Source organism: Pinus tabuliformis, chromosome 3_2, assembly GCF_031772625.1.
Source record: "Pinus tabuliformis cultivar Carrire ecotype Pingquan chromosome 3_2, CPIR1, whole genome shotgun sequence".
Lineage (NCBI taxonomy): Eukaryota > Viridiplantae > Streptophyta > Pinopsida > Pinales > Pinaceae > Pinus > Pinus tabuliformis.
The window spans coordinates 796,926,376-796,995,492 of NC_142302.1; the positions used below are offsets into that span (position 1 = coordinate 796,926,376).

The 69,117-nt window shown below is 39.3% G+C and overlaps 1 pseudogene; it reads right to left on the reverse strand.

The window, feature by feature from the left end:
• Positions 1-33,986: 33,986 nt before the first annotated feature.
• On the reverse strand, positions 33,987-37,854 carry LOC149182995 (putative pectinesterase/pectinesterase inhibitor 51 pseudogene; annotated as a pseudogene).
• Between the last annotated feature and the right edge of the window lie 31,263 nt (positions 37,855-69,117).

The following is a 69,117-nucleotide window of genomic DNA, read 5'->3' on the forward strand; positions in this document are numbered from 1 at the left end:
GCAAGCATGTCGGAGAACTATAATAATGAAAGAGAGTGATGCTCCCTCCAAACGAATGGGCCTTCATGAGACCAGAAGAAAAACGCTAGTCACCCAAAAGCTATACGTCTCCATAGCATTAAACGCGCTATATTCACCATTCAAGTGAGACCAAAATAAAACTAACTTATATAGATCTCTACAGTCCTTATTCCTGCCTATGCGCTTATTACCTTTGCTTTTGATGCTAGTGATGCCTTTGAATTGGGTGCTGCTCCGAGTCAATGAATGAGGTCAACTGGCTTTGGGACTGCTTCACTCTCCTCGTTCCTTTGTAGTGCCTCTACCCCTAACACTGAGGGTGGTGAAACCCCTGCTACTTCTAGACCAACTGGGTCAAGATCAACTGATTACATTGGGTATGAAACGAATCATAAACCACTTGATAAATAGGTTATGGCTATCGATTTAATAATAAAGGGTGTTGTACGAAGTGCTGGCACACTATGATTCTTCAACCGCCTCTATATATGCATAGACTTGGTCAAATGCTACTGCTTAAAGCCTGTTTCTAATCATGCCGTGAAATCCTGATTGGTTGGGACTTGGATGGGCCTAATTTTAGATATCTAAGAACACTAGGCTTGCGCAAAATTGCAAAAACAATGTCGAGCACAAAAACAATGAGGGAAGATGGTAGTGCATACATAATTCTCAAATTCCAAATCGATTTTCTTACGTCAGCGATATCTTTTCTTGGGGCAAGAACACTTGAAGGGATTGAAGCATTTTGATTCCCTTCAAAACTTCATCTTGAATCATCACCAGAGCCACTGACAAGTACAATTAAGCACAAACACATCACAGCCACCAGAAGTCCATTCAACCCCAATCAAGGCCTTGCATTCCCAAACTTATTTCTCCCCATTTTCTGTCTATTCTACTTTAATAGCGTAGTCGAACCTAAAAAATTGGGTATTTTGCTGTAATCAAGACAAAAACAAATAAAAGCGTTCAATTTGTAAACGCTGACCTCAATTCCGGGTTTTGCAGAAGCGTTTTGTAGAAATATGTATTCCAAAAAGAAATAAAGAAGAGAACAATATTGGATGTGGTAATAAACAAGCTAGCAGGTGATAATAAAAAGAAATAACGAATAATTATAAGTTATATAAAAAATTGTTAAATAAAATAATATGACAATTAGAATATATAAATATATAAAAGTTCGTGCAGCTGGACTTCATGCTACCACATGAATACCAAGTGTCATCTTACATGTGCTCTAATATCTAAGCTCACTTAAACCATCATGTAAACCATCTTTTAGATTCATTTAATCGACTCGCCATGATCGATTTATCACTCACTCACCATTTTCTCTTATTATTACTGTGTCTCCGTTCATCTAAATCCCAATGGCACATTTTTCATCCGCTGATACATCTTCCTCTTCTTCCTGTTCTACTTTCATCCAAATCCCAATGGCAAATCCCAATGGCACAATTCCATCTACTAATGCATCTTCCTCTTCTTCCTATTCTTCCTCGATACATCTTAATATTCTTCCTATGATCTACGTCGATTTCTTATGGCCCCTTTTTATAAATCATAGGTGTTTATTACTTCTCGTAAAAAGAAGCATGTACTTCAACTACAAGAATTGTTACAAGCATGTACTTCGAACTGCAAGAATTGCAGACTCGTTATTAGCTCAAGGGCTTCGATAAGCCAAACTCTTTAGATCTTTTCTGTTGGCATGCCTTCTTTTAGCCACATCAACCACCAGATGAAAGATGACAGATCCTACCGTGAAGAGCAACTAAATGGACTTCAAACGCTACCTCTTGAAATACAGGTGAGACTTTAAATTAGTAGTTAAACGGTGACCAGTATTCGCAACTGAGTTTTCTTATAAATGAATAAGAAGAAAATAGTAACTGAATCTACTTTTCTTATTAACTAATTCAATTCAGTTTGTTTCATCGGATTGAACCTGTGTCTTACTGCCCTTGTTTCATCTGATTGAACCTGGGTCCCTATACTACTTGCTCTATCAAAGCTTGAGATGCGGAAGTTTGATCCAAGTCACAGTCAGTGCTCTCCTAGTCGATTTTATTTTGGAGTTGGAAAAACTGAGTTTATTTTTGTTCATTCTTGTATTCCACTGCCCAAGCAAGTGGGAATGAGCGAATCTATGCCAGTCGATGTTTATGTTGTATGGAGGAAGTTAATACTGTATGGAGGTATGTCCTTCATAGTCATCCATCTGCCTCTACTAATGCATGAACTATGCTCGCCATATGCTTGAAATTCATGGAAGATGGCTTATAGAAGAAGCTATATCATACCTTATTTCTGGCCGTGTGAAGATGTGAAGGTCTAACTAGAAGCCGGTTTGAAGCACCCCTGCCAACTCAGTGCCCACCGACATACCCGAGGTCTCTATCGGAATGAAGGCCAACTCTAGGATAATCTATTCTTTGTTCTTGTTTTCTTTTGACATGGGGATAGATGGGGTTCAATTTACAAATGCTAAAAAGGTGTTCAATTTGTAAATTCTAACTATGATCTTCTTTTGTTGTCTCCAACTCTCCAGCTTCAGTTCCCTTATGATCTTCTTCTTCTCTGACCTTCTTCTGTTCTCTCCAACTTCAGTTCCCTTGTGATCTTCATTTGTTCTCTCCAGCTTCATCTCCATCTTCATTTGTTCTCTCCAGCTTCAGTTTCCTTCCCTTTAACTTCACTTCGGTTCCATATTCAGTTTCCTTCCCTTCAACTTCACTTCGGTTCCATAGACACCACAATACCCTTCCAATCCCTTCAACTTCCATTCCATAGACACCACAATTACATGCAACAACGCCACAGTAGCAATAGGTGGAAACTTCAAAGACTAAGCAGCAACAGGTGGCAAGAGAGCAAGAAAGCCATCGATCATAGTAAGAAGGATGTATTGGTTCCAGTATAGACAATACTCGGGAGCTAGCTAACATTTTATATGGGTAGATTAATGTTAGCATTAGTCTAACAGGTCCAAAAAAAATGAACAAATGAATAACACAAAGCCAAGATAATATACGTTTTCCACCTTTCTGCCTCGAGAAGAGGCCAAATAAGATAGTAACTGATTATGTATCTAAAAAATTTGATTATGCTCTATCAAATAGCAGTAGCAAACAACTCACAAACAACTCAACTAATGTTAATTTCATCGTTTTCGATTACTATAGTCCTATGCCAAGATGGCAGAGACTAATAATATCGAAATTTACTTTCGATAGGATAATTGAGACTTTCTCATATTCAGTTTGCAACAGTGGAAGATTTACATTTAATGCTCTAAAAATATCATATTAACTTGATATTTTAGATCATTGTGTTTTACTTGGCATTGTACAAATTACATCGAATTTTTTGAAAAATAGTATTAATAAGTGTTTTTTGATCATCATGTTTCACCAAGAATTCTCCAGATTTTTCCTATGTGTACTAAAAATAAATAACCAAGATAAGGATTATGCTTATAGTAGACACACAACTAAACCTTATGCCCATGACAATGCCTCCTTTGTTTAGGTCTCAGGCCTCTAATCCAATGGATTGTTTCTTTCTTCCTTAGTCAACCCTCAAGCTTACTTACCTCAAAAAATTTTAACTGAACCTTCTTCTTATTGTTAGTGGCTTCTCTCTTAGACAAATATTCAGTTATTGATCTTTTAGGAAGGCTCTATTACCATGTCAAATTTCTACAAGGATACACAATAGAAAAATACTTTTTTCATATGATAATTACTTATGATGATCTTCAATTAATTTTTCTTATTCCATTGCGATCATTAATAAATTATTCACATAAATCTCAATAGTAATGTAAAAAAATGGTAGAAACAATAATGATTGTAAAGAGAGATCCATGCCTAATAGAGATAACAAATCTTCCCTAGGGAGCCCACAGAGAAAATCCAACAACTTTTCTGGTAGAAGAAATTTTGCACAACAAGGTTTAAAAATAAAACTGTCTAAACGCTAGAAACATGTGGCAAAAACTAAGTACATACATCATTCATTTCATCCATGATCTTTTCCCATGAATTTACTCTATATTAGAGATATGATGACGAGTGAGTGATCAAATTAAGTGTCACATAATCTATATATGTATAAGTTGACCGGGTGCACTTATCCAAAGGGATGCACTCTTTCGTGATGCATCCTACATTAAACCTAAAAATTAAAATTTATTTATTTTAACTTCCATATTTTTCTTTCCTAGCTTAGGATGCCTCTTAGCATGGGGGTATACCTCTTGATGCTACAAAAAATCAATATTTATTGTGTCCACCTATCTTTCATCTAACCTCACTCACCTCCCCAACCCTACTCTAGTTTTAATTGTTGTCTTTCTAGGTCACTTCACTAGCATGTCCCTACCTCTACTTCCCACCTAGATTTACCCTCCCTCAAGTGATTCTCAACCCTATAATTCATTAGTAGATAATTATGCCTCAAGATTTAGCAAGGTCATGTAAGGGAGAAACCCAATATTATGAGATGGAATTTTGATCCCAAAAACATGTAGAAGCCTCAACAAGGAACTATAGAGATCACACCCCACCTCAAATTTAAGTAGAAATTTCTTTGGTATAATAAGGAATAAAAATGGAATTGTTGATATAGATTGTCATTAATGCAATATGAAGCCGAGGAGCTATCAGAGAAGAGCTATCAAAGCAGAGAAGAGAAGCAAGTGTAAGAGCGTAAGATTGAGCAGGAGCCACATCGGAGGAGCCATATCGGGAGTATTGCGTGTAATGTATGCCCAAGAAGAACCGAAAGGAAGAATTCATCAAAAGAAGCAAAGAGGAACATATCATAGCATATAATATTGGAATTTGTCAGACCAAGAGCGTTATATTGGATCTAGGCATGTAGAGATTGAAATTTTTATGTGAATGGATGGAAGCATCATTCTGAAGCAGGCGCAATTGAGTTTTATAGTGGAACAGAGGAAGACCGAGAATATTTGACTATAACAGAGAACGCAGAGTTTTCGTAAAATTCCTAAGGAAAGGCCAAGAAACCAATGAAGGGAAATGGATGGTTAAGATTAAATCATATCGTTGAAACTGGAGGATGGATGACCCAGATTAACCACCAATAGCATAGTTTCCATAAGCGATAAGTGGGTTTATTGGGTGAACTCAAGGCTATAAGTGGTATTTAGGGCTGATCACCCGATACCATTCATCAATCGACACGTGCCATGAGATTGGAGAGAGAACACTGCTTTATTGGGTGGGTATTCCTCTCACAAGTTATCCACCCGAAATCAATATCAATCGTCAGATCAAGTGGGGTTGATTGAACGATGGAGATAGTGATGAAGACAGATCGGAGGTCGGAGATAGCAAAGGCAAAGAGGAATAAAGCGGAAATGTTTTGTATTAGCGGACCCGAGAGATTTGTATATGCGGTTTTAATGCATTTGAAGTCTGGCATATGTGTTCGGAGTGGGTTTCCCGTGTATTCCAAGTTTTTGTATGGTTCAGTTTTTTAATGTAAATACACACATAAATGCTTCTAATAGGTGACTATGGCATAACCAAAAGGTCTGGGTCCGGTAGTTGTGTTCGCCATATCGGGAGTTATGTATCGTAGTATTTAAGGCCTTGTCACGTTAAAACTCTGATTGCGATAAAACCGCGGACCCGCTACTCCATTGTAATACGCCCTATTGTAATATCGTGTCTGTTGCGTCGGAAGATATGTATCGCAAGTTATAAAGGGATGGCACACTATAAACTATGATTGTGATATTACTGTGGACCCAATGAATTCATTAAAAACAGTTTATAATCACATCCAACAGGGGAATCGGCTATCGGCCATCGATTGTACTATGGGCACGACTTATAAAGACCTCCAGGATGTTGCGATTGAGATTGTGGGTTTAAAGTAATAACTCTGATTGTTCATGAATGTTGTAATTGTCGTAAAGAATAAGTCTATTGTTTGAATAATAATAAATATGGCCTCTCTTCCTAATTAACATGTCTTGTGAGTACTAATGAATTCAAAGAGATAAAGGAAGTCGAAGAGTGAGCGCAGAGGAAGCTAAAATATCAAGGGAGCGTTGAGGAAGCAGAAGCTCAAGCAAGCAAGGAGGAAGCCAAAGGCTAGGTGTATCAGGAATATAAAACATAGAACAAGGAAAGTTTAATGTTGCTGGCAAACTGTAAGAAAAGACAAGGAGCTGAAGTTCTTAAAAAAGTGGAAGGAATAGGAGGACAAAAGTAAGTCATAGTTCCAGCAGGGTTGGGAGCAGAAAATTATGACCAAAGAGATCCAGACAATTACAGCAGAGGGTTGGAGCCCTTGAGGTTGGTGCCTCAGAACTGAAAGGCTTGGTGTCCTAGGAGTTGGTGCTACTAAATTCAAGGTTGGTGCCTTGCCAAGACAGAGTTGGTGCTCTGGAGGTTGGAGCCTCACAAAGAGTCCAAGTTGGTGCTTGGAAACTAATTGAAACCATACATATGTGTGTGTGTGCGCGCGTGTGTGTGTTCCAATTATAAATGTATTTAAATGATAGAAATAATAATTGAAAAGAAATATTGATTCACCCCCTGCCCAGTATTTCCAACAATTGGTATCAGAGTCGGGCTTCTTCATATCAGCCTAACAACTTGAAGAAGGATTCTTAGCCATGATGAGAAATCAAGAACTGTCAGGAAGAACTCCTCAATTCGATGTCACAAATTTTGGTTTCTAGAAAAAGAGAATGTCTTACTACTTAATGTCCCTTGGACCTGAAGTTTGGAATTCAGTCTTAAATGAGTACATAACTCCTTACACTCTTCGAACAGATCAAGACAAGAGGAAAGTCTACACTGCAAATGAAAAAACCTTAAACTCCATCACTAGTGGAATCACTGAATCTGAATTTACAAAAGTCATGAATTGTAACTCTGCCAAAGGAGTATGGGATAAGCTAATCAGCTTATATGACAGGGACTCCAAAGTCAAGAAGGCAAAGCTTCACACTCATAGAAGGAAATTTGAAAGTCTGAAAATGGATGATGAAGAAGATATTGCATCATACTTTCTCCGAGTAGCTGAAGTGGTCCACTCTCTTAAAGGATTGGAATAAAACATTAAAGAAAGTACCATTGTTCAAAAGGTCTTAATTTCTCTCCTAGACAGATTTGACTCCAAATTAAGTGCCATACAAGAAATGAAGGATATAGATACCCTCATGATGGATGAACTCGATGGAATCCTCATTGCCTATGAGATGAGAAAAGGTTTCCCAAGTTCCAAGGATGGATCATTCAAGGCCTCAAAATAAAAAATGGTGAAAGAAAGGAATGTCAGTAGTGATGACTCCGATGTTGAACCCGAATTGGCACAATTCGTAGGAAGGCTAAAGAAAGGATCTATGATAAAAGGTAAATACCCTCTTATTTGTTTCAAGTGTGGAAAAATAGGTCATTATGCTGCAAAATGTCCTCATAAGCATGATAGTGATGATGAAGAAAATTTTGAAAGGTTGGTATACAAAAAGAAAGGGTTTAATAAGAAGAATTTCCTCTCTAAGAAAGATGAGTCTGATGAGGATGAATTTGTAGTCATAAAAAAGAAATCAACTAACCAGCTCCCTCATCAAAATGGAGGTCATGAAGGATCAGATGAACAAAATGACCATGCTGGAAGCTAAGAAGTATTATTCATGGCATTCACAAATGATGATGACTCAGGGATAGATTGAAATGTAGATGGATTGTTAATAAGTGCCATTGAAGAAAATGAGAAAGTATGGAATAAAAGCATTTTTCTCAAGGTAGAAAACAAGGAAACAAAAGGAAGGGAAGATCTCTTGAAAAATAAGCTAAAAGAAAAAGAAGAAGCTTGCAAAGAACATGAAGCCAAAATAGTATATCTGAGGAAGCAATTGGAGCAAGTTAAAAAGGGTTGGAAAAGCTCTCAAATACTTGACACTATCCTAAATAATCAAAAACCTGAGTCAACATGACAAATATGGAATAGGTTTTAAAGGAGAAGCATCAAGTACAAAGAATAATGCGAAAAGCTATGCCGACGTAATTTCCAGCAACCCAAAAGAAGAAATATTATTTCATCAAAGGATCATCCCAGATCCAAAGAATGAAGAGAGCGTAACTCCAAGGAAGAATGTTGATTTGAATCATGGATGTTACAACAGATACAAAACAGTATTTCATCAAAGGCCCATCTCAAATCCAAAGAATGAAGTGGGAGTAACTTCAAGGAAGAATGTTGATTCAAATCATGGCTATTACAACAAGTACAAAACTATCTTTTTTTGGCATTGTTTCCATTGTAGAAATTTGGTCATCAAGCTAGACATTGCATGGCTTGTAAGAATGACACGCCAAAACTGAAGGATCAAATAAACAAACCGTATGGCCCCAAAGGGCAAGGAAAAATCAAGACCTACAACTCTTTTGTTCCCTTGGCCAAATTTGATATGATTTGTTCATTATGTAATAATAATGGACATAATGAACAAAATTTCCCACTCAATAGAGGAAAACCAAGAAGTGAGAATCCCAACACGGATAAATGTGGCCTAGCTCTATGTGCTCAAAATAATGAAAATCATTGGTTTGTGGATAGTGGGTGCTCTAGACACATGACATGGGACAAAGGGAAGTTTGTCTGATTGAACAAAAAGGAAGGAAATGTATCCTTTGGAAGTGGATCTACCAAAGTTGTTGGAAAATGAATTGTTACTGTTATTAATGGAAAAGGAAAAGCTCAAAATTCTTTGCTTGTGAATGGGCTCAAGCACAAACTCCTGAGTGTTAGCCAAATCTGTGATCAAGGACATAATGTTGTCTTTAGCACCAAAGACTGTGAAATAATGAACTCTTCCTCAGTGGAACTTGTGGTGAAAGGGGTTAGAACACCAGAGTACATCTATATTTTGAACAAGATTCAAGAGGATAAATGATATTTAAGTCAAACAAATGAAATTTGGTTGTGGCACAAGCGACTTGGACATGCAAGCTTCGATAACTTGATCAATATCAACAAGATTAAAGCAGAATGCGAAATTATAAAGCTATTCGAACCAAATCAAGGAGTATCTGGCCCAAGTCAACATGGAAAGAAAACTAGAACAAGTCACAGGACCAAGGAGTTCTCCACATCAAAGTCTTTGGAGATCATTTGTGCTGATTTATGTGGAGCAACTAGAACTCCGACACTCTAAGGAGAAAGGTACTTTGCTTTATTTTTTGATGACTATACTAGAATGATGTGGGAATATTTTATAAAATATAAATCCAAAGAATTTAAGTGTTTTAAGAATCTTGAATCTCTTGTCGAAAATGAAAAGGACTCTAATATTAAATGTCTTAGAACAGATAGAGGGGGATAATTCACAGCAAAAGAATTTGATGAATTCTGTAAAATACATGGAATTGAAAGAGAACTCTCTGCTGCCAGAACACCAAAGAAAAATGGGGTAGTTGAAAGAAGAAACCTAACAGTTCAAGAAATGGCAAGAACAATGTTAATAATAGCTAACTTGCAAACAAAATTATGGAAAGAAGCAGTCAGGATAGATGTGTATACACTTAATAAAACATAATTGAGACCAAATAATGAAAATACTCCTTATGAATTGTGCAAAGGAAGACCAGCATCAGTAAATATTTCAATATTTTTAAAAGCAAGTGCTTCATAAAAATCAATGTTGACTCACCACGAAAATTTGATTCAAGGGTTGACGAAGGGATATTTATTGGATATTCTATAAGAAGCAAAGCCTACAAGTGTTACAATAACCAACTATGGGAAATAGTGGAAAGCATTGATGTAAAAATTGATGAAGACCTTCCAGAAAAATAAATTGAAGAACATGAAGTTGATCCTCTCATTGAAGAAGAAGAACATAAAAAAGAAGAAAAAGACCAAGGAAAAACCAAGGAAAAAGAACCATGTAAAACCCCTTCAAAGATGAAATTTCTCCAAAAATATCACCCAGAAGGGCTGATTATTGACAATATGGATGAATGGATGCAAACCCAAAGAAGGATGACTAGTTCACCAAAGAAGAATGATGTTGCTCTTCTACCCATGATAGAACTAGAAACATTTACTCCAACAAGTAAGGATCCTCATCGGGTAAAATCCATGGAAGAGGAAATGTCTCAAATTGAGAAGAATGAGACATGGGAACTAGTAACTTGTCCAAAGGACAAAAACATAATAGGAACCAAGTGGGTGTTTAAAAACAAAATGAATGAAGATGGACAAATCATCAGAAACAAGGCAACGCTTGTTTGTAAAGGCTATTCACAAATTGAAGGAATTGACTTTGAACAAACATTTGCACTAGTAGCTTGTGTGGAAGCTATCAGGATGTTCTTGGTATTTGATTTCTCACCCCATTCACCTTTTTCCCCATCTGGACGAAGCCAAAAAAGTGTTGGATAATCGTCCTGCTTCACCGCAGTGAATTCCATCTGGTTACAAGAGGCTATACCTTAATCCTTCACTAGTTGATGAATTAACTGACTCAAATCAACTATTGGTCAAACCCACTCTCTCTGAAAGTGAATCATGTGAGTCTATACCCAACCCAAATCAATAGGTCGGGTTAATAGTTGACCCGATTTCACCTTTTGTAAATCGTACCTTTCCCACAGAGAGTGAATATGATACCACTCAGGTTCTTTTTGTTTCTTCAGATTCAAATGAGCTTGGGGGTAATCCACCTGTTCCATCAAGACAGGAGGAAAATCCTCCTGTTCTTTTAACTAAAGGGGTTAATTCTACGATTCTTATGGGACCCCCTCCAAGTAGTCTGGTCACTTCTTTTGATTGGAATCGACTGGCAGGATTTCCTCTTCCTTCTTATGTGCCTTTCCAGATCATAGTACAATTTTGTAATATGATTGTATCGGGCACTATTATAGATGAAGGTGCATCTGTGAGTATCCTTTCCTCAATTGCTTGGTAAGCGCTCGGTTCAGTGCCACTTGTGCATGTTACCCAAAATCTGTTGGCTTTTAACAGAGGAAGCATTCAACCAGTAGGGATCCTCCCTTAGTTGCCTATTACTTTGGGAGGAAAAATCGTTTATCTGAAAGTGATGGTAGTCCTAGGCCCTTTAGATTACAACTTACTTCTACGGCATGACTATCTTTATGGCATGGGAGCTATTATTTCCACACTCTTTCGAGTGATGTGTTTATAGCATGAAGGCAGAATTGTCATAGTTGACCAGCTTTCATTTCTCGGTCCAAATATGTATTCCAGTCAACCATATTCCCTATATGGTCCTTTTATACCAATGGTATCATCCCCGCCACGGGTTAATTATGTGGCAACATGTTCCATGCCTAAATCAATTGACGACCAATTCAGTGATGTTGTATATTATGTACTAGGGGCATTGGAACCAGATCTCTCTTTCCAAAGCATTGTTCTCCCATCAAATGAAACCTCTTGGAAGTCATGACCTCTTATGAGTTGTGAATAGGGTTCTATGAGGATAGTTCCTTGTCTTGTGTCAACCTTGTTAAAAAATGAAACCAAGGATATGAGGATAGTTATTTTACTATGTCAACCTCATTAAAAAATGAAACAACTTCCATGAGGATAGTTCCTTTTCTTGTGTCAACCTTGTTAAAAAATGAAACGAAGGGTATGAATAGTTCTTTTATTGTGTCAACCTCGTTAAAAAATGAAACAGGTCCATGATGATAGTTCCTTTTCCTATTTCAACATCATTAAAAAATGAAACAATGAGCATGAGGATAGTTCTTTTACTGTGTCAGCCTCATTAAAAAATGAAATAGGTCCCACAAGGACAATTTTTGGTTTTGTGTCAACCTCGTTAAAAAATGAAACAAGGGTCTACGAGGACAGTTCTTGGTCTTGTGTCAACCTTATTAAAAAATGAAACAAGGGTATTTGAGGAGAGTTCCTTCTCTTGTGTCAACCTCGTTAAAAAATGAAACCAAGTTATATGAGCATAGTTCCTTGTCTTGTGTCAATCTCATTAAAAAATGAAACAAGGAATCTGAGGAGAGTTCTTTGTCTTGTTCAAGTTCATTAAAAAATGAAACAATCTCCCCTATAGCAAAGTTCCAAGTCGATTCTTTGAGTAGATCTCATAAAATCCCAGTTGAGTCTTTCACTTGATCTCATAAACGAACCTTCATTCCATCCACCTGATAGCCACGAGTAGTCTACTTAGGTGAATGTAATGAAGCTTGGGGGGCATGCACCTAGTGGTAAAGTTAAGTTTCCCTGTAGGTTATGTGAAGGGTATCACCCCATTCACCTTTGTCACTATCTGGATGAAGCCAAAACAGTGTTGGATAACCGTCTTGATTCACCGCAACGACTTCCATATGGTTACAAGAGACTCTACCTTTCAACATGCTAAGGGCATGTAAACCAATCTCAAGCATAGTTCTTTGTTTCAAGCTTGTGTAAAATTGAAAGTGAATTTAAGCATAGTTTTCATTTCAAGCTTGTGTAAACATGAAACTGAATCCAAGCATAGTTCCCTATGGTTCAAGCTTGTGTAAAAATTAACCCATTTCCATTTTTAACCATCGAGATTGCCATTTTATCAACCTCTTCTATCAGATGAGCCTTGGTTGTTTTCATCCCATTGCCACCATCCCTTTGGCGATCATACGCTTTCACTTGGTTGTTTTACCCTTTTTTAGGAATTGTTGCAATGAGTTGTATTATTAGCCAGTGTCTTCACATAAATCAACATGTTTTGAGAAGTTCCAACATCACTTGAACCAATTTCTATCCTAAACACCACTCATTCCTCCAATTGGAGTCCTCTTTAAGCTCTTTTCAAACTCTCTAAATATGAAAAGATTTTTGAGTGCTTGTCCTTTCCAGCTTGTTAACCAATTGGAAATGACATCTCTCTTGTATTATTTTATGCTTTTTCATGCTTGAGAGATTAATTTACGAAAAATTACTTGTGGAGTTTTCTTTTTGTCCCTTTTCAAACTCTCTAAACATGAAAAGGACAGAGTTATATTTGTCATCAAACTCGTTAAAACATCAAGTAGTGATAAATTTGTCCATCTAGACAAGACAGAGTTTCACCTTCGCTAGACTTGTTAAAACATCAAATAGCAATGGATTCACCCAAAGGGTGAAATTATACAACAAGCATATGTTATCCTCCTTAAGCTTGATAAAAATAAAGAGGTATTGGTCAGAAATGATTGGGGAAAATGGAAAAGGGGGACAACCACTATATGGTAGTAGGTCGCTCTTGAACGTAACACTTTCACTTCATCTCTGTGACTATTTGGGTTGGGTTATCTTCTTGACCGTTATCATACCTATGGTCTATCACACCATCCATCACTTTTGGTTTTGGGTCAATGCTGCCAATTCATTCAGACTATTTGGGTTGGGTTATCTGCTTGATGGTTATCACACTATGGTCTATCACACCATCCATTACTTTGGTTTTGGGTCATTGATATCAATTCATTCAGTGTCGTTGATATGTTCAACAGAATTCATCCTTTATAGTACCATAAACCTTCATTTCCATGACTGTCATTCCTAAACCTTGTGTCGTCAATCAAATTCCATCTCCAAAATCATTACACTCATTTCATGTCGTTGATGTGGGATACTTCAACGCCCTCCTATGACAAGTTGCTTCTTGTCGACATTGGCTCATTATCCAAGAAGTTGACTTAGAAACACCCATTCAGTACATTGAGGCTTGCATGCATCAATGGTAGGTTTCTCACTTCCGGAAATAGGCATACATCAATGGCCTTCAACTAAAACACTTTGTATGGTGTTCGACATCAAATCATCCATAAACACCATGCAGAATTTACTGTAGTACCTTGAGGATCATTATCATTATCGGTGATTTCTCTCGCATTTGTTAATATCTTACATCACTGGCTAGTAAACAGATGGTGTCTTCCCATGTTTGACTTCAGATCACATGTTCACATGGTTAAGACTTGTACTTGAGAGAATAGTTGAACAAGATTGAAGACCCCGAATTTAGTTTCATCCATCCAGGCTGTGATTTCAGGAGTAATAAATCATATGTACAATGGCTTTACATTGATGGTCATTCCGATCATGGGTCTATATCTGTAGACAACTGTTTATGTACATGTAATGAAAGCCTATAAGTTGATCATGGGTATGCCTTCCCTCAAAAACTCATGTAAAATGAAATATCATGATATATGTATTGTAATTGATGCAAGTCACCTTCCACTTTGATACCTCCTCATCACATCGTAAAGAATTTCATTTGACATTGGCCTTTTTTCGAATTCATGCTTTAGGTGGTAGCTGTTACATATCCATTTGGGCACATCAAATCCCAACATTTAGATCATTGTTTTAGGGCTCATCAAACCCTAATTTTAGTTGCCTCATGCCCTAAAAAATTCACCCCTTTGAATGCCTCCTTCCCAGATAGTTTCATGACTTGAAGACATCCAAAAATAGCCTCTAGAGGGACTAACGCAGGTAAGTCCTTATGAAGGTGCATTGCATAATAGTTAAGTCCACTACTAGGGTGCTCTATAGAGCACATAGGCTTCCTTTCACATGCGCTCGGTGAGAATGAGCGAAATTCACATAGGGTTTGGGGAATATTCTTATCTTTTGGAGTCATCTAGAAGTTTCCCCGACTTACCAACTCCTGTGAGCTCAAAAATGGATGAGGAATGAGTTAAGGTGCATCCTATCCTCTCATCCCTTCCTCCATGGAACTAATTCTAAGTATGGAAGGCCATTCAGTGCCACCATTAATGACAAAAGCTGCTTCATCGTCCTATAAATTGACCACTCATCTAAGTGATTAGGGGCTGGACTATGTTGAATTGTAAGGAGATAATGTTGCTATGAGATTTGTCTTTGAAGCAAGTATTGTGATGCTGCAAGTTTTTCGTGCTTTTGATGTGATGTGGATGGGATACAAGCTGGATGAATGATTTTGAATCAGACACCAATGGTTGTATTTCCTTCTTCTATCTAATAAAGTGTTTGAACCTTTTTCCCATATGTTTGTGTTGTTTCATAATGCTTATATGTGTGAATTTTATCTGATTCCTTTCAATTATATTCAATAGATCGTATTATTTGATCGGTTTTTGTCTTCTGTTGTGTTTGTAGGGTACTTCTCAAGTGAATTATGTAGGGGAAGGAGTGAAGGCAGGCCTTCTATCTTCTCATCTTATCTATTGCTTATAGGAAAAGTCTAAAACACTTTAGATTGATACAACTACTTATCTAGGGAATTATTATTTATCCGTAGATACTAAATTCTCCAAAACACTATTGGACGAAGGATTGAAAGAGGATATGGCTAGGAGTAGCACTCCAAAGAGGATTTATCCAAGGCATGTATATGTGCAAGATGGACAAAAAATTGAAGACTTGAATTAGGGCACTAACTCTCTGTTTCCGATTTGAGAGTGAGGGGTCATCCAATTTGTGAATTCTATTGGCCCATTCAATCATAGATTTAGAGTCTCCAAAAACCACAAAGCTAGGAGTTATGCTCGATTATTAGTGCCTGAACCACAAAAGCAATGAAATATGAATTAAATTTTAGGACCCAAGCGTATAGTCATTCCACAAGCATAGATATCAAAGGAGGAAGCTCCATCAAAGAATCTGATTGGAAAGGTGGGCCAAATGTTTTTCGGAGGATGGGGGATTTTAGGGTGACAACTAGGGGAAGATAAGAATTCTCTGTACTAAGAAGAGATCTTACTGCTAGTTTTCCAAATACCAACGAGAGTTTGTGCAAAGATGAGGATAAGTTATGAGTTTTAATGTAACAATGAGTGGTTTGAAAAAGTAATTAATGTTTAGGAGCTCAAGGAGAGGAATTGATGTTTTCAAGCTATGGCTAGTCAACACTGAAATCTCATGTAAAATATTCCCATGATTCAAAGTCATTTCAAAGAATGCTCGGCCATAATTGCCCTCCATTGTGTGCGCTGATATATCTCTTTTGTTTCAGGCAAGATTCGAAAGAGATGTCATTGCAAAAATCGATGCAAAAGTAGAAGAAGAAGAGAATTACAAAAATCTGAATTATCATGGTTATCACCTATATTCACTGATATAGTTTGCAGTGACGATGAAGGAGCGACAACATGGGAAGTCATATACAACAGTCTTGAAGATGAGCATCTTAAAATTACTATCATAAAGGCAAAGACTCACTCAATAAAACCTTTGTGGATCCAATTCAGAGATGCTTCTTGTTACTTCCTTCACATAATAGGAGCAAGAGCGAAAATACTCCCATATACCGATATGATTAGATGGGTGGTCGAAAATCTTAGTATTTAAGACACGTAATTCAAGAACACGAAGATGGAGCTAATGGGATCATTCAAAGCTAAAGACCTGAAGCAAAATGTATCATATACCTTTCCCTTAGGACATATATGATAAATCATACCTGGCCAACTTCGCAAAGAAAAATGAAGAACCTTTCAAGATAATCCAGGGCTAGAGGGTACTGGAAAACAAGTTCAAATATAATAAAATGGGTATTTATCCTATAGCTTCTTTGGAAAACCCCTATAACTACACATCTTCTATGTTATGTAGGTTATATGGATTACCTAATAATACCAAGTTTTCCATAGAATGGATTCCTCTAATTGATTCTTGTGCCAATTCCCACATAATGAATTGGGCCACTATCCTATCTGATAATATAGCCACTACCATTTCCGAGTATCATCAGAAGAAATCCTCCTCCACATAGAACCTTCTTCGATTTTATTTCAGTGCTTATTTCATGGATGCCATCTATTTCTACACTAAATTTCCAATCATGTGGTGGAAATGGACTTTGTAGGAACCCTACCCCAACCATCTCAACCATAAATAGATTTGGGAATCCCATTATATACCACATTTTTAAAAAGTATGCCACATTATTATTTTACCATTGCATCAATTGATTTTTAATAAGAAAGCCCCCATGTTGTCTAAAGAATCTGCCACAAACCTTCTTGTGGTAGGCAAGTAAGTTGTTGAATGATGGTTTACAAATATCAGAGTTTTTGGCAATACAGTGGACCCACATGTACTCCCTTTGTATGTCTCCGATAAGCTACTAGCAAGAGAAATAACTCACCAGACTCTGGGTAAAGGCTTAACCAAGACCCTAAAATATTATAAGAAGTCTTTGTGGCCATCCTATCCCATTTGGTGTGGTTCTTTTTCATTGGCCAATTTCAACCATGCAACCAAGGGATCACTAAGCCTAGAGAGCCTTAGCCTCCATAATATGCACATAATATTACTACTGCAGTAGAGTTTAAGCCCTTTAATTATGAGGCTAATGATTCTAAAGATCATTTACAATCTTTTGAATCATTCTAACAAGCGTTAAATTGGGTGAAGGACAATTTGAGTCTTGAAGATTTTGAAAAGTTTTAGAAATTTAGAAATCAAAGGCTCGAAATAATTCCATTGCATTTGTTACGAGTCAAGGACAAACCTACACCCAGTGTAACTATTAACAAGAGGGACCTAATTCTTGCACAGAGTCTCACGTATACATAGGGAAAGCACAGGATACAGGGAAAGCCCAGGAGACCAAGAATACAGTGGAATCCAGCAGGAGGTCAGCTGAAAAGCAGGTCATAAGTGACCTAACTAAAGATACTGGTTCCGAGATCAAAATTAGAAATCTAGAGCGGGAGTGGGACCAATTCAAAAATACACTACAAGTCACTCCCAAGATAACATATTCCAAGGAAACAATGGAATATCACACTCCTTTGCAAACTCTGAAGACTTCAGAGTCTGAACCGTTGGATGAGCAAGGGACAAGTTCAGAGCATACATAAATCATTCCTACATTGCCAACATCAGAAATTATCGTAAAGGTGATTGAAATTCCTCCTTTAGATGTGTTCTACATCCCACTACACAAGGATGTTGTGAGAATACAAACGAAAATAAGGAGGGTGGAAACACCTAAGATCCCAACAGGGAATGAGCCAATGGACATAGTCTGGAAGGATATCCCTTCCAATCCCATTAAAAACTTAACAAGAATGTCGCAGTTTATAGGGTCGTATGCTACTGCCACCAAGGATAAAGCTACCGAGGTATCTATTTTTTTAAGGGAGAGTGAAGGGAAGATAATGCAGTTTGAGCATCGACTCCAAATTGAAAAATAAAATGTGAACCGAAAAACTACTGGACAAATCGCTCAATTGCAAAAAAATATGGAAGTGTTAAAGATAAGCCATGAAGCAGAGATTTCTGCAAAGAACATGCAAATTCAAGGATTGAAAGAAGCCATGGAAAATATGAAGATGTCGTTACTGTCGACGGATTTGTCAAAGATGCACTAGAGCTAAATTCCCTTATATCGAAACAACAAGATTTATTTTTCCAAAGAATGTCGCATGTCACTACTTATTTGATCACCAATGATCAGTTGACGGATAAGGTGATTGACTAGAGGAATGATTTAAATGATTTAAATACAAAGATCTTTGAATTCATTGAATGGAAAGAAACTGAAGAAGTAAGGAGAGCTAACCTTCCTGAGATTGAGGAGACACATAAGGACATTTTTTTCACAGATTGGGATGTGCAGATAAAACATGTGGAGTTAGCAATGGCAAGAGTAGTAGGAGTGGAAAAAACATAGTAAAAGTAGTAAATTACACTTTGAACACTACCAACTTTATGAAAGAAGGTAATCCAAAGGCACTGCCAAATTTAAATGAATTGGATCAAAATTGGAAGGCAAAGGTGAAAACCCAAAGGTTATCAAACGCTGACTGGGAGGCATATTGGCGATACCTTGTCAAGACTTATAGAAAGATCATGACACTCAATTGCTCACTTCGTTCATCTCAAAGGATGCTTCCACCTCTCACAGATGTTATCTTCATAGGACAGTTCAGAACACAGTTTGGGGCACCTTCTCAAGTGAAACCGATGTCTGATATATGTGATCTAAAGGAGAAGCTGGTAGAAAAGAAGTCATGTTTTTAACCTCTACTCGTCAAGTCACTTTTATTTTTAGAGTTAGTTCCTAGTTAGGAGGAAGGTTGTTTGAAACCTCCTCAATTTTTTCTATAATCTATTTTGAACATTATTTAACATAGTATTTATACCCTTCTCATGCATTTAGAGAAGGGTCCAAAATTTTATCAAAAACATTTGCAAAGAATGCACTTATGTAAGTTTGAAAATGCCTTGATGAAATTATGGAACATGGTCATTTCTTTTAAATGTCAGACTACTTTCCTTTGTTGATGCACTATTGTATACTTGGAGAATAATTTGATTTGAAGAAAGGAATTGATCTATGTCATTAGTCAAATGAGCAGAATTTCACACATATGGTAATTTTATCTTGTATGAATAGTTATGTTTCTATTTAATTAGTGATAACATTTTGTTTTCATGAATTGTATATAGAATATGTTCTTTCTGTTATGCGTTAATTGCACTATGGTATGATGCCTAGCTGAAGGTGTTTATTTTCATATATAATCATTAGATATATGCGATATAGTTTATACATTTATTTGACTAACTATTTAGTCAAATAAATTATCTTTACACATTATCATCTCTATTTAATGCATGAATGATCTTTATTATCACATGTTAAACAGATATATATTTAGATCACATATGACACAGAATACCGGAGTTTATATTAGATTAAGTTAGCTAGAGATTTGCATGATAGAATAGGCAATTTAGTTATCATTATTATTACTACAGTTGCTTGGAAACCACCCATTTGCATTTTAAAACCCACATTGGGGAACTAGTCCCATCATCCCTAGACGTTGCCACCACTTCAAATGGAAAAGGGGTTGCCTTTAAGGTCCATACCGGGTGATTATCCCTCATGTTGGAGGAGCATAAATATGATGCTTCAACATTTTGGGGCTAGAAGGAGGGCCATCCGACTATGAATGGCATATAAACCTAAAGATAAATTGAAAAACATTCATAAGATTCAAAACCCCCCCACATCTTCTACTTCTTCTAGATTTTGTTCAAAATCTCCAGATCAGAAATCTAAAGTAGTAGAAACATATCCCTCATCTCCTAATGTATTAAGGCAACCACCTTCTTTAGATTACACTACCTAGTCCCTTGAATTTCATTCCTTGATATAGAACTTGGAACAAATATTCATTTCTGTCGAGAAACCTAAGAGACCTGAAGCCTCTGAAGAAATTGTCACTTCCTTATTATGAGAAACCGATGTATTAATGCATTTACAAAATGAAAGGATTGAAGTAACTCATTTTGAGTTTCACATTCATTGTTGATAAGAAAGTTACCACAAAAAGGTTTGAGTTAGATTCCAGTGAGATCACCTCACCTTTCCCTCCATTTACTTCCCCATTCACTTCTACTAAGTCCACCTCTTCTCAACAATCCAATTCTTTAACTAGTACTAATCAAGTACTAAGTTCTTCACCATCCATACCTACTTCTGGATCGGCCTTCCCATTTTCTCAGTCTCCAACTCAAGTTATGACCAATCAACCTGCTTAACATTTGACAAATCTTAGTGTTGTACTGGTTGCTAATCCAAATGCTCTCCCATCAAACCCAGAAAAATGGTTACCTAAGTATAATCCTAATGATGGTCTTCCTGCTGAAGAACATCTAAATAAATTTATGTTAGCCATGAATCTTAATGGAGTTTCACTTGACCCCGGATGCGGGTGGTTGTTAGCTACACAAGGCTCATGGCTTGTCAGCAGGGCATGTGTCCGCCCGGACAAGCCACGTACACCAGGAGGACTCACCCTAAATATTCCAGCATGCAGCATTTAAGGAGGAGAGATATGGTTCATTGCAGAAGCGTCCCTTCGACATTTACTGCTCGCCTTGAGAAACGAAACATGGCGCTTCATAGCCGGAAGTTATCGGACATTCTCCCGCATTTCTCGTCTGCTCCTGTTCTAGTCTTGAGGGAAGTGGCGGAGGCTCATTGTTTCGGCTCTCATTCAGGCTCTGAGAGCGACTATGATGGTTTAGAGGCCATAGATTTGGGCAATTGGAGGGCATACGTGCAGTCTGGTTGCGAACCTGGGAGATTGGCGGTGTTGCAAACCTGCTATCCGCAGTCTAGTTGGAGGATTTGGAGTCTGGTTCAGAGGGACAATCCGCGTGAGCACACTCGCCACCCGCTCATTTTCAGTATGCAGTGTGAACGCCAAAGGGGAACCAGTCGGCGTGGCAGCTACAGTGGTAGAGCCCCTTCTCCCTCTTCCTCACTTGAAGAATCTTCTGAGCGCAGACGACCGAGGGGAAGGCCCTCGGGCAGAGGAAGAGTGGCGGAACTTCCAGAGAGAATGGAATGTGGGCACACTGAGCACCCAATGGTAAGATACCGCCTTCCATGTACTTTGTCCAATTCCACTTTCTTCGTAATAGTTTCAGTGGAGCACTGCAGCAATCCATGGGGTGAAGATGAGGCTCCTCATGCCAACCCTCCGTGTATTCTTGGGATTGTACCCACAGTGGACATGGAATTTCCCGCCATTGATATGCTGAGGCCTATACAAGATCCTGGAGCAGGCCCGAGTGAGCCTGTGCAGCGCAATGCTGGTAAGGCCATCCACCAGCCTCCCTGCTGCAAGATGGAGGACGAACCGCAAACTACTGAAGAAGATTAGCATGCCAAGCTCGCGCTCCAGGTTTCACAGCACGAATTTTTCTCTCTGTCATCTCCCTTCGCGATTATATATGTATCTCTGTTCATCTCTGTCACGGTGTCGGTTATCTACTGTTGTCTCTTCCTCCATGTGTTTCTGTTGTTTCAGTCTCCTTGTGCTTCAGTCCATGTGTCGGTTACATGAGTGTCGCTCTGGTTTCAATCTTTTGTAATCCTGGAATGAATACTCCTGAGTCTACTATCTGTCCCAGGACAAGTTTTACAGGGCCTCGACCCTGTTGTAATACTTCTGATGTAATTTTTGCTCTTGCTGTAATATAATAGCTCAGTCTTATTTAGAAAAAAAATGGAGTTTCACCTGAGGATGTTGTGATGATACTCTTTCCTTATACTTTCCAAGGATCAACAAGATCTTCGTATTTTTCTCTTCCGGCAGGTTCAATAAGAAATTGGGATACTTTTCAAGAAATATTTCTTGGAAATTTGGTCATGATAATACTATAACATATTTAATCAATGATCTTTCCAACCTAAAAGAAAATTCAGATGAAAGGATCAAAGATTTCAACTATAGATTTAACAAGTTGTTAAAAAAAATCCCAACTGCCTCTAAATCTTCAGTAGATGTACAAATAGAGTGGTACATATCGTCCCTTCCTTCTAATATCGCAATTTTTTGTAGATAGAGCCAATAAGGCTACCCTCATAGAAAACATGAAAGAAGCTCTATTTCTAGAAAGAAGAATTATTGCCTTAGAAAAGAGGTTACAAACAGACGAAAGGAAATCAAATAAAGTAACATTCAAAGATGATTCAAAGAAGAAAGCTCCAAAGGACCCTTTTGACCTTGAAGACCTAAAGAAATTGTTAAAGACCATGTCTAATGAAATGGTCGAAATCAAGAAACAAGTTGCAGAATCATCTGCTCCCAAGTAACCTTTTCGCTCATTTTAAAGGAATCCTTCTTCCACATTTGAGCCTCAGAATACCATTTCAAATGCTGAATCCGATCAAGAACTAGAAGAAGACTCACCAACCAAAGAAGAAGCCAAAATTGAAGAAGAAGTTGAGGTAAATGGAATGTGGGACTTCATTATTCCAGCTGTAGAGGAAGCACAAGCTATGCCATTTACTACGAGAAGTAAAAACTCTCCTAATACGTCTACAACAATTCAGAAACAGAAAGGTGCTACTCATGTAAAGGAGAAGATAGTAAATAAGAAATCTAAGACTACTCAAACTGATTTTATTCCGCTATATCCTCAAACTCCTAAAATTTTAGTAATCTCGGATACAGTAGAATATAACATAGTTGAAGATATGAAAAGGATGAGAGAAAATATTTCATTACATGAATTGACTAAACTAAAACAACAACAAAATATCCTACTTAGGGAGTTAAAAGTAGTCCCTGTAGCTCCTTTACCATTCGCTGTAGTCACTAAAGTTTATTATGATATGGGAAAACCTCCTTTATCTTCAAACAAAGTAAATCCCACATATTTAGTTTTGATAGGTGATAGATCTACTTCTCACACACCTCCATTTCTTCTCACTTATGATATTTTCAACACAAACATCCATAATTGATTTCTTAATTCAGGGGCCTCTTCAAACATCATGCCAAGGACTGTGTGCACCAAATTAAATATTACACCTCAAAAATTAGTCGTACACATAGTTCAATTGGACAGAACAAAAGTAGAGGTTCTTGGAGAAATAACATCAATTTCAATGAGGAATTCCTCTAATCCAAAAGTTTCACAGATAATTGATATTCAAGTGGCTGATATCCCTGAATTTTATGGTTTAATTCTAAGTAGGGATTGGTCTAAAGAGTTACATGGATACTTTGCAACTGATTGATCTCACATGTGGTTACCACACAATGGTAAACCTAAGCAAATCATAGTAGACCATGAGAAATTCATGAAGTACACAGTCATTGATCTCGAGGGAAGCAATCAACCTATAGCTTTCACCAATAACATCAATGGAGATTACTCGACTGAGTCATTCTTGGATTATTTCATGCTCAAAGATCTCCCTTTCCAAATAATGTTGTAGTATCTCAAATAGAAATTTTTTCACAAACAAATGCTTCTAAGTGTGTAGATGTAGTTGATAAAGGTGTAGATAATTCACTATTGTGGACTCTTTATTTTGATGGTTCCAAGTCTAGAGATGGTGTAGGTGCAATATGTATCTTAATCAACCTGTAAGGAGAGAAAACCATGTTAGCATGTAGGCTTGAATTTCAATGCACTAACAATATTGCAGAATATGAACCATTGATTCAAGGGTTCTACAAGGCCATTGGACTTAATGTCAAGTATTTGGAAGTATATCAAGACTCTGAAATAGTTATTAAACAGGTAAGAAACACAATCCATTATGTGCCTAGGAATCTCAAACTTTATCAATCTTTAGCACAGAATATTTCTTCTCATTTTACTGCTTTTAACATTTCTTCAATCCCAAGATTACAAATACAAGTGCTAACTTATTTGCCAATGTAGCATCTAGGCTTATACCTTCAGAGGAATTTAGTACAGATAGATTTTATATAGATTTAGTTTTCATACAATCCATTCCTGATAATGTAACAAATTGGAGAGTGTTTAGTAATGATGTTCATGTAATCGATTTCCTTACATTAGAAGGATCTTATGACGAAGAAATCATAGATGAACATGAACATGACTTGCAAATCAATCATAAACAAGATCAAAACCAAATTCTAAATTTTGTAGTCAAAATGGATATCTTTATGATTTGAGATACATATTTAATAAGATTACCAACTCCAAGACTTGGAGTTATAGTTTGAGATTTGAAGTGGTAAACCTTAGTAGAAATGAAAAACCTCAAAATGTAAACCTAGCTCTTGTTTATCATGTGAAGAAAGGATATCATTCATTAAGTTGTTGAAAAATTATAAATTTGTATTTACCTAGGATTATTCATATCTTAAGAACTATAATACCTCTATAATTCATCATACTATATCGATGACCTCTAATGAGAAACTAGTTCAACAAAAGCTCAGAAAGATTCATCCAAACCTTGAAAGTCAAATCAAACATGAGTTGAAAAAACTTCTGAAAGCAAAGAAAATCTTTCCCATTAGACATTCAAAATGGGTATCAAATATGGTTCTTGCCAGAAAAAATAATGGAGACAATAGGATTTGTATTGATTTTAGAAACTTAAATAGAGCTTGTCAAAAGGATAACTTTCCTTTACCTACTATGGAGCAAATATTGCAATCAATTGCAGGTTATGAGCTAATGTCTTTTCTAGATGGATTTTCAGGATACAATGAGATTCTTGTACATCTAGATGACAGATTGAAGACAACATTTAGGACCAAGTGGGAGACCTACACTTATCAGAGGATGCCTTTTGGACTCATCAATGCAGGTGCTACATTTCAATGCACCATGGATATTGATTTTAAAGGTATAATTAATAAGTATGTTGTTATTTACCTAGATGACATTGCAGTCTACTCTAGGAACATAAACAATCATTTGAATGACCTAAAGCATATCTTTGAAAGATGCAAGAAATATGACATTTCTTTGAATCCCAAAAAGTCATGCTTTTCTTTACCAGAAGGCAAGTTTCTCGGTTCATAGTATCCAAGAAAAGAAATGATACTGACCCTCTAGAATACAAGAAATTGAAAAGATTCCTTTCCCACACAAAAAAAGGACAATGCAATCATTCCTAGGCCAGATCAATTTTGTAAAAAGATTTGTTCCAGATTTCTCATAGATTGTTTTACCCCTTCAATCAATGACAATAAAAAAATGCAGTATTCAAATGGGGTAAATATGAAAGAAAATCATTTGAGTTAATCAAAAAGGCCATCATAAATTCTCCTTCTTTAAGAACTCCAGACTTTAATAAACCTTTTGTGTTATATACTTTTTGTTAAAATTGGAAACCAGGGAAAAACTTCATCTGCGTCATCTTATTCATGGCTGATAATATTTTTATTAGATTCCTCTTGTCGAGAGGTGTAGGATTGATATAAAGATCATCCGATTCCGATAAGTATTCATGGAGATATGAATTTATTTTGATTATGGAATTATTATCAAGCTGACTTACAACTCATGTAGGCTCAGAAGCCCAACAGTCGCATCTATTCACCCACCAACGTTGTGTATAAATATAAGAGTACTTTTCCTCATTTGGACTCACTCATCTCATCACATCTCTCTCTCTCTCTACTACGCAGAAATGAGTCTCTTCTCTACTACGCAGAAATGAGTCTCTTCTCTACTACGCTGAAATGGGTCTCTCTCTCAGACATGTGAAGCGGAAAGCTGTTGAATTTGAAGCTGCAACTGCAGAAGTAAAGATTGACTTGCGTGACCTAGAAGATCTCCTCTTTGGAACTACAATTTAGGTTCATATGAACCTCCTCTGAAAGCCACAACTTTTGGTGGTGGAATGAAGTTAATCCGATGAACGGTTTGCAAGATATCAACTGCCCTATTTTGAAGCCGGAAACTGCTGAAACTGAAGCTGCAACTGCAGAAGTAAAGATTGACTTGCGTGGCCTAGAAGATATCCTCTTTGGAACTAAGCTGTAGGTTCATCTAAACCTCCTCTGAAAGCCGCAACTTTTGGTGGTGTAATGAAGTCAATCCAACAAACGGTTTGCAAGATATCATCTGCCCTAGTTTGATAATGAAGCTACTGATCTAGGGTTTGCTACTACTAATATGAATCAGATTTATTGTACTATTTCTCTCTGCTGAATTATTGAAGATAAAGGAAGATTTGATCAAAGGGTTTCCCCACACATTGTGGGGTTTGTCCCTAGCTAGCCGCCACATCTTGTGTCTCTTGTCTTGGCTTGTTTTCTGTCGATCGTTTAATGTTCTATCTGCACTTTACTTTATGTACATGTGATTGCTAATCGGTGGAATATAATAAGAAAAATAAGTAAATTGCTATAAGCATAGAACATACCATAACTTAACATGGTATCAGAGCTGAGGTGAAGACAAAGCCTGAGCAAGAGCAAGAGCAATCATCAAAGAGAAGATTTTCAAGGCTATCCTAAAAGAACTATGGGGTCCTCAGCAATCTTTCCTGCTGAAGACAAGCTCCATGAGAAAGCTGACTATCACGGATGGAAGATGTCTATTGATCTAACCCTTGAGAATCAAGGAGTGTTGGATCATGTGAGAGGCAATATTGTTGAGCCTCCATCAAATGCACCCGCTTCTGCCTGGAACAAATGAAAAATTGGAGAAGTCAAAACAATAGAAGATCATCTGAGACTCTATCGAAAAGCACTTGGTGGCCTACATCTTTGAACTGGACACCTCCAAGGAAATCTACGATAGACTGGTGAGTTTATTTAAAGTTAATGATGCAAATCAATTTTTGTTTCTTAGAAAAAAGCTGAGGGAAATCAAGAAGGGTAAAGATGAAAGTATGCAAGCATACTTCTTAAGAATCACTGAGATCAAGAACGATCTCCTATCTACTGGGGAAACTATTACTGACAGAGAAATGGCACTCACAACTCTTGGAGGATTTCCATTTGAATGGTATGTGTTCTGGACTACTCTTTTGAACTATAATGTAATTCCTGGTTTCGAGGAATTAATGGCTAGATGCATTCAAGAAGAAACAAGGGAAGAAGTGCAAGAAATGCCCATGCCTAAAGGTCCTCCTGCTGCCTTTTCTTCTCATGCAAATAAAAGAAATAATTCTGGAACTAAGTCAAAAGGAAAGGCTGGACCTAAGGCTAGAAGAAAATGACGATGTTACATTTGCGATAAAGCAAGTCACTATGTATGAGATCATGAGCATCATGGACATAAAGGGCAACATGAGATCATGGACATATAGGATAGCATGATGATGATGCACACTAGTTTGAGCAGCATTATGATGGATAAAATCACGGACATGGGCAACATGATGATAATCATGATTAGAGAAGCATGGTACAGTATGCAGTGGTGCAACTCGAAATCCCTCTGATGGCAATCAAAGGAATGACAAATTCAACAGCAAAGGTAAGAGGAGAGTTGGGAATCAAGGAAGAGGACAAGCATTCAAGAAGGCTAGAAATTCTAGGATGTACTAAATGCACCTGACGTCAAAAGGAACCTAGTGTCCATCTTGGCAATGGAAGACAGAGGCTACAAGGTAACCTTCAACAATGGCAAGGTATGTATATGGAAAAATAATGTTCAAGATGCCTTTACTCTTGGTTTTAGTGTTCATTCATTATATCAGGTCAATGGAAGTCCGCTAGGTGTCATGTCTTGTGACACAACTCTTTAGTGCGAACTTTGGCATCGGAGCTTTTCCCACCTTCATTACATAGCTCTACCCGATGTAAGACAGATGGTAATAGGGATGCCTGAATTCGAAGTAGAGAAAGAAGGTGTATGTCCAGGATGTGCCAAAGGAAAGCTCAAAAGGGGACCATTGCCCTCAAGCCAAAGCCAGACCTCCGATATATTACAATTGGTTTACTCAGGCATACTTGAGGTTGGAATTAAGAGGAAGACTACTATACCACATACTGCTGAGTAGAATGGTGTGGTGGGAAGGAAGAACCACACGACGATGGAAGCTATCCGGGCCATGCTACATGATCAAAGACTTCCAAAGTTTCTATGGGCTGAAGCTACAATCACCGTCGTATATGTAAAAAATCCATGCCCTCATCAAGCATTGGGTTCCTAAACTCCTGAAGAAATGTTCACCACCGGTTAAAGGGAAGTCGTGATTAGTCATGATGTCACCTTTGACAAAGATATGGCTCTCAGCAAGGTGGACAATCTACTGACTTTGAGTAGCTCTGAAGAAGCCGACACTAGGGAACCGAAAGAAAAGGATGATGAATCAATGCCTGATGTAGAAGAACCCATGGATCCAATTGATCCTCATCCACACGAGCCTTCCTCTTCTAGGAAGAGGCCTTCATGACTTAGGGGATACTTGATGATGTTGAAGGACATGCTGCACCCTGAGGAACCTTCCATCAAAGTAAGAAACTTAACAGGTATCAGGGATACCTGACCATCATGAGAACGATCATACAAAATGAACCTTCATCATTCTCAGATGTCATCAAGCATTAACTATGGAAGGATGCTATGACCATAGAATATGAGTCTATTATGGAGAATGATGTCTCGGAAGTAGTTCCCAGACCCTGGACAAGACAATTGTTACTTCAAAATGGATTTACAATATAAAGCATGCAGCAAATGGAAGTATGGAAAAGTATAAGGTTCATTTTGTTGCTCGTGGTTTATCCCAGAAGGGAGGTATAGACTATGATATTTGCACCTGTTGCCAGATATATGAACATCCGCTTGATCATAGCCCTTGTGGCTTCACAAGGATGGAACCTACATCAGATGGATGTTAAGACCACGTTCTTGCATGGTTCTATCAAAGAAGAGGTCTATGTGGAGCAACCTGAAGGATTTGAGATTTATGATTGAAAATATCATGTATGCAGGTTGAAGAAGGCTCTCTATGGGCTAAAGCAAGCACCCCGAGCATGGTATGAGAGGATCGATAGCTACTTGATGAAGCTGGGATTCACTAGGAGTGAAGCTGATCCTAACGTTTACTTTAAGGTTGAAAATGACAAGCCTCTCATACTGGTGTTGTATGTGGATGGCCTCTTTCTAACAGGTGCAAACCCTCTCATTCACAAATGTAAGAGGGAGATGGCTTCTGAATTTGAAATGAAGGACCAAGGACTTGAAGTGTGGCAGAAGCCAAGGGAAATTTTCCTATCTCAAGGAAAATATGTGGTAAATGTATTGGAAAGATTTGGTATGATGGACTGCAAGCCTGTGACTACCTCGAGGATCTTAACTTTTAGAAGTTATATGGTAGTGATGTCGGACCAGACTTGGGAAATGCCTCTGTGTTTCAAAAACTCATTCGCATTGATGTTCTTGGTGAACCTCCGTCCGAACATATGTTTTGCAGTTAACATTGTGAGCTCATATTTGGTTGAGCCTCACTGGATTGATGCCAGGAATCTTCTGAGATGTCTTCATGACACAATCTCTCATGGATTAAGATACACTGCTGGAGATGTGAGACTACTTGGATATACTGATGTTGATTGGGCAGGCAGTGTGGTGGACCGTAAGAGCACTTCCGGGCACTGTTTCACCTTGGGATCTGCTTTGATATCCTGGATGAGCAGGAAGTAGAAGTCGGTGGCTTTGAGCACTACTGAAGCAGGATATATTGTTGCTAGCATAACCTCGTGTGAGACAGTCTGGTTGTGAAAGATCTTCAGTGAGCTGTTTGGAGTTACATTGGATACCACTGTGATTCTCTGTAACAACCAGAAGTGGGATTCGATTATTGAGGAATCCCATATTCGTCAATTGCTCCAGCAGATAGACATGGTAAGTCAATGAGAAAGGAAGCTCCATCACATTAAGATGATGTACAGGTTGATACACCTTGTCAAAGCCTTGAGGAAAGATCTAATCTGTGATTTTCCCAAACGACTTGGAGTCGGCAAGGAACCCTTGTACAAGGGTCCTGCATGTTGCATACATTGAGCTCTGGGAGCTCTGAGGGCTTGCGGTTCCTACTGGAGCAACATATGACCACAGGGTGACTCACCCTCCCCTGGTGGTGCACACTGGAACAAGATGACTCGCTCTCTTATGGGACAAGATGATTCACTCTCTTGTGGAACTGGATGATTCGCTCTCCTGTGTAGCAGGATGATTAGTTCTCCTATGAGGCCTGGATTGATGTGTTCTCCATGGCAACCTAGATTGATGTGTTCTCCACGGCGATTGTAGCAGGATTGATGTGTTCTCCTGTGAAGATGGGATTGATTAGTTCTCATGTCGGGGCATCCTACCCATGCAGTCTCGGACTCATGGGAAGTACCTCTCATCTGATCAATGAGCAGGGAAATGAAGTTAGGGACCATAGTAGTACCGATGGATGCATCGTTGTATCTACCGCACTCACTATTCTAGGATGAGCTCCATTGATCTGGGATCAATGATACTGGTCTGGAACTAGTGGTAGGAGTTGTACCATACTATGACACTGACTTCGGGTCAGTTGAGACTGGTCTGGGACCAGTGGTACATACTCTGAGACTGACTTCGTGCCAGTGTAGTACTGTTCTGGGACCAATGAGAGTGGTACATACTATGACGCTGACTTTAGGTCAGATGATACTGGTCTGGGACGAGTGATACACTCTCTAAGACTGCGATACTGGTCTGGGACCAGTGGTAGGAGTTGTACCATACTATGATGCTGACTTCGGGTCGGTTGAGACTGGTCTGGGACCAGTGGTACACACTCTGAGACTGACTTCGTGTCAGTGCAGTACTGGTCTGGGACCAGTGAGAGTGGTACATACTTTGACGCTGACTTTGGGTCGGTTGAGACTGGTCTGGGACTAGTGGTACACTCTCTGAGACTGCGATACTGGTCTGGGACCAGTGGTAGGAGTGGTACTTACTATGAAGCTGACTTCGGGTCGGCTGAGACTAGTTTGGGACCAGTGGTACGCACTCTGAGACTAACTTTGAGTCAGTGGAGGATGATACTGGTCTAGGACCAATGGAGTTGTACTCACTATGACGCTGACTTCGGGTTGGTTGAGACTGGTCTGGGACCAGTGGTACATACACTGAGACTGACTTTGAGTCAGTATGATACATCCTCGATCATTTCTTCTTCTTCATAATTCAGACAAAAGCAGAGCAGAACAAAACAATGCAAGAGCAGAGTAGAACAAAGCAAAACAGTATAGATCAGTGCAAGGCAGAACAAGACAAAGCAGAACAGGCAGAATAGAGCAGAGCAGGGCAAGGATCAGGCTATATAGGGCAGTGCATTTGATGGATGAATAGTAACGGCCGATAGACAGATTGAAGATGAAGTTCTCCATGTTTGAGAGGGAGTGTTAAAATGGGCAACCAGGGCAGAAATTCATGTGGGTCATCTTATTCATGGCTAATAATATTTTTATTAGATTCCTCTCGTCGAGAGGTGTAGGATTGATATAAAGATCATCCGATTCCGATAAGTATTCATGGAGATATGAATTTATTCTGAGTATGGAATTATTATCAATCTAACCTACAACTCATGTAGGCTCAGAAGCCCAACAGTCGCATCTATTCACCCACCAACGTTGTGTATAAATATAAGAGGACTTTTCCTCATTTGTACTCACTCATCTCATCACATCTCTCTCTCTATCTCTCTACTACGTAGAAATGAGTCTCTTCTCTACTGCGCTGAAATGGGTCTCTCTCTCACACATGTGAAGCCGGAAGCTGTTGAATTTGAAGCTGCAACTGCAGAAGTAAAGATTGAATTGCGTGGCCTAGAAGATCTCCTCTTTGGAACTGCGTTGTAGGTTCATCTTAACCTCGTCTGAAAGCCGCAACTTTTGGTGGCAGAATGAAGTCAATCCGATGAACGGTTTGCAAGATATCGACTGCCCTAGTTTGAAGCCGAAAACTGCTGAAACTGAAGCTGCAACTGCAGAAGTAAAGATTGACTTGCGTGGCCTAGAATATCTCCTCTTTGGAACTATGCTATAGGTTCATATGAACCTCCTCTGAAAGCCGCAACTTTTGGTGGTGGAATGAAGTCAATTTGACGAACGGTTTGCAAGATATCGTCTGCCCTAGTTTGATAATGAAGTCGTTGATCTAGGGTTTGCTACTGCTGATATGAATCAGATTTATTGTACTATTTCTCTCTGCTGAATTATTGAAGATAAAAGAAGATTTGATCAAAGGGTTTCCCCACACATTGTGGGGTTTGTCCCTGGCTAGCCACCCCATCTTGTGTCTCTTGTCTTGGCTTGTTTTCTGTCGAGCGTTTAATGTTCTATCTTCACTTTACTTTATGTACATGTGATTGCTAATCGGTGGAATATAATATGAAAAAGAAGTAAACTATTATAAGCATATAACATACCATAACTTAACACTTTTTCATCTGATACATCATATGTAGTAGTTTTAACAAAGTTGAACGATCAAAACATAGAGGCACCTATCTCTTTCTTCAGTTCCAATTTACAAGGTTCCGAACTAAACTACTCAGTGGTTGAGAAACAAGATTTTGTTGTCTTTCAAACCTTGAAACATTTTTAGACCCTTTCTCCTCAAAACTCATACAAAAATAGTAGTACGTTACCCTGCAATAAGGAAATTATTGATTCAAAGAGAAGTGGGAGAGAAAAGAGCCAATTGGGTCATTGCACTTCAAGAGTATGATGTAGAAATCTAGCGAGCTAAAATTGTTAGGGGCCAAGGTTTTTGCATTTGCACCACATGTTGCAAAAGAAACGCCGTAAGGAAATGATATGAAAAACAATATCATAGAAGAGAGAAGTCAAAATTTTATGCAAATGACATAAGAAACAACAGCATAGAAGAAAGAAGTCAAAATTTTATGCAATTTTGTTTCTTTACCGGTGTTTATTTTTTATCATCAACAAATGGCCAACTCGAGGCAATGCTAATCTACATTTTTGACAAAGAAAAATCAATAAAAGTCAAAAATAATTATGGATCTAGAATTGAATCTCAACACAGAGGTGTGCCTTACTGTCTAGCATGTATGAGTGGATATCACAATGAGACTTTTTAGAACATTATATACCTTAGTGTCAGACAAGGGATGAACAAAGAGGAATCCCAAATAAAATGGAGACTTCTGGCTTATTTTAAGTTTGATACATTGTAAGTGCTACATGCTTTTTCCAACCCTAGCATTGCTTCTGATCCTAAAAGAATTCCACAATGTTCTGATTTTTATTGAGAGCTGAGAAAGTGTTAAAACATGTGTACAAACTCATAACGTTAAAGAGGAGTATACTATAAATATAAGATTTATCCCACGTGTCTATCTAGTCCTGTCAACAAATCTAAAATAACTGATCTTACCATTGGTTTAGGAGCCTATAATACAATTGGATGGATATAAACTCAATTACATATTAGAAATCATGGGAAGACAATCATATGGATGGAAATGATAAACATACATAAAGTTGAAAAAAGTAAATGCATCATTGCTTGTGTGCAGCATAAGGACACCCACAGGGAGATATATTTTGAATAACATCACTCCTTGGAAAAATCAAAGAGAGTGTATGCAAATTGTCACACAGAATAAGCCATGACGTTGTCGAGAATAACATGCTGTTAAAAATTAAGTACCTTATTCTTCAAATGATCAAAGTATTATCCAAACTTATATTGTTCTAGAATCTATTAGTTCCAACGATGTTTAAATTATTCTTCATTGTGGTTGTCTTTTTATTTCTGGTGTTAATAATAGTTTGAGAAAAGTCCTCTACCCACGGCATCCATCCCTCAGGGCTAATGGTCTCTCCCAAATATGAATTTATGCAGATTGCTGTGGAGTACATCTTCCATGGCTGACCCAAATAGCCTTTGTAAATTTTTGGGTTGGCATAGTAAGCCCTCATATATTCTTTAGTTCCATTGATAGTGCAGTTATGGAAAACAAATCCTGTGGGCTCGGCTGGATCTGTTCGACCCTGTGCAGTGACAGGATCTGATGATCCTTTGTCTGAGTTTATTTGACGAGGACGCAGCAGAATGAGACAGTTTTCAAAGATGGCTGCTGAGTCTCCAAATATGAAGTCAATAGTGCCTTCTATTCTGCAGTTTCTATAGAACTGACAAAGAATATGAGTGTACAATGTATCCTGGTGGCCAAGAAAGGCACAGTTGTAGAAGGCAGAGTGATCACTATCTACTCTTAGGGCTACCGCTTGTTGACTACCTGGCCCTGCTACATTTTCGAATGTTATATCCCGTGCTAAGAAGCCATCAGCATTTATAGCTGCAATTGTGAAAACAAATAAATTAGCAATCCTCAACATCTAAAACAAGATTTAGTGGGATCGAGGAATATGGATTGATTGAATTTTCCTTTGATAAGAGTTCAAAACCAAAGAACGATGGTAATTGTAAGTATTAAATTCCGTCTTTGTTTAGAAATAGCATACACATATTTATCTAGTTATCAGAATAAACAGAGGATCTGATTTTAGCATATGCCCATTGAAATTTCTCAAACTTACAAACCCCAATGCATGTTGAAAGACATTACACCTATCATATGAAAGGGTTCCAAATATCTTATTCTTAAAATGTAAAACGATAATTAATTTTTTTGCTGCTTTAATAGGATGAAAGAAGTGCAGAATTTGCAAAAATAAATGTTATTGCTCTCTTCTTTTCAGCAACCTAGAATCTGAAGAAAAGCATTATTGCTTCCCTTGCAAATGACGGATTGCATTCCAAGCACTACTGGATTTTGATTGTTTCCTTCTCCTCTCATTTGTATTTTGTTGATGCTTTCTAGATCAACATTCCTTTGCAAGGGAATTAATCTGGGTTGAACTCAAGTAGAAAATTTCTCTCTCATTAATTGGATAGTCATTTTCACAATTGATTGTCTCCAAAGAAGTCTTGTCAGCCAAATCTCTACCTTTCCTCAGGTTTTTAAGTTTAACCAGCATGCAGGCCCTCAGTGTTTTGGTTTGGTATTTTTATTCAGTAGTTCTTAGCAACATGGCAGAAAGGGCACACTTTATGTCCATGCAGAAGGAATTGGAAGCAATGGTAGTGGATTCCTTGGCCACAGAATTGAACAAGCGTTTAAATCCCTTTGGGTTCTGCAAGAAGACCCATAAAAATCTGCAAATGTATCAAGGAGAATTGCTTCCTAGATCATACTTGTACAATAAGTGATCATAGTAGAAGGTCATTTGATTGTGAAACCGTTGTGGGATTCAATCCAAGTGACCTGAATTTACTGTAGATAGACGTCCTCTTTGATATCCATGTTTATCTCCATTCAGGGGCTAGGATGTCACTAGGGCATCTAGAGAATAGCTAAAAGGAGGGAGGCACTCTTTGAAGAACTGAAGACGCCTTTAAAAAACTAGCACATTCGCTAGACAAAGGGGCCTGTGGAGGCAATCTAAAAAAGGAAAAGGGCCAGATAGGAGTTTCCCGTGAAGAAAGAAGACAAGTCCAAAAATGCTCTCAAGGAAAAAGGGATGAATGCCAAACTGTTTGTACAATGGGTTATGGACCTGTTTGTTTATGCTAAATCATACACTGTAGCATGAGGAATTGGACTGTCTCAGCCTGCACGCAGTCAGGTGGTAACGAGGTAGGCCCCAAGATTTCAACACCATATAGTACTATAGGTCTGTTAATTGTGTCAAAAAATGCATCTCAGAAGAGATGTCCTGAAAATGCATATGGAAGTATTGTCAGTCAAGCATGGAGAGAGACCTATAACCCTTTCTAAGTTTGGGTTGAAAGACATGCCTTAAGCTAAACCTAAGGGCTATGGATCAGATCCCATAGATGTATAAGCAATGGTAATCTCCACCTCGCTTCCTTTGAAGAAGAAGTGGAAGTTTGTTAGGGTGCTCTTGGATATTTAAATCACAACCTCAGTTTCACTAAGGTTCACCACCATCATTCTATGACCATCACATTGGCAGGGGCATCAAGTTATCTCTGAATGTCCCTAGGGGAGGAGGCTAAAAGGATCAGATCCTCTGCAAATAAGAATAAGGTAAACAAAACATGGTGTAAAACGTAAACATCTCCCTTGTGGAAGTACTCGCTCGGTTATGCTCTAACCCATTAATGTATATCCCATGGTATTTCATGAAAGCAACTATGAGACACTCAAAGATGCCAATTTCACGTAGTCTCCAGAACGATAATTCCCTTGGAACAGAGTCCAAAAGCCTTCTGAAAATCCACAAAGCAACAGAACTTTAGATGAGGGACGTCAGCTTCCTTGATAATAGCACATAGGCTAAAAATGTGGTCACTAGTTTCATAATCTCTTCTAAGACTTGGTTGCCCCATAGCTTTGAAATTGTTCCTCTCTATATGTTGAGAAAGCCACACGTTCACGCCCATAACATAGAGTTCGACAAAGGCACGCCCAATCATAATATTCCTGTAATTATTTCTATCAGAAATATCCTTCATTTGGAAGATGGGGTGGATGATATTTTGAGACCATGAAGAGGGAAAGCCAATGCAAATTCAACTTGCAGACCTTACTCATCTACTTCTTTGCTGGTGCTCAAGATCCTAACAGCTCTTTTAATGTCTCTTGGGGTGAATTAGTGACAAAAGGTGAGAGAGGAGAGAATATGGACTAAGGTTGACCCGAAAAATCACAGAGGGATGTGGTCCGCAAGAACCATGTGTAATGATCAAAACATGTTGGAAGAGCAGATTTTCCAATTTCAATTCAAGGCATCTCAAATCTGCCAGGAACCACACCATGATCAAACACAATAACAAAACCAAACTCAGGCAAAGAAATAAATTCCAACTTAATATGAAGAGGAAGAGGAACAATGATGAGCATTACCAACAGTTGCAGAGCCATATGTACTTGGAACACCAGGCAGGGATGGCACACGCATAGACCCCATGACCACAGTCTTCCCCATGCCATCACCCACAAACATAAGATTAGTTTTACTGGGAGGAACCCTAACAATCTCCTTATACACCCCAGCCTTTATATGTATCACGAATCTCCACTCAGATTTATCCGGTGCACTGTTCACCGCCTGTTGAATACTCATAGAGGATTCATCCTTGGACACAGTCACATCGGGAACCAATTTATCAACCTCTAATACATCCCAAATCTGATTATAATGATGGTAATAATCTGCAGTACTAGAGGAATTGGATGATCTCTCTGTTTTTGGAGGCCTCCATAGGACCATATTTTGTCCGTATGTATCCAGAGCATCTACCATGCTAAGGGCATTGCTGGTCAAGCTCATGACTGTAAGAACAGGTTACGTTACACAGTGGCTGCTCAACGAGATTTGGAGCAGAAAAAAAACCCATTGTTTGATTATATATAATAAATTAAATATAATCAAACAATGTAGTGACTTACAGTTCTGCCATCTTAACCTGGTTGGAGTGTTCAGAAGTTTTCTTCGCGCAAGGATAGTAATCGACGGATTTCAAGGGGCAAGCCTGCCTCCCCTGATTCAACCACTCTGTCAAAGCGTTATCTGTCATGGGCATCTCCATCTCTGTCCCTTCCCCAGCTCAGCAGCAATGCTTGTCTCCCCCGATGCAGCTAACGAATCTTCCAGTGGAGTAAATACACAGAGGAAAAATACGAATACCGCCGAGAACAGCGAGCCTGAAACCAAATCCAGAGCGAGGGCAAGCGTTGATCTGCGAGGGCAAGCGTTTGATCTGAGGTACAAACCTTGCTTCCCGGATGAAACTATTCGATGAAACGCCCAAACCGTTTGGGCAACCCCGATCAACGGCTGAAATGGTTGTAATCGTCTAACATATAATCCTGTGGCTTACAAGATGACAGGTAGGCAGAAAGGGGAGTTGATCTCAGAGGGAAACTTCTAGTTAACAGCAGTCCTACTTTAGGGACTCGACTGCCCAAAACTTCTAGTTAACAGCAGTCCTACTTGACTTGCTTGGCTGCCCTTGTGCTAATTGATTTGGTGGCCCTTGAACTCCGAGCTGATGGTGGAGAATTCGAGGTAAGGGCCCATAAATGAAGGGAACACCTTCCTAAAAATACTCTCCACGAATTTGGCTGCCAAGTGCTCATTTCAACCATTGATTTTGTCTCCAAATTGACCAAAAAGGCTACACAAAGCACACATTAGACTTGTTGGCATAATGACTAACCCAATTCACTCTATTAGCATAAATATAATAAAGAACATGCAATAAACTAATGAGAATGGTGGATTAAGTCAAATTAGGAGGTTGAATGAGCCCAAATAATTATCCATTTTTGGGGCTCATCAACTGTCAAGGAACTCTTTAAGGTTGCACGTTCAAACTGTGATTTACCCATGTCTTTGATATGGGCAATCATAAGCACCGAGTGGTTATAGTGGTAGCAGTTAGAATCAGTCCCATATCACAAGAGCACGAGCCCAATCTAGTTATTAATTCCTTTAGTTATTAAAAAAAAAGATTCTTGAATAGGGTAATTGTAATAAGAAGGGGAAAATGGCATTGTCCTACTTAAAAATTTAATCCAATTTTTGAATATATTATGACATTCTAAAGAGAAGGCACAAGGATTTGATAGTGTTGCTAATTTATTAATTTTTGTGGATATCCCACTAGAAAATTCGTCACAACATATTAGATAAAATTTTACTTAAAAATCTAGAATCTACACTATGAGGGCATATTCCTCTTTAGATTTCCTAGATCTATAAATTATTGTTCGTTGTGTATGCATGCAAATTTTAATTATGCATAATAGAGAACAACGAAATAAAAACACAAAAACCATGATTGACATAAAATATAACTTGGGAAACCCTTTCGGGAGAAAACCCAACTGTAAGGTGAGGTTGCTTTCCTCTCTTTCTCTAAATAGAAAATTGCTTCAAGTACAAAGAAGTATGGCCCATGGCCCGTGGCCTAATTTAGTGCACAAATCTGCTTTGTGCAGTCTTTCCCTATCCCTTTCAATTTCTCTACTCATCTATGGAACACATGCACTCGAAAAGAATGGAACCCCTTTTCCTCTTAGTGGTCTAGTTATAACATAACCCGATAGCCTACTAGTGGTTAGGTTTGACTCCTTCAAATCTTAACTATAGTTACAAGATGGAATCTTCTAGAGTCTTCTTCATCATGATCACGTGGATAGCCCCTTTTCCTTGAATAATGGGAGCTGACGTGGCATCCTCTCGAATTATGGTGGTAAAAAAATGAAGGTCAACTTTTGAGTCACATAAATTTTGCATACAGACTCTAATTAAGATTATTCTTGAACCATTAGAAAGGTATTTGTGTGTAGAATAGGAAAAAAATTGTGGCACTAGAGAGGAAAAATTTTACCCCCAAAAAGCGTCATTTGATGCCTCAAAATGCTCTTGGAAGGTTTTTGGCCCCAATTTTCCAAACTAGGCCCCGCTAGTGAAAATGGTCCTATGAGTTGATTACTCCACTTTTTCCAATTTGAGAGAATTGAATGGATGAAAAAAATATAATTATCCATTCTGGATTACACCTCCCTATTTCAAGAGGCTTTTGGTTCCTATAAGCTTCCACTGAATGAGGTGAGAAAATTTCTCCTCCTTCTTTTGGGTGTACCATTTAGCCTTTCCTGGAAATTGTCCTTTAAACCTAATATGCCAAAGGTCATGCTACCCATGTCTTGTAGTTTTGGACCTCTTTTGAATTTTTTTATGTTCTATCAACTCTACTTGAGCATTTAGTGCCAAATTCTATACATAAGATAAGACTTATTTCTATTCCTGATCTAACATGGAAGGATCATAGAGTTTCAAATTCTATACATTCACAACTGAGTAAATGTGCATGTATGGGGGTAAACTGATTCTATAGGAATTATCTCCCACCTTTTCCAGTATCTCAAAGGGATCATATTGCAAAGCCTTGATTTTATTACTAGGACCTTGTAGCCTCTCCTTGTTCAAATGTAACCATACTTTGTATCCCACCTTGAATGACTTTTATGTTATGTGTTGATCGTGCCTCACCTTATATTTTTCCTATGACTTATGCACTGTCTCTTGTATCTGTATATGGACCTGCCTAATGTTCTCAACATGTTTTTCAGCCCTTAAAGATCCTCCCTTACTCCTTATTTTTGCCTATATGCATTATCCAAAGGTGAAGGTGGAAAATATCCAAAACAATTTTCAAATGGGGACTTACCAGTAGAAGTGTGGACAGTTATGCTATAAGAGTGTTGTCTGTATACCAGATTTTCATCCCAGGTCTTTGAATGCTTCTGACTGTAACCCCTCAAAAGTTGCACCAAATTACCATTAAGTACTTCTATCTACCAATCTATCTATGGATGGAATGTTGTAGACCTCTTCAACTTCTTGTCCATATTCTCCCTCAATATATTCCAAAAAGCAGTGAGAAATATTATGTCGTTATCTGGAAAAATGCTCATTGGTATCCCAAAGTGCACCCAAACATGTCTAAAGAACAAGTGTGTTGCTTCTTTCCCACTAATGGCCTTTTTATAAGGCATCAAAACACACATCTTGTTGAACCTATCAACTATTACAAACAAGTAGTCATGTCCCTTTCTATCTATCGGTAAACCTCCCACAAAGTCCATGGAAATGATTTCCCAAGGAAAAGTGGGTACATGCAAGGGATTATATAAACCTTGTTTCTTGTTACTAGACTTATTTGTACAACAAAGAATGCATCCTCTTATGAAACTAGCTACATGTTCTTGCATCTAAGGCCAATACACATACCTATGCAAGTTGGCCACTGTCTTCCCTATACCAAAGTGCCCTGCAACCTTGGAGGTGTGATCCTCTCTAATCAACTGCAATCTATCACCTTTAGGAACACATAACTTATCCAACCTATAGAGTGACCCATCATGGAAATGGTAGTAAATAGTGATGTCGCCATCGTGCGCATGAATCTTAACTCTTCAACTAATGAAACACCTCCTTCAAGTCCTCATCCTATGCATATTCCTCTTTATATTCATCATGGGTGAATGGCACAATGTGAATAAGAGTTCCCAAAGATATGATATCTTATGTGGATGGCCTTGAATGTTAGCAATCCATGCACCCTAAGTCTAGTCTATGTATTAACTAGAAACATAAACACATTAGCAGTGCATAACTTTAAAACAACTTGTACAATAGAAATATAACATCAATCAGATCAATGATAGTACACATGAGTTTAATTCCAAAACTCGTTTCTTATCACTCCATTAATAAGAAAATCACAAGGCTCTTATACTAGAGATAATGACCCTTTATATTCCCATCCAAATGCCAAATACAAATCTAATCCTTTGACCAAATCCTAGGGTTGAGGAAAGTTTGACCTCTATGCCCTACCTGCCCAAATAAATACACCTACAACATCCAAATCATATAGTTGTGACAACTAGGACATAACCAACCCTTATTAAATTCACTTAAACACTAATCTGCTTACTTGGTAGGTTGATATCGCTTTGTTGTAGCCTGTATTCAGTCCTTTATCACATTCAACATCTTTTTTTACTATGGAAGCCTCCAAAACAAGCCTTGATTTGCCTAACCAGGCCTCCCTTTGCCCTATCAGGCTTATGGCCTGTCTTCTTGGGTCTGTGGCTTCCTCCTTAGGCTTAAGGCCCCTTCTTGTGGCCCTGCAGCCTACAAACCTATGGCCTTATATTAGCTACGACCTCCATTGGCTCTTAAATCAACCACAAAACTGAACCTCTTCCCGTGCTTGGTTGCAGTCTCTTTGGCTTACCAAAACACATAAAACTTAGCATCTTCATTGTCCTTTTCTCCTGAGGTTTCCTTCCTTCCTTAGGTCTGTAGTTACGTCGCTTTTGTCTCCTCCACAAGAATACTTGTCCTTGTGCTTCTTGTCTTAAGCCTCTCCATTGGCTTGTTTAATTATATTGTCCTTACGTCACCTTAGGAAGCCCTTATGTCCTTCAAGAAACCTACAACTCAACCTTTACATTAAATTATAATATTAAATTATCTTTTTTGGGTTCCAAGCCCACTCCTTTAGGTCCAGAATGCCAAACTCGGGTGCAAATACCACATAGTCACTTTATGGGTGTTCCTCCTAGCACCAATGGCATGTGAAAGTACCTCCTAATGCTACCAAATTTCAACATTGAAAGAATGTCAGCCAACTTCTGTGCTACGCTTCTTGTACTTGATCACTAAATGAAACTATTGTATAAACCCCACCCTCTTGTAATGCTCGACCTGTTGTAGCTTACTTTGGTCTTTTATTACTATAGTGGTTAGTGATGTATGTGGATTATTGTCTCCTTTCACATCAGATAATGTTTCCACTTCTTCATACCTTGGGTTGAGAAGTGTAGCAAGAAAGGCTCAATTTGACTTAACCTTGGTCAAATCAAGTAAATTCAAAATTTCCACATCAATAGACAACTTGGAGGCAGTTAACTGGGGTAACATGGATCATGTCACTCAGTTAGCTCGATAAACTCAAGTTAGTGGGATTGGGGTTTAGGTTGCATGTATTGATTGTTAATTTGTAACAATCCAGTTCAGTTATTTCTAGTTGTACTCAATTAAACTATTTCCAACAGTTAATAGAACTAGTTAGAGGTCATTTATGCAGTGGAACAACAATCTAACTCAAAGATCATCCAGTTTAATGATTAATCAACCAAAAATAACTCATGCATGCAAGGAATTCGAATTTCTCATTTGCAGTGGAGATTCTAAGGTAGTGTAACATTAGTTGTAGACTAGTCTTGAGTGTACAAGCATTGCATGCAATCAATTATAAATCCTTGGGAATTGCGCAATCAATTTGGAGGAAATTCCTAAATAATAGGGGCCAATTTCCTCAGGATTTGTGCAAGGAAATAGGAGCTCAGGTAGGGGAAGAAATTGACTAAGTTTGGGTTAAATATTTTCATTGAGTAGAGAGAATAGTTATTCATTTGCAGGTTGAGGTTGGAGCGAGCAAGTAATTGTAGTACATTCTCTATTCATTTGATTAATGAAAACATGCTTAAGGGTTTTCACCAGTTGGTTTCCCCTAGTCTATGTACTTGTGTATGTGCTTGATGCATGTTTGTGAATGTTGTTCTAAATTGTGAATTAATTTCCATAGAGCATTAGAGTAGAATTGTGTCTCTTGATTTAGATTAAATTTTTTGAGCAGTTGAAATTCTATCACCATATTTCTACATGGTATCAGAGTAGGATTCACATTAGAACAAGAATTTCTAAGTTGTTCCTCACGAGGTTCGGATTTGCAACTTCAGTGTAGCAGGATTTATTTCAGAGTTGGGAGAATGGCCTTCAATGGACTGAGATTAGAGTATGCCTTGGAAGGAAACTCAAATTTCAATTTCCTGGAAGGATCACATGGAGGTAGTGTTTGATGACATTGGATTGATGGAATATGTCAAGATACACATTCCAAAACCAGGATTATTTGATTCCCACAACCTATCCCAATAGAATAAAGATGTAGCCAAGGTGAGGAGAATAATCTTGGAGGGACTGAGAGACGAAATTGTCTCAAATATCCATGGGAAAGAAACTCCTTTCGCAATGTGGAAGCCGTTGATTGATCTATTCGAGAATTACAATGACCATAGAATGTTAGCCCTAAAAGACAAACTTCGAAACATTAAGATGTATAAGAATGATACTATTCCACAATATGTCACCAAATTTACACAAGTTGGGGATGAGCTTGGAGGGGTTGGTGTGAATGTTGCAAAATATGACCTAGTGAGCCTAACTCTTCTAGTCCTTCCCAAAAGCTGCCATGGATACAATGACTTGGTGAACGGGAGGGAGAAAATACCAAATTGGGAACACTTATGGTCCGATTTGGTACAAGAAGAAATCAGGTGAAACATCATAGATGGAAGTTCATCCAAGGGAGAGGCTGAAGAAAATTTTGCATTGCTTGGGAAGGGAAAGAAGGGCAAAGGGAAGAAATCTCAAACCAAACCAGAATCCAACCAAGGGGGAAAGAATAAATACTTGTCCAAAATAAAATGCTTCAAATTTCATGAATTTGGGCATTATACTACAAAGTGTCCACACAAAAAGTCTAGCAAGAAGAACTCAAGAGGAGTCACACATGAAGCATTGGCTTCACAGTTCGAGCTAGACTTCACCCTGAATGCATGCATGGCCAACACTATGATGGGGAGTGTATGGTACTTGGACCCAGGTGCCTCATTCCACATGACAAAGTGTAGAGGGTTCTTTAGTGACCTAGAGGAGAAATATTTCCATATGCATATTGATCTTAGGGACGACAGAAGGTACTATTCTACCAGGATTGGTACAATAACCTTTAAGAGGGAGTCAAGATCCCCTCTTCACCTCAAAGATGTCATGTTTTTACTAGGCCTAAAGAAGAACCTCATCTCTATAACAGTTTTGGAAGACCGTGGCTATGATGTTATTTTTAGTAAAGGGAAATCCTTTTTGAGACACATAACTACTGGGTAGGAGAAGTAGATAGAGGTTCGTGTGAAGAACCTATATAAACTTAACATGGAATATTGTGCTACATTAAGTAGTAAGGCAGAGAAAGTGCAGAGTCGAGACATTGGTATAATTTGGCACAAAAAAATTGGTCATTTTCACCATGGTGCCCTTAAAATTATGTAGCAAATAACCACTAGCCTCCCTAAAGGATCTCTTGATCAGTAGGATGTCTGTAAGGGTTGTACCTTGGGGAATTATGTAAAATCCACATTCCATGATTGAGACAACAAATCAAATGTAGTCTTGGAGGGAGTCCACTCTGATGTTTGTGGACCCTTCTCGACATCCTCCACTACCAGACATAAGTACTATGTTATTTTTATTGATGATTTCTCAAGAAAGTGTTGGATCTTCTTCATGTAGAAGAAAGATGTGACATTATCAAAATTTGTAGAATTCAAGGCACTAGTTAAGAAATAGATCGACAAGAAAGTGAAGGCTCTGAGGAGAAACAATCGAGGTTAGTATGTTTCGAATGAATTCAAGTAATTTTGTTCCAAATAAGGAATTCAAAGAGAACTGACGACTCCCCACAACCCATAGTAGAATGGGGTAGCTGAGAGGAAGAACCAGAGCATTGTGGGAATTATGAGAGCTATGCTACATGACCAAGGTCTGCCACTGCATTTGTGGGTAGATGCATGTAACACAACAATCTACTTGCAGAACTAGAGTCCCCATTAGATTCTTGGTATGATTACATCGAAGGAGGCTTTCTCTGGGAGAAAGTCGAATGTGTCTCGTTTCATAATTTTTGGAATCTCTATTTACCGCCATGTCTCCATAGATTCGAGGAAGAAACTTAAGCTGACAACAAAGTTAGGAATTTTTGTTGGTTACACTGAAACTCCACACAACTACCAAGTTACTTACCTTCCCTCAGAATGACAATTGTGTGAAGGGATGTGAAGTTTGATGAAGGGAAAGAAATATATGCTCGCTTGAGAGGGAGTTTCAAATCTCACTAGAAGAGGAGCTTTTAGCTCCAAAGGAGTAGCCTCAAGAACTTGTGGAGCAGACACAAATGGAGGAGCAGAGAGGAGGCACAGTGGAGACATCTACTCAAGCAAAACCATCCACAAAAGGTAGAAAAAGGAATAGGGAAGTTGATATATTGGTGCAGGATGAGAGGGAGAATGTGGAGCTCCTTCATATTTTCACAAGAAAAGGAGGTCACCTGAGAGGTACATTGGCTACATGGATCTAATCATTGAGCTTGTAGATGCCTAACCATCTTCTTTTGAGGAAGCAGTTGAGAAACCAGTTTGGGTTGATGCAATGGTGGAAGAATACAAATCCGTCATGAAGAATAGTGTTTGGGAAGTGGTCCCAAGACTGACAGATAATAGAGAAGTATAAGGCCAACTTTATGGCCAAAGGATTCTCTCAAGTTGAGGGAATTGACTATGATGAAAACTTTGCTCCTGTAGCAAGGTATTCATCCATTAGATCAATTCTTGCACTGATTGCAAAGATTTGGTGGAAGATCCACCAGATGGATGTAAAAACAACATTTCTCAATGGTGTTATTGAGGAGGAAGTGTACATAGAGCAACTAGAAGGTTTTGAGACATTTGATTAGACGTCTCATGTGTGCAGACTCGGGAGAGCATTGTACGATCTTAAACATGCACCGCGAGCTTGGTACACTCTGATTGATAGTTATCTCATTAGATTGGGCTTCACCAAAAGTGAAGTGGATGCAAACCTCTATCATATTTTGCTAGAAGGTAAATTACTTATCATTGTTTTATATGTTGATGATTTAATATTGATAGGTGATGAGCAACTTATCAACTCTTGTAAGGAGGACCTTGCAAGGGAATTTGAGATGAAAGACATGGCTCTCATTCACTACTTCCTCAGGCTGGAAGTATGGAAAGGTGATAGGGAATTGTTTGTGTCTCGAGGAAAGTATGTCATCAAGATACTGCAAAGATTTTGCATGGAGAGTTGTAAGGCCATGGAGATACCTCTAGCGAACAATTGGAGGAAGGAGAATGCCACTTCAAGTGAAGAGGTTGATGTTACCATTTACTTACAGCTAGTGGGTTCACTAATGTGTATTGTGAAAACACGACCATATATGTGCTATGCAGTTAAACAACTAAGCCAAGCTACATGGAGAGTTGTAAGGCCATGGAGACACCTCTAGAGAACAATTGGAGGAAGGAGAATGCCACTTCAGGTGAAGAGTGATGTTACCATTTACTGACAGCTAGTGGGTTCATTGATGTATATTATGAAAACATGACCAAATATTTGCTATGCAGTTAAACAACTAAGCCAAGCTATGGTTAGGCTGACCAAATTGTATTGGAAGGCAACTAAGCATGTTTTACAATACCTCAAAGAAACTACCTAGTATGGATTATGGTACAAACAAATAGAAGGAGTGAAGTTGAATGGATTCACAAATGCAGATTGGGTAGGGAGTCCGTCCGACCAAAAGAGTAGATCAAGTGGAATTTTCAGTGTTGGTTTGACACAATTTCCTAGTAAAATCGGAAGCTGCGGTATGTGGTGCTAAGCTCAACAGAAGTTGAATACATGGCTACAAGTCAAGAAACATGTGAGGTGATATGGATGAGAAAGATACTTGTGGGACTATTTGGTCAGGAGATAGATCCAACTGTGATCTATTGTGATAATAAGAGTTGCATTAATATCTCTAAGAATTTGGTATTTCATGATCGATCCAAGCATATAGATATCTAGTATTATAATTTACAGGACTGTGTGCAGAGGAGGATAATGTTACTATAATACATTCTGATAGAGCAACAAGATGCTCACATCTTGACAAAGGCTTTGTCAAGAGGGAAGTTTGAATTCCACAAGTGCAGGATAGGGGTGGTTGAAAATCCCTTTCTTTATAAGAGGGAGTGTTGAGAAGTGTAGCAAGTGTGGAGTAATGAAGAAGGTATGTTTTATTGATTATTTTGTCATCTTTTATTTAAAAACTCATATTCCCTTTTCATCATCAAGTAGGTAAATAAGAAGAAATTATGACAAAATCGATGAGATTTTTATGTAACGCGAAATAACTAATAATCGAAATGAAAGATTGTCATCCTAAGGAAAAAGACAGAGAAGAATGAACTGATGCCCCTGTGGCAGGAAACCATATGCAGACAAGGAAATCCAAAATGAAGTGTATCAGCCAAGGAAAGGAAAAGGAGATATCAAATCAGCGCAAGAGAACAAAGGGATAACTGGAATTAACAGTTTGGCGAATCCCTCGAGATCCTTTGATCCTGAGGGATCACAATCTTAACTATTTTTGCATCATTGCTATCTCCGCTCGGCTATTATAAAAAGGGGCAACACTGCTAGCCCAGGGGACGGGTTATTGTTACTTTTATGTAATTTCTCTTTGTACTTAAAAATTTGATCATCGACTCTCGTTGAGAAGTGATCCACTGTAACTTTGTTTGGATGCTTTAATATAAATCTAGTTGTTGTTCCTTCTTTGATCATGGAATAATCTCAAGTGGTGTATCCCTAGAGGCTAAGGGCCCAGCCCTGGTGGAACACTTGCTCTTGTACCATTATCTTTAATTCGTGCGTGGTTTTCGTTATCAGCTTTGATCGGTAATCTGGTGTGTTTTGTTAATTTATATTACAGCTCTGTTATATTTGCAATATCGTTTCTGTAACAGAAATGTCATACTGTTTATTTTGACTTTATAACGCATTGTTGTTCCTTTAAATTATTGATGTAATATTATTGTTCTTTACAGAATGTTATTGCTGTTCAATTACAGAGCAACCAGGCTGTAATATTCTTAAGTTGGCATTACTGTATTCATCTATGGTTTATACTTAATTACGGTTGTTGTTCAATTGACATTGTTGTTCCATTACGAATTGTGATCGTTATCCGTTATAACTGAGATTAATACTTGTGGTATCAAAGTTAGATTACTGTTTCTCTCAATATCAAGGTGTGTTGTGTGTGTTATTTATTTCGGTTTATTGTACATTCACAATTGGCTTTAAGCGCTGTTCTATATTTCGTTGCTAATTGGTTGTTGTTCTATTTCCATTTGTTGTCCGATTTGTTCTTAGAGTAAGGATTGCTCTCTGATTTCTCTAGGATACAATTGCTGCACTTATTCCTATATATTAAAGTGTTGTTATTTATAAGAATAAGTTGCTATTACATTTTCTAGTTGCTGTTACATTTTATAGTTGTTGTTCCATTTCCTAGTTGTTGTTCCATTTCCTGTTGTCTGCATTTCCATTGCGTTGAAAGATCTGAAACTGTAGTGAGCATTGACATTCATTGTCTAGTTCCCAGGTTGATGATCTGTTCCTTGATTGTCTTTAGTTACATCAGTTTACAGAGGGATGAGTTATTGTTACTGAACCCTTGACTGATAATTTACTTAGTCTTCTGAATCCATGATTGAAGTCTTAAAGTGCTTTGCTGTAAGTAGATTTTCTTTTAAGCATCCGTTTACTCTTGTATTTTCTTGAGCACTATACTACTAGCATTACTATGACAAATGACCGCCTCAAACTGAGTACACTCTTTGAGATAACAAATTGTTCCTGGATTGACAAGTTAATGTGAGGTAATTAGAGGTGAAAAAGACCCTCTTTACGGCTCGACATTTTGGCGTTGTTGCTGGGGAAGAGTGTAGCCATTTGTTTCCTTTCCAGAGTAGTGTAAGAACCTGTTAGGAAAGAACTGGGTTTTAAAAACGAAAGGTAAGAACCTATGTTGGATTATGTAATAGCCCTACTCCCGTGCCCGCTTTCCTATAGGTTTGTTGGTATTTCGTTGGGTAGAACTTAGCAGTTTATTTGAGTGCATGACTAAGTAGAAAAAGCCTGAAAAGAATCCCAAACCTCTACCCAAGCCCGATAAAGCTAAGGGGCCGGTGAACCTTGGACGATCGACCTTTATAGACGAAATCCTTAAAAAAGCAGAATCTCAGCCTTTAGTAGGACCTAGAAAAGTTGCTTCTAGACAACCTACTAGTTCCCTTTAGGCCATAGGATCACCATCTGTAGTCTTTGCTGAGGTGCACAGTCAAACCGAAGAGCAATATTTTCAAGAAATTGAAAATTCTAGCCCAAAATCATTGCAAGAAGGGAACCTTAGCAATCTTTGTGAAGGAAGAGGAGAAACAAGAGAAACTGAAGAACCAAAATCTCCTCTTGGGGTAATATAGCCATTAAGCAGTCTAGATAAGGGAAGTGTTGCAAAAATCATTTATAACGAAGTTGAAGAAATTCAAGAACCTGAACCCTCCCAGACATTAGACACTCTCATCATCCCAGATAAAGGAAGTGTTGTTAAGGCCTTTCCCATTAGAGCCATTCTCCCTCAACAACCTCGGAATACCCTCCTAGACATCCCAGAAGGTTATTGGCATATATTTGATCAAATGGCCCAGAACCAGCCAAATGACCAAACCTCTACATTGCAATACCCTATTGTGGATACTGCAGCTAATGCACATATGAAAGCAATTCCTCTCCAGCATATCCCTACATTCCATGGCCTTACATCAGAAGATCCGGATGCATTTTTATTCAAATTTGACGCGCTGTGTAGAGGATATGACTATACCACCGATCCCCAGAAACTGAAATTATTTCCCTCTACATTAAAAGGGGCTTCTCTAAGATGGTTTATGGGATTAGGTGGTGCTGTTATAAATAACTGGGACCAAATGAAAGAGTCTTTTCTAAAAAAATATCAGGACTATTACAGGTTTAGAGAGTTAAAAGATGAAATATTTCAGATGGTAGCTAGACCAAATGAAACATTAGAAGAATATGTAGAGCATTTCCAGTACAATCTTCAAAGATCTCCCTACGCATCATTACCCTTACCTGATAATGTATTAAAAATAACATTAATTAGGGGAATGAAGGAACAATGGATTGAAACACTAAACATTATGAGGAAAGGAGATGTTTATCAGGAAAATTTCGCTGACATTATTGATTTATGTATCAAGAGCTCGAGAGGCAGCACAAGACTAAAACCAGCAGAACATGATCAGTTTACAAGAGATAATAGAACTTCGACAGAAGGAGTAACTCGTGCAAAAATTGGAAATTTATTAGAAAATTTTAAAACTGACATAATGGGGACACTGACAACACAACTTGATATTATGTAGGCCAAACAAAAGCAAGCAGAAGAAAAACAAAATTTGGCAATCTTCTGTCCCAAATGCAGAAAGAAACACAACCATAAGGAGTGTCCATTAGATGCAGTCCAAGTTTGCGCCATTTTTACAAAAGACCACTCCACAGAGAGCTGCCCCTCACTTCCTGGATTGGAAGTAGTATACAAGGAAGCAGAAGAAGAACCAGAACTAGTGTATCTACTCAATCAGTGCCGCCAATGGCAGCCATGACAATTAGGTATGTTTTCAGACCCAACTTCTTCTTTTCAGCCTCCATAATATCATGCTCAACAATATAATACAATGTGTCAAAATCAACCTCCCTTCCCGAATTGGTCACAATAATCATTTCCTTCATCATCTCCATGGCCACATCAAGTAAGCAAACCCAGTTGGCCAAATTTTCCCTATACCCCACCATATTGGCAAAATAATGCATATCCAGAACAATGGACCCCTCCTACCTCACAGAGTCAAGCCTGGTAGAAAAACTGGCAAAGACTGATGAATCAACTAGTAGGAACCATCCCGCTCCCTCAACCTACACTGCCAACATTATAACAAAACCCCCAGTCTAATTTAAGACCGCAACTCCCAGCCCAACCCAACCCTAATCCGAATAACAGACCAGTCCAATCTATTCAAATAGTGGAAACACCAGAGATAGGAATTGATCTAAGGGAGTGTAATGATCTTCAATTAAGATCTGGGCGTATCATTGAAACACAGGGAGATAAAACAGCTCAAGTTGAAAATCAATTACCTATGGAACAACCGCCACAAGAAGAGGAAGTGACCAGACAACAAATTCATAATCCAGCAACCACCTCTCCTCCATTCCCAGAATGCCTAATTATACCTCGACCTATACAATACTCTGATTTTGACATTCTGGGAGAACTACAAAACTTGTACATAAAAATCCCACTCCTCCAAGCCATTCAAGACATTTCGATATATGCAAAGACTATCAAAGAATTATGTATAAAGAAACCAAGGAGGAAAATAACAAGCAACCCAAAAGTCCAAGTAGTTGGCACTCTATCCGATTTATTATCAAGGAAAGAAACACCTGTTAAATACGAAGACCCAAGAAATCCAATAGTAACCGTACAAATCAATGGACGAACCTTCTCAAATGCCTTAGTTGATCTAGGAGCTGCAATTAATATCTTAAAAACCACCATTTGTCAAAAACTAGGAATTACATCAGTAGAACCGACCTCGACTTTATTAGAATTAGTTGACCGATCTGTGGTTCGGCCAGATGGCACACTACATGATGCCATCGTATCCGTTGAATCCTGGGAGTATCCGACCGATTTTCTGATAATAAACCCCAAAAACCGACTTGATGGACATCCATTGATTTTAGGCAGACCTTGGCTTGCAACTACTGATGCTCATATTGGTTGCCGACAAGGTAGTATGACCACAACTAGGGGGGAAATATCAAGAATCTAGCTATATATCCCCCAGCGCAGCCAAGTGTCACAATAATAAAAACTAACAAGCATCCTGTATCATACATTACCAAAAATATTAGATCTCCATTAACCATAGAAGAGGCCCTCGATTTCAAAGACCAAAAAGAAGATGATGCCATTAACAATTTTATTAGCCAAACTGAAACCAGATCCCGCATGCAATGTCACATGATAAAAGCAACATTTGATAATGAATTAGAAGAAGATCCTCTTAAAGATACACATGATCAAACAATACCTACTACCTCTATCTCAAATAGTAAAATTGTAGAAATTGACCCAGGAAATACTTTAAACATTAATGCCAACCTGACTCCCGAACAAGAAGAAAATCTCATCCAACTACTGAGGAAATACAAAGAAGAATTTGCATGGGACTATCCTAATATGAAAGGAATTGATCCCCAATTATGTACACACCACATTTACATAGAAAAAGATGTGAGACCTTGTTGTGGGGAAAAATGCCTATGCAGGACGATCCTATCCACCTAAGGTGTGACAGTGCCTTAGCAACAAACAGGGACAGCTATTCTAGTTTCTTCCTTTATGAAATGCGAAAGAAGAGAGATCAATAGACTTACCGGTGTCTTCCGTTTGTCCCTCGATCTAGATCCTCTTCTCTTTGGGTGTTCACAGCTACTTGCCTCCTTGCTCGCCCAGCTTCAACAGATTCCTGCGAGATTACAAGAGAACAGCTACTTGCGACAAGAGAACAACTACTTGCGACAAGAGAAGAACACAACACAAAGACAGATATTCATATTCATAACTGATTCAGGATTAGAAATAAATCAAATATACTAATGCAATCATACATCAAAGATACATCAGTATATAGGAGAAAACCAAGATAGCTTTATTGATAAATAACAAGGTTCAGGAAGAGATACAACCCAGAGGGCTCCAATCCAGCATCTCCTTCCCAGCAGAATGGAATTCCTATCTTCACCTCCCTTCAAAGAATTAAGCACCCAATGATTCCAGTCTCAAACCAACAACAATTCTTTGCAATAACAAAATTCCAGCCTCTAGATCTCATGGAGGAGAGATCCATATATAGATGTTTTGGAGAGAGGATGAGTCAGCTTGAGATCTGACTAGTGTCCTCTCCCTCTGTCAGTTCTTGATTCCACTTGGAGGTTCTTGCTTCCACTTGGAGATTTGGAACCTCTTACTCATCACCAGTCGAATTCCCTGAGGCAAGTGTCATTTTGGAAGCTTCCTGGGTTCTGACACCTTGAGGAATGAGCCTGCCACATGTCCACTCTTGCTCAGCGCAGGTAGCCAGTGTTGGCTTTGACATTCAGCACAGGTAGCCAGTGTTGCCATTGACATTCAGTGCGGATGGCGAGTGGAGCCATTGACATGATCCTGAATTGACTTGTTTTTGAGCAGTTTCTGGTGGAGAACTTCTGTGAATTGTCGTGGTTTGTTAGCCTTGTTCCTCTAGGGGTAGGAACAACATGTTTAGGGACTTTGGATCCCTTAGATTATGGATATTTCATGCTCAATGCTGTAAGGCATAAAAATTTCTATAACAGTTGCCCCCTAAAGTATGAGGCCGTTTATCGGGTGAAATGCTTTATCCAGGAGGGTCCGAAGTTCATCCAATTGCTGGGAGGAGACCTGTAATAAGATACAATACAATACATTATTTTTCATACTGCTTTCATGATCTAGCTGAGGCGGGCATTCCCATGCTCAGGTTTATAAATTCATTTTTCATACATAGAACAGACGATCGTCTGATGGTAGACTGATAATTTTGGTGAAATTATCATGCTTTGAGTAGGATGATCATCTGCTGCAAGGATGTACATGTCAAATGTCTTTATCTTTCCTGAATATATATCGCAGCCCGGATGGATGAAACTAGATCCGGGGTCTTCAAAACTCATTCGATCTTCACTCTAAGTACAAGTCGATCCATGTGAGAATTGTTCTGAAGTCGAACATGGAAAGACATCTCTTGATTACTGGTCGATGAGGTAAACCGTTAACAAGCGCGAGAGGAATCACCAATAATGATAATGACCCTCAAGGTACTGCAGTACAATTCACGTGGTGTGAATAAAGGACTTGGCGTCGAACACCACGCAAAATCTTCTGGTCGAAGGTCATTGATGTATACCTGTCGTCGGAAGTGAGAAACTTGCCATTGAGGCATGCAAGCTTCAAAGTACTGAAGGGGTTGTTCCTAGATCAACTTCTTGGATAATGAGCTGATGTCGACAAGAAGCGATCCGTCAAAGGAGAGCCTTAATGGATCCCACATCAGTGACACGGAACGGAGCTAATGATTTTGATGGAGGTGAAAACGATCTCTGCCATATGATTCAGGGTGGCGGTCATGAATGGATGAAGGATAATGTATGGCAGTGGATGGGACACGGTTGACTCTTTCTGAACGACTTCTCTTGAACATATGGCGACACTGATGCGATGGATCGGTAGCATTACCCCAAATATGGATGGTATGGCGAGGCCATGGTGATGTGACCGGTGAATGAAACAACCCAACCCGATTGTGGTACGGAGGAAAAGTGTCATGTTCAAGAGCGACTTGCTACCATCAAAGTTTTCTTGAGTTTCTCCCAATTTTTCCCCAGTCATTGTTAACCAGTACCTCTTTATTTTTGTCAAGCTTGAGGAGGATAACATATGCTTGTTCTATAACCTGCCCTTCGGGCAAGCCCATCGCTATGTTTTAACGAGCCTAGCGATAGTGAAACTCGTTCTCGTCTAAAGACAAGTTTGTCGCTATTTAGTGATTTTAACGAGTCTAACGACAAGGATAACTCGGTCCTTTTCATTTTTAGAGAGTTTGAAAAGGTACATAAAGTTAACTCCAAAAGTCCTTTTTCGTCATCTAATCCCTTAAGTCCGAAAAATTATAAAACAATACAGAAGGGATGAGTTTTCGATAGTTTTAACGAGCCGAACAAAACAAGCGCTCGATCTTTTTGTGCAATAATCCCTCAGGTCCAAAAAGATTAAAATCTAGAGGAGGGATAGCACTTCCTGTCGCTTTAACGAGCTGGAAGGCCAAAACTCAGCAATCTTTTCATATTTTACGAGTCAGTTGAAAAGAGCTTAAAGAAGACTCGTCTTTTGAGGAACGAGTGATAAACAGGGTTAGCAGCTGATTCCAGGTACAGGTTGGAATTTTCCAATCACGGCAGTGTCACAAGGATGGCTAGGTGAAATCACTCTTCGCAGCTGTTCCTCAAAATGGGTAAACAATCCTATGGAGGTGAAGGACCGGCCAAATGAAAAGTGGAGGTGACGGTGCAAACACGACCAAGGCTTTAATGGCTGATAAAGTTACATTCACAGTGGTTATTTACCGGAATAGGTTCATTTTTTTAACGAGCTTGAACGCGGAAAAACACTGCTCAAACTTATGTTTATTTTTTAACGAGCATGAACTATGCGCTAAAACTGCTCGGATCTTGCGTTTATTTTTTAACGAGCATGAACTTTATGCTAAAACTGCTCGATGCTTATGTTTATTTTTTAACGAGCATGAAGTCCGCGTTAAAACTGCTCGTTTATATGGTCAAATTTCGATTTTTTACCATAACTAGTTTTGCTCTTTTCAAAGATAGTACTGCATTCTCAATTGCTGCATCAAACTTAGTTAGAAATGAATAACATTTGTTTGAAAATGAGATTAAAACCCTAATATTTCGTTTTGAACTACGTAAAAAGCAATTAAAAAGTGTTTTTACCTCTCATTTTACCATTTCATTTAAACTTGGTTTGTTGGAGCTTTGGAGGTGCCTCTTCCCCCTTGATTTTTACCAGCTGATTTCGGGAGATTCTGTGGACGATTCTCGGCGCTGTCTAGACCAGGTAGGAGCTAAACCCTAGCTCTTTCTTCTCGTGGTTTCATTTTTCCATTATGTGCCTGTTTCCCTGTCTCCCTGAGCACCTGGGTTTTGTCAGGGCACCCTGCCATCAACGCAGGTGGTTCACTCGAAACCTACGTTGAATGTCAAGCTGCCTTAAGGCAGTTTGACCTTCAACGTAGGTGGAACATTGTCTACCTGCGTTGGGCACAGAAAACTGGTTTTGTTGCACAATTTTTGATGAAATTTTGCCAGTTTCTCATCAAATCCAGGATCTTACTCTTTCTCTTGTTTGTTTTGCAGGGACCTTTGAGAAAAATGTCCCTTACATGGCGAGAACGAGAACATGAATAAGAAGAAATGATTGCCCTCCATGACCCTGTCACGGTGAACGTGCTGCGGAACTGTGGCCTGCTGAAGTTTTTCCGTATCTCTAGTATGAGAGCACAGATCTCTTTACTGCAGTATATGCTTGATGCTTGGGATCCCATCAACCAAGTATTCTAGATTAGGGGCAAATCAATCCCCTTGACCATAGTGGACATTTACTTCTTGACTGGGTTGTCAAGGCGGGGTGCCCCCATTTCTTTGTCAGGTTCGGCCCGAGGGAATGACTCCGTGAGAGACTACGTCCGCCAGTATTGTAGGGAAGGATCTCAACCGAGCAGAGATGGCAAGGTCGTTACCCGTGAGATTACTGACAGGTCTCTCAGGTCCATTCTGTATACTATTGGAAGGATGGCTGGTAGTGCATCTCTTCACGTCGCCAACAGATCTTATGTGCAGCACGCCTTGGAGTGTCTCCAACCGAAAGTATTCAACTGGTGTGATGCAGTACTTCTTCAGATGAAAAGTCAATTGGCCAAGGTAAAGGACGGGAAGCTGAAGAACTTTGGATTTGGTTCTATTTTGACTGTCTTTTCCTTGGAGAAAATACCACTGATGCAGCCTCAGTAAATTACACTCGACTTGCCTTCTCCCACCGAGCCACGCATGCAGAGATGGGTTGATCACATGTCTAGGCATGCTGGTCAATCTCAGATTACTTTCACTGATACCTTCTTCAGGTGGTTCGAGCGTCAGGAGATGGTCTATTCCGAGTATCCATATGTTGGCATGGATTTTCGAGGTGATCCGGATTTGGTGCTACCGGATGGCGAACAATGGGGCGCTATTGGTAAAAATATTCGACCATATCACTGTTTACTGTTTTTATTCATAATGTTTCTGTGCTTTACTCTATCAAGACTTTAATCAAACTCTTGTGTGCATTGCAGATGTTGGTCCTGTTCGTCCAGCAGTTCGCCCGAGAGTGCCAGTCGCTGCCCCAGTAGGGGAGTCTGCTGGGAGGGTTATTCTTCGCGACCTTGATGTGGCCGAGACCCTTACAGCTGTGCAGGAGCAGGTTGAGAGCCTTACTCTCGGTATTCCGGATGTACGGATCGATGAGTTACCTTTACAGTTGCAGCGGCATACTACTGGTGTGCCTAGACGATGGACTCGTCTCTTGCGCATGATTGCACAGGTTGTGACGTGCTATCATGAGCATCACTAGGCTAGGGTGCCCCCTAGCATTTTTGAGTTTTTGGGTCATGCGACCAATTTTGTCTTGGTTACAGAACATTATGTGTAAACGATAAACAACTTTTTATATATATATTTTGATTTTCAGGGTTTATTCTGGTTGAGTTATATGATCCACTTGTGCAACATTGATGATACATTTCTTTTTATAAATGTCACAAATGTCTATCTAACACATAGTTTGCTAATGAGTCGGTTAATGTGTTTAGGTTCCTGGAAATATGTTGGTATTGAATTAAATCAAACTGTCTTTCCAAAATCTTAACCCTTAGAAACATACGATAAATAGCTGGATTGTGGACAGAGTATATACCATTGAGTTGTAGTATCACGAGTTGTGAGTCTAGCCTGACAATTAGTCGGCATATACCATGGGTGATGGCATCAGAGAGTAGTTCTATCAACGCGCTATACTCAGCGATATTATTCGTTGATTTCCCAATACACACACCTCTGAAACTCACTAACTCGCCGCTTGGGTCAAAAATGGCCCAGGCCGCGGAGGACAGGTTCTGCGAACTACGACTCGCTCCATCAGCATATCCCACACATGTCTCAGAAAGGTTCGACATCTGCAATAAATGTAAAAAGGTGGATTACTCGACCAAAACAAACACTTTAGCGAAAACGAAATAAAACAAAAGCACACAGGTTACTATTTAGGCATAGTAACGCTTGAGGTACAACCCATTGCGAGGTTGCGCCAGTGGAATTCCGTCGTAATCCATTAACTCGTAGGCTCCTTTTGCTAACACTCGTTTAACAATATAGGGGCCCATCCATAAAGAATTAAATTTACCTGCTCCCAATTTGTCGGATTCTTGGTCGTAAAGCAAGACCAAGTCACCTTCTGAGAAGACACGGGGTTTTACATTTTTGTCGAACTGCGCCTTGAATCGTTTCTTATGGGCTTCGTTAGCTAAAGCGTCATCACAACAGGTTTCATCCAATTGGATTAATTCCAAGAAACGTGCCTCTTATTTTGAAATTCCGGGGAGGAGATCAATTGCGAGTTTAAGAGACAAAATTTCACACTGGACTGGTAAGACTGCTTCCAGGCCATACACCAGTTGGAAAGGTGTGAACCCAGTCGCATTCTTTACCAATGTTCGGTAAGCCCACAAGGCTGAGTACAGGATTAGGTGCCACCTTCTTTTGTGAACCCCGATCATCCTTTGCAACATACGCTTCAGGACCTTGTTGATCGCTTCAACTTGTCTGTTGGCTTGCGGATAATACGGGGTAGAGCTGTCATGAGATAGCCCTAGCTTGGTAGCTAATTCAACCATCATGTGATTGCGAAAATGTGATCCATGATCTGTAACTATAGCCTGCGGTACGCCGAACCTGGCGACTACATGATTGAAAAAGAAAAGGGCAGATGTTTCACCAGTGTTATCCAATGTAGGCATCGCCTCGGCCCATTTGGTAAAATAGTCAACGGCGACTATAATATACCCATGCCCCCCGGTCGAGGTGGGGTTACATTGCATGAAATCGATGCCCCATTTGGCGAAAGGCCCAATAGCAACTATTGGCTGTAAAGGTGTGGGTGGTCTTCTGGTTTTGCTATCAAAAATTTGACAAGCATGGCAACTTCTGACTGCGATTATGCAATCTTTGAACATGGTTGGCCAGAAGTATCCTGCTCGTAAGATTTTTTGTGCTGTTGCATATCCAGATTGATGCGCCCCACACGTGCCTGAATGACACTCATTCAGGGCTTTTTCGGCCTCCTCATGGGTGAGGCACCTCCTCAGAACTGTATCGATACCACGACGGTAAAGCGTATCACCGACGATCATGTAGTCTTTAGCTTGGTATCGTATATGTTTCTGTTCAGAGTGAGCGGTGTTAGGCCTGAACTTTTGGGTTTGGAGATAAATTATGATATCCCCATACCACTCATTGCTTGTAGATATCATAAACAAATTCTCGTCCACGATTGATTCATCGGATGTTTCATCGTTGGACGACGATGGGAGATCGCACAATAATTCTGCGAAAACTAGAGCTTTCTTTGATTTGGATTTTACAAATTCCAGATCAAACTCTTGAAGGATCGCTATCCATTTTGAATATTTTCCCCCCCAGCAACTGTCGCGACAGTATATAAGTCATGGGGTTGCAATCTGATAAAATGGTAGTTTTCCGAAAGAGGACATAATGTCGAAATCTTTGAATCGCTTGAACAGATGCAAGCGCTAGTTTTTCAACATAAGAATATTTGCTTTCTGTATCATTCAAGTTTTTACTTAAATAATATATAGGATGTTCAATTTCATCGACTTCTTGAACTAAAACCATCGCAATGGTCGTATCTGTTGCAGCTAGATACAGGTTAAAATCTCTTTGATAGTCTGGGGCATACATTAATGATGCTTTTACTAGAGAATCTTTTAGAGCATCAAAGGAAGCTTGCGCTACCTGATCCCAGACAAAAGGTACATCCTTTTTGAAAATATGAGTGTAACCTTTAGCAAGTTCTGCGTAATTTGGAATGAACCTCCTCAGAAAGTTTGCTTTCCCTTGGAGTTTCTGAATCTGAAGCAAATTTGAAGGTGGAGGCAAATTAATGATTGCTTGAACCTTGCAAGGGTCGAGACGAATCCCATCCTTAGAGACTACAAAGCCAAGTAAACGACCAGAACCGATGCAAAACACACATTTGTGTGGATTGAGTCTTATCTTGTAGTGTCGACAACGTAGAAATATCGCTCTTAAATGCTGCGGATGATCAGTCCGCTTTCGCGAATGAGCCGGAAGGTCGTCGAGATATGGTTGAATGATGTTCTTGATGTCATGGAAGGCATAATTCATTGCCCTCTGAAACATCGCCCCTGTGTTCTTTAAACCAAAGGGTAATTTTCGATAAGAGAATGTGCCCCACGGACAAATAAATGCAGTCTTTGACTGGTCCTGTTGTTATAGACAATTTTGTGCCTTACAGCAACAAGCATGAATTGTCAATAATCCAAGGGATCCAAAGTTCCCTAAACATGATGTTCCTACCCCTAGAGGAACAAGGTCAGCAAACCAACAGCTCTCAGATCAGTTCTCCACCTGAAAACACTCAAAAACAAGCAATCCTGAAATCAAAGCAGGTGCTCCACTAGGCTTCTGCGCTGAAACACAACTGCTCCATGGTGTACCTGCGTTGCAAAGCAGGTAGAACAAAGCCCACCTGCGTTGAGCGAGTTTGGACATATGGCACACTGAGTCATTGCTCTGGAATCTTCCAAAAATGACACTTGGATCAGGGATTTCGCCTTGTGATGAGTCAGAGGCTTTGTTTCTCCAAGTGGAAGCAAGGTTCACCAAGTGGACTCAAGAACTGAAGATCAACTAAAGATTAACTGAAGAGAGAGGGGACACAAGGCAGCTACACATCAGTTGCAAGCTGACTCATCCTTTCTCAATTCATCTATATATTGAGCTCTCTCCTATGAGCTCAAAGAGGCTGGAATTTTGTGCAAAGTAATGATATGCTGTTGGTTTCATTATTGAGTTATTGGGTGATTGTTTGAGAGAGGTGAAGAAGAGCAATTCTTTCTGCTGGGAGATGTTGCTGGGTTGGAGCCTGCAATGGTTGTAATACTCTCAGAACCTTTATTTCTTCATTAATAAAAGCTATTGAGGTTCTTCTATGTGCTCTTGTTTCAATTATATATTGTGATGATTGCATGTTTGGTTTACACTAATCCATGAACCAGTTATGATTGCATGCCTCTTGTAGTTTCCTTCTTTGTTATTGTGTAGAATCTCATTGTAGCTGGGCGAGCAGAAGAACAAAGAGCTAGGAGAAAGCGGCCAAAGAGAAGAGTTTGGATTCGACATTAAGCGCAAGGCAACGGTTAGTGCTTTCTCCATTCTCTTTTGCTTTCATAAAGAAGTAAACCTTCAGTAGTTTGTTTTACAGTTGTTGCTAAGGAACTGTCACCCTTAGAGTGGGATAGGGTCATCCGAGTCGGATACTTTTCCCTACAACGAACTGGCGACTCCGCTGGGGATCGTATCCGTTTGATTGTGTTTGTAGTATTTTTGCTATTCATTTCCTGAACAAAAGAGTACCAAATCGAAAAGCTTTTGACTATATCAAAAGCGAAGTAGAGGGCAGCTACTCTTGCTCATTTTCTGAGCAGATTCATGATTTGAAGAGCTGATCTACAAGGATCCTTGTAAGCTCTTAGTGATAGCTTTGCACCTTCTAAATCATCCCTTTGAGTGTACTTGACTGATTGCTTCTGATTTGAGCAAAAACCGTGCATTTTTGAGAAAATTATGACCCGGAAACTGTGAAAACGCAATTCTCGTTTTCCAAAGCAGGTAGTACACAGGCTACCTGCTTTGCAACGCAGGTCCCGAACTGGCTACCTGCATTGAGAGCCAGTTTGACTGTGCAGAGCCTGCGTTGACCCAAATTTTCTTAGTGCATTTGGGGTTTCCTCCTTTCTCTTGCCTGTTTTCACTTAGTTTTGCTGCTAGGTGTCAGTCTTGTGCCTGTTTTGAAACCAATATTACTTGCCATCATTATGCCTCTGTTATATAACGAAATTGTACTTGTTCTTTGTATTTCTTATTCATTTACAATTTCCCATCATGAAAAGTAAACTAGTCATGCTTTTGGCCTCTTAGATCTGAACCTGTGTTAGGCGTTTTGCTGGTTTAAAGAGTTAGCTTGTTTGCTGTCCATAGCTGATTAGTCATTTTACTTTCGTTAGTATGGTTTGATTTCATGTATTTCCAGTGATTAAGCAAGTGAATCTTAAGGTGTCTTTTGATTTTGGACAAACTTGTTTACTATCGCTTTAAATCGAAATCAAAGTTATATAACCACTTTCTTTTTGTATCCATCCACATTAAGAAAGGGAAAAGAAAATACATGCATTGTGCATTTTTCATTTGACTGTGTGCTTGACGATTTAGGGAAAATTTGCATTTTAGTGTGTGCTCTATGATCTGTGTGAAAAGATTTGCCTTTCTTTTCCTCTCAGTAGTTAAGGTTTTCAAAGTTGAAAGATTGAAAAGTTTGCTTCTCATCTTAGACTGCATTCAGGAATTTGTTATATACATCTCGTGGTGATCCTTAAAGGCAAACTGATAAGCAAGATCAACATTAAAATAAATCCAATTTACATAACAACGCTTTGTAACATAACGCAAACACATAGAGGTCTAGGTAGAGACGTGTTCCGGCGTCGTTAAACATAGTGACTGTCGATCTCTACGAAGGTGGGTGATTCCTCCTGAGAGTCGGTGGCACTAATACGGACTTGTGCTCCCACGTACCATCGCGTATATATTGGGAGACCCCTATAGGCAATTATCCTTTATCCATAGGAAGCTGTGTCGACCGCCCTACTGATCGCGATGCAGTGAACACAGCATTCACGAAGATCGACCACCCGTACCGTAAAACGTATTCTGTGGTTTCGCGAAAAGTTTGGCACACCCTCTGCCTAGAACTCCAGAGCAGTTTCTTTTGGCCTTTTTCAAACTCTATAACTGAAAAAGTCCATCCGAGCATTTGTCACTTCGGGCTCGTTAAAACATCGAAGGCGACTAGAGTCATCTTTAGCTTTTTCTCGACTCTTAAAACATGAAAAAGCAAGTTTGTGTCTAAAAGCGTCGTTAATAAAATTTATTTTAAGCGGAACATAATCACCTGTTATTCCCACGTTGATCTTTCAGTTGAAAAGTATGGAGCCCACCAACCAAGGAAGTAACCTTGGCGGAAGTCCAAATCCCTTCTCCTCTTGGGGAGATGTTGGTGCGCCTCATATGGCGACATTGTCACTTCCAGGATTGACAATTGGCCTACCTGTATGGCTCTTTTCAACTAATGTAGTCCAGATCGCCACTAATCCTGAGCAGTCGAATCAGCAGTCAGAACAGTCTAGAGCTACCCACCAGCCTTCCACTTCTTACAATTCTTCCTCTAATCCTTCATCTTCACAAGGTAGAGCCGGCAAAAGTCAGCCTCCCGTGGAGAAGAAAGAAAAGAAGAAGAGAGAAAAGAAGCAGAAGGAGCCTATGGCGAAGGCGACTGGGGGCAAGCAAAAGACAGCTGACAAAAACCCACACACTGCACTGACCGGCCTAAATCGCCATGTGTCATTTGCAAAGGGGCCCACTTCCATCGTGATTGTCCTTGTATTCCCCGGATACTAAGGGATTGGTCCCCAAGGTTGCACAATCCGGTAGCATCAACCTCTGGTAGTCATGTCGATTGCAGTCCGTCAACTAGCGAGAGTGAAGGACGAAGAGGGAGACCAAGATCACCCTGTATATTGTGTGAAGGCGAGCACGCCATCCACAAATGTCCATTCTTAGATGAGGCAAAGAGAGTTTTGGAAGATCGTCCGGTTTCACCGTTACGACTTCCTCCTGGATACCAAAAACTCGCGCCTAATCCCTCGATAGTTGAAAATCCAGCTGACCCGCCCAAGTGGTCAGCTGAAGTGTCAGTCATTGAGAATGAACCTACTGAATCCAGACCAGACGAAAGTCTAAAGGTCGAAACGGCAGTTGACCTGGTTCTTCCTTCAGAGATTTCATTGTCCAATGACTCCGTCATTGAAGACCCATCTTCAAATGACACCCTCACTGAAGAGGATAAGGATGACATCGTCCATATTCTTTTCATCAACACAGACTCCGATGAGCATCAGGGCAATGCGCCCATTCCTTTATCGCAGGAAGGAACATCGTCAGGGTCGTATCCGGCCGTATATTCGGTCCCACCACCAAGCAACTTAGTTGTATCCTTTGATTGGAATCAACTAGGCAGACCCCGGTTACCAGTCAGTATCCCATTCAGAATCATAGTCCAAATCTACAGAATGGTGATGACTGGAACTATCATTGATGAAGGGGCATCTGTGAGTATCCTTTCCTCTGTTGCTTGGAAAGCACTGGGTTGCCCGGCGCTTTTACCTGAGATGAGAAATCTATCAGGTTTTGATAAAGGAACCAGTCACCCGTTAGGGATTCTCCCCAATGTTCCAGTTACATTGAAAGGGAAGACAGTTCGCATGAACATCATGGTCGTCCAGGGACCCTTGGCATATAACTTACTCCTTGGACGAGACTATATATATTGCATGGAGGCGATAGTGTCCTCACTCTTTAGAGTCATGTGTTTTCTGCACGAAGGAAGAATGGTCAAGCTCGTAGACCAGCTTTCATTTCCAGGATCACGCATTGCAAATAGTCAAATACCATCCCTTAACAGTTTATTCACTCAAGGAATGCCACCACCCCCGGTTCTACTTCCCGATGAGTGCGAGTAATTCGAGAAGGAAAGAATGGGGACCCAGGGGGCATGCACCCTGGCCTGCCTCGGGCAGAGAAAACCTTAGGTATAAAGTTAATTTCCGCAGAAGGATGGACTAGTCTGTACCCCGTCCGGCAGAGGAAGAGAGGGTTGTTCTAGGATAAAATTCTTTTGTCAAAGTTATGTTGAAGCGAAAGAATCGCTCCCTTTGTCTAAAGAAGTGGGCTCTCCTAAGGAAGGGGTCTATTTGTGGCAGCAAATAGCCACCATCTTTGAATGTCAAGCCTCACCCATTAAAACAATATGTTTTGAAGGATAAGTAGGGGCAGTCTCCAAAGAAAGAGATGAAATTGCTGCAACAAGTAGTCACCATCCTTAGCAACCTAATGATAGACATCGCCGAAAAGAGAGTTTAGTTTGTGGCAGCAAACAAAACCATTTTTCGGATAATAAGTAAGAGATGGCAGAATCTCGAAATTATACTTTATACCTGGGGGCATGCAAACCTTTTGGAATGCAAGCACGGGACGACTATTTATTTTTTTAAATTTTTAGGTCCTCCCTTTAAACCTGTAGGTCTAACCCGTTAAACTCGTAGGATTAGCCATTTCCAACTTGCATAATGAAAGGATGAAGGGCAAAAGTTAAAACCTGCCAAATTGGAGTAATTAGTGAGGTATCACTCCTTAAATAAGATTACCTCGCCTAAAGAATTCCTTGTATTAAGACTGGTATAAATCGAGCAGTTTTAGCAATGTTCATGCTCGTTAAAAAATAAACGCAAGAATCGAGCAGTTTTTGTGCAGAGTTCATGCTCGTTAAAAAATAAACATAAATTGTGAGCAATCTTTCCCTAACAGTTCAAGCTCATCCAGAAAAAATGAACTGGTAAACAACCTCGAGAAATGTAACCTTTGAAAGCCATATTAAAAGCCCTTGGTCGTGTTTATATGCCATCACCCCCATCCGTTCATTTGGCCAATTGTTCACCTCCATATGTTTGTTTACCCATTTTGAGGAACAGCTGCGAAGAGTGATTTCACTTAGCCATCCTTGTGACACTGCCGTGATTGGAGAATTCCAACCTGTACCTGGAATCTGCTGCTATCCCTGTTCATCACTCGTTCCTCAAAAGACGAGTCTTTTTTGAGCTCTTTTCACTGACTCGTAAAATATGAAAAGTTTGCCGAGTTTTGGCCTTTCAGCTCGTTAAAGCGACCGGAAAGCTATCCCTCCTCTAGATTTTAATCTTTTTGGACCTGAGGGATTATTGCACAAAAAGATCGAGCGCTTGTTTTGTTCGGCTTGTTAAAGCAATCGAAAATTCATCCCTTCTGTATTGTTTTATACTTTTTCGGACTTAAGGGATTAGTGACGAAAAAGGAATTTTGGAGTTAACTTTTCGTACCTTTTCAGACTCTCTAAAAGTGAAAAGGACCGAGTTTTCTTTGTCGTTAGACTCGTTAAAATGATTAAATAGCGACAAACTTGTCTTTAGACGAGAACGAGTTTCCCTATCGCTAGGCTCGTTAAAACATAGCGATGGGCTTGCCGAAGGGCAGGTTATAGAACAAGCATATGTTATCCTCCTCAAGCTTGACAAAAATAAAGAGGTACTGGTCAGCAATGACTGGGGAAAAATTGGGAGAACCTCACAGCATTAATGGTAGCAAGTCGCTCTTGAACATGACACTTTGTCCTCCGTAGCACATCGGGTTGGGTTGTTTCATTCACCGGTCTCATAACCATGGTCCTCGCCACACCATCTGCAATTGGGGTAATGCTACCAATCCATCACATCAGTGTCGTTATATGTTCAAGAGATGTGGTTCTGTAAAGAGTCAACCGTGTTCCGCCCACTGCCATACATTATCCTTCATCCACTTCATGACCGCCACCCTGAATCATACATCACAGTTTGTTTTCACCTCATCACAATCGCTAGCTCCGTTCCGTGTCATTGATGTGGGATTCATTAAGGCCCTCCTTTGACGGATCGCTCCTTGTCGACATCAGCTCATTATCCAAGGAGTTGATCTAGGAACACCCCCCTCAGTACTTTGAAGCTTGCATGCCTCAATGGCAAGTTTCTCACTTCCGGCGACAGGTATACATCAATGACCTTCGACCAGAAGATTTTGCATGGTGGTCGACGCCAAGTCCTTTATTCCCACCATGTGGATTGTACTCCCGTACCTTGAGGGTCATCATCCTTATCGGTGATTCCTCTCGCGCTTGTTAACGGTTTACATCATTGACCAGTAATCAAGTGATGTCTTTCCATGTTCGACTTCAAGAAATTCTCACATGGATCGACTTGTACATCGAGTGAAGATCGGAAGATATTGAAGACCCCGGATCTAGTTTCATCCATCCGGGCTGCGATATATATTCAGGACATAAAGACATTTGATATGTACATCATTACAGCAGATGATCATCCTTCTCAAAGGATGATAATTTCGGCAGAGAAATATCAGTCTACCATCAGACGATCGTCTGTTCTATGTACCAAAATGTATTTATAAAGCTGAGCATGGGAATGCCCGCCTCAGCTAGATCATGAAAAATGTATGAAAAATAATGTATTGTATTGTATCTTATTACAGGACACTTCTCAGCAGATTCAATGAACTTCGGATCCTCTCAATAAAGCATTTCACCCGATAAACGACCTCATACTTTAGGGGGCATCTGTTATAGACAATTTTGTGCCTTACAGCAACAAGCATGAATTGTCAATAATCCAAGGGATCCAAAGTTCCCTAAACATGATGTTCCTACCCCTAGAGGAACAAGGTCAGAAAACCAACAGCTCTCAGATCAGTTCTCCACCTGAAAACACTCAAAAACAAGCAATCCTGAAATCAAAGCAGGTGCTCCACTAGGCTTCTGCGCTGAAACACAACTGCTCCATGGTGTACCTGCATTGCAAAGCAGGTAGAACAAAGCCCACCTGCGTTGAGCGAGTTTGGACATGTGGCACACTGAGTCATTGCTCTGGAATCTTCCAAAAATTACACTTGGATCAGGGATTTCGCCTTGTGATGAGTCAGAGGCTTTGTTTCTCCAAGTGGAAGCAAGGTTCACAAGTGGACTCAAGAACTAAAGATCAACTAAAGATTAACTGAAGAGAGAGGGGACACAAGGCAGCTACACATCAGTTGCAAGCTGACTCATCCTTTCTCAATTCATCTATATATTGAGCTCTCTCCTATGAGCTCAAAGAGGCTGGAATTTGTGCAAAGTAATGATATGCTGTTGGTTTCATTATTGAGTTATTGGGTGATTGTTTGAGAGAGGTGAAGAAGAGCAATTCTTTCTGCTGGGAGATGTTGCTGGGTTGGAGCTGCAATGGTTGTAATACTCTCAGAACCTTTATTTTCTTCATTAATAAAAGCTATTGAGGTTCTTCTATGTGCTCTTGTTTCAATTATATATTGTGATGATTGCATGTTTGGTTTACACTAATCCATGAACCAGTTATGATTGCATGCCTCTTGTAGTTTCCTTCTTTGTTATTGTGCAAAACTCATTGTAGCTGGGCGAGCAGAAGAACAAAGAGCTAGGAGCAAGCGGCCAAAGAGAAGAGTTTGGATTCGACATTAAGCACAAGGCAACGGTTAGTGCTTTCTCCATTCTCTTTTGCTTTCATAAAGAAGTAAACCTTCAGTAGTTTGTTTTACATTTGTTGCTAAGGAACTGTCACCCTTAGAGTGGGATAGGGTCATCCGAGTCGGATACTTTTCCCTACAACACCTGTGGGCGGATATTTATTTGATTATACCCGGAAAATCCATCCATAAATGAAAAGATTTCACATCCGGCGCATTCATCAATTATCTGGTCGATGAAGGGTGTAGGGTAGTTGTCCTTCGGACAAGCTGGTTTACATCCCTATAGTCGACGCACACACTAATCGTCCTT